General features: G+C 44.3%; 2 protein-coding genes across 2 annotated transcripts; both read left to right on the top strand.

The window, feature by feature from the left end:
* The first annotated feature begins 23,784 nt into the window (after positions 1 to 23,784).
* Positions 23,785 to 45,066, top strand: LOC147001188 (uncharacterized). Its single transcript, XM_085830245.1, has 5 exons — positions 23,785 to 23,910; positions 41,214 to 41,340; positions 41,543 to 41,603; positions 42,951 to 43,132; positions 43,805 to 45,066. The coding sequence occupies exons 1-5, from the start codon at positions 23,785 to 23,787 to the stop codon at positions 44,863 to 44,865; spliced, it is 1,557 nt and encodes a 518-aa protein (XP_085686371.1). The 3' UTR covers positions 44,866 to 45,066.
* A 12,369-nt stretch (positions 45,067 to 57,435) lies between these two features.
* On the top strand, positions 57,436 to 69,929 carry LOC147001187 (neuron-specific calcium-binding protein hippocalcin-like). The gene is made up of 3 exons (XM_085830251.1): positions 57,436 to 57,734; positions 65,508 to 65,613; positions 69,178 to 69,929. Exons 1-3 carry the CDS (start codon positions 57,672 to 57,674, stop codon positions 69,273 to 69,275), a joined length of 267 nt encoding a protein of 88 aa, XP_085686377.1. The 5' UTR covers positions 57,436 to 57,671; the 3' UTR covers positions 69,276 to 69,929.
* Positions 69,930 to 71,870: the final 1,941 nt, after the last annotated feature.

Here is a 71,870-nt window from a genome sequence, read left to right as displayed (position 1 = left end):
CAACTTGCTGCAAGGAGGAAAATGGCCTTGAACTTTGACCTTGCCTCCACTCTCCAAGGGCTGGCATGACAGGCCTGTACCATCCCCACACCCACATTGTGCAGTGCTGGGACTTGAAGCCAGGACTGAGTGAGCTTTGGTGGAGCAAGCATAGCATAGGGGTGGGCTTTCATAAATACAATACAATACATACAATAGATACACCTTTAAAAAAAGAAAGCAGGAACTGAATGAGGGAATGCCTGAGTCAATAGACTATGGTTCAATCTCTGAGTTCAAGAAAGGTTGGAGGAGAAGTGAGGCAGCACCGTCAGGCATTCTGGGCCATGAAGGATCGCTTAGAGCATATTGAAGAATTTGGGGTTTATTCGTAGACTGTAGGGAGACCCTGGAAGATACTGAGCCACTTAAAACTACATTTGCTTTTTAGAAGGATCACTATGGGAAAGAGTCTGGCACTCAGTAAACAGGGTGATTGGAAAGTTGATTAACCCAGAGATGGGAAGATTTATTATAAAATAACACTTGCAGATGAGGAGAGACCTAAATGGATAAGGGCACAGTGGGAAATGAGGGCTCAGGACCACAGTGCCCATGGATAATAAACTGAAATATCCAATCCAATGACACGTGGATTCGTTACCAACTGATTGTCATTAGTTGAAGAGGAAGAGCCCGGAACGTGGTGCTGAAGCTTCTGCTTAGATAACTAGAGGGAGAAGAACAAAGACAGGGAACAGTGGGCAAGAGAAGCATCCACTCCCTGTGGGTTGGTAACCACTCGGTCCTCCGTGAAAGTGAGCATGTTTTACTGCCCCACATAGTTAATCTGACAAGGGACCTGTTGAATTCAGGGGTACCATTACTGTGCAGAAACAGCATGACCAAAGCATCTTAGGGGAGAAAAGGGCTTATTTGGCTTAGGCTTCCACCTCACAGTTCATCATCAAAGGAAGTCAGAACAGGAACTTGAGCAGGGCAGAAACCTGGAGTCAGGAGCTGATGCAGAGGTCATGAAGGAGAGAGTGCTAGTTATTGGTTTGCTCCTCCTGGCTTGCTCAGCCTGCTTTCTTATAGAACCCAGGACCACCAGCCCAGAGATGACAGCACCCACAATTGGCTGGGCCCTCCCACATCTAATTATGAAATTGCCTTAATTTCTTCATTAAGAAAATACCTTATAGCTGGATCTTTTTTTTTTAAAAGGAAGATATATAACTGGTTTTTTTTTTAAAGATTTATTTATTTATTATATGTAAGTACACTGTAGCTGTCTTCAGACACTCCAGAAGAGGGAGTCAGATCTTGTTACGGATGGTTGTTAGCCACCATGTGGTTGCTGGGATTTGAACTCTGGACCTTTGGAAGAGCAGTCGGGTGCTCTTACCCACTGAGCCATCTCACCAGCCCACAGCTGGATCTTATGGAAGCATTTTTCTAAATCTAGATTTCTCCTCTCAGATGACTCTAGCTTGTGTTGAGTTGACATAAAACTATCCAGGACAGGATCTGTAGGATCAGACTTCAGACAAGGGAGAAGCCTGCTTATATGGGCTATGAGTCCCCTGAGAAGTGAAGGTTGGAGGTTACTCCTTGCTTGCCATCAGTGCTCTTCCTGGTTCACAGTAGTGAGCAGCAACTTCCAGGGATGCTGCTTGTTCCTAAAAGCTTCAGGCTGGATCACTGTGTCATCTTTTTTGGAACAAGGGACAAGGACCACATTGATCAGCTGGAAACCATGCTGTCAAATCCCTTGGTCTTGGCCTTGCTGGGCTCCCATCTCCAGCTAATTACTCAGAGGGACCCAGAGAGCCTGCGTAACCAGACATTTCTACAGGTCTGGCCCATGCAGGGGCCTTCTTTGACACACTCAGAGGTTCTACCCAGGGGAGGAGGCTGGGAGCCCCTATGAAACTTTGACCAGGACAGGAGCTAGTTGCTTCTGCGTTCACTTCTTGGCATTAGTATGTGGGACTCACCAAAATGCAATGCAGAGTCAGCCAGTGAGATCAGCATTGGCTGTGAAGCCCAAGCTGAGTGGGAGAGGTCAGCAGAGAGAGGAGAGGAGTACCGGAACAAACAGAACCAGAATGTAACCCTGTTTTTTAAGCACTAACAGAAAAGGGAATGTTTGGGGGCAAAGTGCCTGGCTCCCCACTGCTGTCTGGGGGGATTATGCCCAACCCTCAGGCTGCTAGAGTTAGTTTTCCAAGCAAATCAAAAAGCTTCAGGAAAACAATCTATAAGCTTTTTGCAAAGAAAGCCCCCCACAGGGCATCAGACACTAGGAATTCCACTGCACTGAGAAAACAGTCTGTAGGGACTAGGTGGCCTCTGTGATTTGGGCATTTCTTCCACTTACAGGTAGTTCAGAATCCTACAAGCAAATCCCTCTGCCTCAAACACATACCAGGAGAGCAAAGGAGTGATCCAAGCATGGATATTAGACACTTTCAGCTCCACTGGGAACGCTTTTGGTCTTAAAAATATTTCTCATTATATTTGTGTGAGCGTACACTAATGTGGAAATCAGAGGGTACTCTGCAGGACTTGGTTCTCTCTTCTACCATGTTGGTTCTGAGAACTGAACTTAGGTCACCAGGCTTTGTGGCAAGTGTTTTTCCCTACTTTTTGGCCATGTTTATTCTCGAGTCATTATTTTGTAGACGGATCCTCAGAGGTTTGCTGGATTGTGGGCTCTGGAATGGGTTCACTGCTCACTTACCTCCAAGAATGACCCCCTGTCTGCCTACACTCAAAAAGAAATTCCCAACACTCTGGCTTTGAGCTTCTCCACCTAACTGCCACATAAAGCTTCAGAATTTTGTTTGATGGAAAATCCTGGAAATCCTATTAAGCATACAAGCTACCTGAGCTCCTCTCCTGAAGACTAATTTTAAAGGTCTAAGTAAGGCCTCCCAGAATCTAGATTTGGAAAATGAGGTCAGGGCAAGTGTACTTATCGGGCAAGCATGACTTGAGTTCAAAGCCTAGCACACATGTGGAGAGGAATTTTAATTCAGCAGCATGGCAGCTCTGGCACGGGATCACATCCAAAGAGATGATCATGGCTTGGACCATGGTCATTGCAACCATAGCCCCAGTAGGTGAGAAAAGATGCTGAGGACTGTACCTATGGCAACCCAGGAGTGGAGAGGCCTAGGCTGGCCATGAGAAAAGACACAGCATTCTGAACAGGTGGAGAGGGGAGGTTTTGCTGGACTATTCTGTGTGTTGGAGTTTATAGCCCATTCTTGGATAATACTTCTGAAATAACGTGGGGCTGATGTTGATGGAATGAATCCCGAACTGAGCACCCACATGGCAGTTCACAACTCTATGTAACTCTAGATCGAGGAGATCAGACAGCCTAACACAGACATTCATGCAGGTGAAATACCATTGCACTGGAATGAAAAGAATATTTTCTTAAAAAAAAAAAAAAGAAAAGTATTGTGGAAAAATGAAGAAAAAAGATAGACATGAGCTCTGGACTACTGGTCATGGTGGGTTTTTTTTCTCAGCAATAGGAAGAAACTAATATAACTGCTGTCCTTATGAAAGGAGAAATGTGGAAAGCTTGCCCAGTTCCAACTAGGCTGTCCTCTCATTCTGTGGTCTAACAATTCCCATGCTCCCTTACCAGACCTTCCCTTATATTTGTTTTATCTTCATCTACTTCTCCAGCTAATCTTATCTTCTAGTATCTGTCTCTATTAACTACAGATCTCCTGTATGACAATCAATCTCTGTGATATCTTCTTCTATGATCTAGACCTGTCATCTATTTCATTTGCATTTTGGTTTTCTTTTATTTTTAGTTTTTCAAGACAAGCTTTCTCTGAATAGCCCTACCTATCCTAGCACTCAGTATTTAGATCAGGCTGCTTTGAACTCACAAACATCCTATTGACTCAGGCCCCTGAGTACTGTGGTTAAAGAATCAGACTATCGAGTTAGGGAAGCAGAAAGCCGGCCTGAGTGGGGCCACAGGCCTCTTCCTGTCTAACTAGCACCGGGGTGGCTGGGGCGTGGGGTCGGCTGACACCCGCCAGCTACCCACGACACCCGCCACAGGATCTTGAGAATTCTGGTGAGTGGAACACAGCTTCTGCTCCAGTCCAATCGCGCGGGACCTGAGACTGCTTTGGTTGGGGAGGCAGAAAACCGGCCTTAGAAGGGCCACAAGCCTCTTCCGGTCTGACCAGCACCGGGGTAGCTAGAGCGCAGGGTCAGTTGACACCTGCCAGCTACCCACAACACCCGCCACAGGATCTTAAGACTTCTGGTGAGTGGAACACAGCATCTGCTCCAATCTTTAAACAGTGACAACGATAACAACTAACCCCAGAGATTACCAGATGGCGAAAGGTAAATGTAATAATCTTACTAACAGAAACCAAGACCACTCACCATCATCAGAACCCAGCACTCCCACTTCGCCCAGTCCAGGGCACCCCAACAAACCAGAGAAGCTAGACCCGGATCTAAAAGCATATCTCATGATGATTGTAGAGGACATCAAGAAGGACTTTAATAACACACTTAAAGAAATACAGGAGAACACTGCTAAACAGGTAGAAGACATTAAAGAGGAAGCACAAAAATCCCTTAAAGAATTGCAGGAGAACACTGCTAAACAGGTAGAAGACATTAAAGAGGAAGCACAAAAATCCCTTAAAGAAATGCAGGAGAACACTGCTAAACAGGCAAAAGACATTAAAGAGGAAGCACAGAAATCCCTTAAAGAATTGCAGGAAAACCAGACCAAACAGGTGATGGAATTGAATAAAACCATCCAAGACCTAAAAAGGAAAGTAGAGACAATGAAGAAAACCCAAACTGAGGCAACGCTGGAGATAGAAACCCTAGGAAAGAAATCTGGAACCATAGATGCGAGCATCAGCAACAGAATACAAGAGATGGAAGAGAGAATCTCAGATGCAGAAGACTCCATAGAGAACATCGGCACAACAATCAAAGAAAATACAAAATCCAAAAAGGTCCTAACTCAAAACATCCAGGAAATCCAGGACACAATGAGAAGACCAAACCTACGGATAATAGGAGTAGATGAGAATGAAGATTTTCAACTCAAAGGACCAGCAAATATCATCAACAAAATTATAGAAGAAAACTTCCCAAACCTAAAGAAAGAGATGCCCATGAACATACAAGAAGCTTACAGAACTTCAAATAGACTGGACCAGAAAAGAAATTCCTTCTGACACATAATAATCAGAACAACAAATGCACTAAATAAAGATAGAATACTAAAAGCAGTAAGGGAAAAAGGTCAAGTAACATATAAAGGCAAGCCTATCAGAATTACACCGGATTTTTCACCAGAGACTATGAAAGCCAGAAGGGCCTGGACAGATGTTATACAGAAACTAAGAGAACACAATTTCCAGCCCAGGCTACTATACCCAGCCAAACTCTCAATTACCATAGATGGAGAAACCAAAGTATTCCGCGACAAAACCAAATTCACACATTATCTTTCCAGGAATCCAGCCCTTCAAAGGATAATAACAGTAAAAAACCAATACAAGGACGGAAACCAGTCCTAGAAAATGCAAGAAGGTAATCCCTCAACCTAAAAGAAGACAGCCACAAGAACAGAACACCAACTCTAACAACAAAAATAAAAGGAAGCAACAATTACTTTTCCCTAATATCTCTTAATATCAATGGTCTCAACTCCTCAATAAAAAGACATAGACTAATGGGCTGGCTACAGAAACAGGACCCAACATTTTGCTGCTTACAGGAAACTCATCTCAGAGAAAAAGATAGACACTACCTCAGAATGAAAGGCTGGAAAACAATTTCCAAGCAAATGGTAGGAAGAAACAAGCTGGGGTAGCCATTATAATATCTGATGAGATTGACTTCCAACCCAAAGTCATCAAAAAAGACAAGGAAGGGCACTTCATTCTCATCAAAGGTAAAATCCTCCAAGAGGAGCTATCAATTCTGAATATCTATGCTCCAAATACAAGGGCAGCCTCATTCATTAAAGATACTTTAGTAAAGCTCAAAGCACACATTGCACCTTACACAATAATAGTGGGAGACTTCAACACACCACTTTCACCAATGGACAGATCATGGAAGCAGAAACTAAACAGGGACACAGTGAAACTAACAGAGGTTATGAAACAAATGGATCTGACAGATATCTACAGAACATTTTATCCTAAAACAAAAGGATATACCTTCTTCTCAGCACCTCATGGTACCTTCTCCAAAATTGACCACATAATTGGTCACAAAACAAGCCTCAACATATACAAAAATATTGAAATAGTCCCATGCATCCTATCAGATCACCATGGACTAAGACTGATCTTCAATAACAAAATAAATAATAGAAAGCAAACACACACGTGGAAACTAAACAACACTCTTCTCAATGATACCTTGGTCAAGGAAGGAATAAAGAAAGAAATTAAGGACTTTCTGGAGTTTAATGAAAATGAAGCCACAACATACCCAAACTTATGGGACACATTGAAAGCATTTCTAAGACGAAAACTCATAGCTCTGAGTGCCTCCAAAAAGAAACTAGAGAGAGCACACATTAGCAGCTTGACAACACACCTAAAAGCTCTAGAACAAAAGGAAGCAAATTCACCCAAGAGGAGTAGACGGCAAGAAATAATCAAACTCAGGGGTGAAATCAACCAAGTGGAAACAAGAAGAACAATTCAAAGAATCAACCAATCGAGGAGCTGGTTCTTTGAGAAAATCAACAAGATAGATAAACCCTTAGCCAGACTCACTAGAGGGCATAGGGAAAGTATTCTAATTAACAAAATCAGAAATGAAAAGGACATAACAACAGACCCTGAAGAAATCCAAAACACCATCAGATCCTTCTATAAAGGCTATACTCAACAAAACTGGAGAACCTGGATGAAATGGACAAGTTTCTAGACAGATACTAGGTACCAAAGTTAGATCAAGATCAGGTTAATGATCTAAACAGCCCTATATCCCCTAAAGAAATAGAAGCAGTCATTAATAGTCTCCCAACCAAAAAAAGCCCAGGATCAGATGGGTTTAGTGCAGAGTTCTATCAAACCTTCAAAGAAGATCTAATCCCAGTTCTTCACAAACTATTCCACAAAATAGAAACAGAAGGTACTCTACCCAACTCATTCTATGAAGCCACAATTACTCTGATACCTAAACCACATAAAGACCCAACAAAAATAGAGAACTTCAGACCAATTTCCCTTATAAATATTGATGCAAAAATCCTCAATAAAGTTCTCGCTAACCGAATTCAAGAACACATCAAAACAATCATCCATCCTGACCAAGTAGGTTTCATCCCAGGGATGCAAGGATGGTTCAATATACGAAAATCCATCAATGTAATCCATTATATAAACAAACTCAAAGACAAAAACCACATGATCATCTCGTTAGATGCTGATAAAGCATTAGATAAAATCCAACACCCATTCATGATAAAAGTCTTGGAAAGATCAGGAATTCAAGGCCCATACCTAACCATGATAAAAGCAATATACAACAAACCAGTAGCCAACATCAAAGTAAATGGTGAAAAGCTGGAAGCAATCCCACTAAAATCAGGGACTAGACAAGGCTGCTCACTCTCTCCCTTCCTATTCAACATTGTACTTGAAGTCCTAGCCAGAGCAATTAGACAACAAAAGGAGATCAAGGGGATACAAATCGGAAAAGAAGAAGTCAAAATATCGCTTTTTGCAGATGATATGATAGTATACATAAGTGATCCTAAAAATTCCACCAGAGAACTCCTAAGCCTGATAAATAGCTTCGGTGAAGTAGCTGGATATAAAATTAACTCAAGCAAGTCAATGGCCTTTCTGTACACAAAGGATAAACAGGCAGAGAAGGAAAGTAGGGAAATAACACGCTTCTCAATAATCACAAACAATATGAAATACCTTGGCGTGACTTAACTAAGGAAGTGAAAGATCTGTATGACAAGAACTTCAAGTCCCTGAAGAAAGAAATTAAAGAAGATCTCAGAAGATGGAAAGACCTCCCATGCTCATGGATTGGCAGGATCAACATTGTAAAAATGGCTATCTTACCAAAAGCAATCTACAGATTCAATGTAATCCCCATCAAAATTCCAACTCAATTCTTCAACGAATTAGAAAGGGCAATCTGCAAATTCATCTGGAACAACAAAAAAACTAGGATAGCAAAAACTCTTCTCAAGGATAAAAGAACCTCTGGTGGAATCACCATGCCTGACCTAAAGCTGTACTACAGAGCAATTGTGATAAAAAAAAAAAAAACCTGCATGGTACTGGTATAATGACAGACAAGTAGAACAATGGAACAGAATTGAACCCTGAGATCAACCCACATACCTATGGTCACTTGATCTTTGACAAGGGAGCAAAAACCATCCAGTGGAAAAAAGACAGCATTTCAACAAATGGTGCTGGCACAAATGGCGGTTATCATGTAGAAGAATGTAAATTGATCCATTCCTATCTCCTTGTACCAAGGTCAAATCTAAGTGGATTAAGGAACTCCACATAAAACCAGAGACACTGAAACTTATAGAGGAGAAAGTAGGGAAAAGCCTCGAAGATATGGGTACAGGGGAAAAATTCCTGATTAGAACAGCAAAGGCTTGTGCTGTAATATCGAGAATCAATAAATGGGACCTCATAAAGTTGCAAAGCTTCTGCAAGGCAAAAGACACCGTCAATAAGACAAAAAGACCACCAACAGATTGTGAAAGGATCTTTACTTATCCTAAATCAGATAGGGGACTAATATCCAATATATATAAAGAACTCAAGAAGGTGGACTCCAGAAAATCAAATAACCCCGTTAAAAAATGGGGCTCAGAACTGAACAAAGAATTCTCACCTGAGGAATACCGAATGGCAGAGAAGCACCTGAAAAAATGTTCAACATCCTTAATCATCAGGGAAATGCAACTCAAAACAACCCTGAGATTCCCCCTCACACCAGTCAGAATGGCTAAGATCAAAAATTCAGGTGACAGCAGATGCTGGCGAGGATGTGGAGAAAGAGGAACACTCCTTCATTGTTGGTGGGATTGCAAGCTGGTACAACCACTCTGGAAATCAGTTTGGCGGTTCCTCAGAAAAGTGGACATAATACTACCAGAGGATCCAGCAATACCTCTCCTGGGCATATATCCAGAAGATGTTCCAACCGGTAAGAAGGACACATGCTCCACTATGTTCATAGCAGCCTTATTTATAATAGCCAGAAGCTGGAAAGAACCCAGATGCCCCTCAACAGAGGAATGGATACAGAAAATGTGGTACATTTACACAATGGAGTACTGCTCAGCTATTAAAAGGAATGAATTTATGAAATTCCTAGGCAAATGGATGGATCTGGAGGGCATCATCCTGAGTGAGGTAACATATTCACAAAGGAACTCACACAATATGTACTCACTGATAAGTGGATATTAGCCCAAAAACTTAGGATACCCAAGATATAAGATACAATTTGTTAAACGCATGAAACTCAAGAAGAACGAAGACCAAAGTGTGGACACTGTGCCCCTTCTTGAATTGGGAACAAAACACCCATGGAAAGAGTTACAGAGATAAAGTTTGGAGCTGTGAAGAAAGGATGGACCATCTAAAGACTGCCATGTCCAGGGATCCATCCCATAATCAGCTTCCAAACGCTGACACCATTGCATACACTAGCAAGATTTTGCTGAAATGAACCAGATATAGCTGTCTCTTGTGAGAAAATGCCGGGGCCTAGCAAACACAGAAGTGGATGCTCACAGTCAGCTATTGGATGGATCACAGGGCCCCCAATGGAGGAGCTAGAGAAAGTACCCAAGGAGCTAAAGGGAACTGCAACCCCATAGGTGGAACATTATTATGAACTAACCAGTACCCCAGAGCTCTTGACTCTAGCTGCATTTGTATCAAAAGATGGCCTAGTGGGCCATCACTGGAAAGAGAGGCCCATTGGACTTGCCAACTTTATATGCCCCAGTACAGGGGAATGCCAGGGCCAAGGGGTGGGGAGGGGAGTGGGGAGGGGGGTGTATTGGGGACTTTTTGGATAGCATTGGAAATGCAATTGAGGAAAATACCTAATTAAAAAAAAAAAGAATCAGACGATCATGCTCGGCTACTTTATTTATCTATTGTCTTTGTTATCTACCTAGCTCTGTCTTCTCTTTTCTTACCTCTTCATCTGCTGGTCATGTACCTTATTATTCCCAATCATCTATAGATAGTATCATATCTGTCATCCATCTCTCTTCTATTGTCTTTTACCTATCACCTATATCATTATTTTCTATCTTCTTCTCTATCTATCTATCTATCTATCTATCTATCTATCTATCTATCTATAATTTATCTATCAATCTATCTGCTCATCTGTCTTCTATTATTCACCACTATCATCTATAATCTATATTTGTCAACCATTATCTACTTTCCTATTTTGTGGTATTGGGGATGAAACCAGGGTTTCCTGGGTAAATGTATTTATTTATTCATCTATCTCTTTTAGTATATGAACTTGACGCAAGCTGGAAGAGTGAACCATAATTTTTAAGAAATGCCTCTACAAAACTGACCTGTAGGCAAGACTGTAGGGCATTTTCTTAATTAGTCACGATTAGGGTTAGGCCCTACCCATTTGGGCATCTCTGGGCAGGTGGTCCTGGAATGTATAAGCAGGCCGAGCAAGTCATGAAGAAGAAGCCAGTAAGTAGCCCTTCTCACTGGCCTCTGCTTCAGTACCTGCCCTGAGTTCCTGCCCCTACTTCCTTTAACAAGGAACAGTGATGTGGAAGCAAAAGATGGAATTAACCCTTTCCTTTCCTTCCCTATTTCCTTTTGTTCTTTGGTTTGTTCGGGGTTGTTTTGTTTGTTTTTGGAGACAGAGACCAGTTTCTCCATGTAGGTCCAGCAGCCCCAGAACTCCCTCTGTAAACAAAGCTGACCTCAAACTGAGAAATCTGCCTGCCTCTGCCTCCCATGTGCTGGATGAAAGGTGTGTACCATCACCAGCTTTGGTCATGGTATTTTGTCTCAGCAACAGGAACCCTAACTAAGACACAGGGTTTGTTGCATGCTAAATAGTCTACTGTTTCCACTGAACTTTAATTTGAATTTTCAGTCATTCCTAAATTTTTTTAGGCTATACCCCAACCCATTTGATTTACGATTTTGATTGCGATAATATTTGTAGATGGATATACACACATATTCATATCTGTGTATATGTATATCTCCAGATATGTATTCTCTACCTATACAAATCATATACTTTATATAACCTGTAGGCAAGTTTGTAGGGAATTTTCTTCACTTTATCTTAGCCAGAAGGCCGAGAAGCGATGTAGGGAATTTTCTTAATTAGTGAGTAATTAATTAGTGATTAATTAATTAGTCAGTGAGTAACATGCAGTTGACTGTGCCAGCTATTTTTCAGCAAAGCTTTTAGGAAGTCCCAGATTGGTCTTGGAGGAGACACATGATGAGAATTAAGAATCCAATGAAAAGTTAGTGCTTGGTCAGGAGGGATTCTTCCAGAGCTCTGATAGGCTCTTAAAACCCAGCATTCAACAAAAACTTCTAATTCTTGCATTCTGAGGCCTGTAGCTCATCACAATGCCCACCTCCATCGCTTGCTTGCTTAGCAGCAGGCAGCAAGACCAGCACTGTGAGGAACCCCCTTTATCTGGAGCCCACTGTGGCTCCTACCTTTACTTCCTTGATGTGTGCTGCCAAAGCACACCCATGTATAATTTCATAATGAACCCTGTCATTTTGTACAAATAACATAAGGTAATTAATTTAACAGGTGGATGTAATCTGACTTTCTATCACTAATAAGTGTTTTACCATTTTTTTTTGGCTCCACCCTTAACCCATGATATCATTTCTCTACAAGCAGCCAAAGGAATATTAGTGTGTTTGTGTGTGTGTGTGTGTGTGTGTGTGTGTGAGTGTAGTGTGTTGTGTATGCATGTGTGTGAGTTTCTGGAGTACTGTTAACATTGGATTGTTGGATATCCCCTTTCATTGCTCCCCTGCCCTCTTGTCTTGTTAAGCTTAGACAGGGTCTCTTGCTCAACCTGACGCTCACCAATTGGCTACAGTGCTGAGCAGTGTGTCCCTGGGATTCTCCTGCCTCTGTCTATCAACAACGGGATGAAAAGCTGCCACACCTAGTTTGTACCCGAGTGTTAGGGATCCCCATGCTGGAGCAGTGACCGCTTTACCTGCTGAGCCATCATCCCAGAGTCAAGTCTTCTTTGTTTTTAAAGTGAAAGGACAGTTGTGTTAGTTGCAGACATGAAAAACCACACTCTAGAAGGTTCTAGATCCCTGTGCAGTCAGTGCCTGCCAATGTCTGCAGCACTGGCTTTTGTCAGAGACCATCCCGTGAGAAAGCATGCCCTTCACAATCTCCCTAGGCGAAATGGCCTTTGATAGGAGCTGGTTATCATCCCCTCCTCCCTATTCCCTTCCTGACACCTGAGGCTGTAAAAGCTGAATTATAGTCCCCTCTTCCCTATCTCTTCCTGAACTCCCATGCCATCCAAGGCCAGGAGTTATGCCTGAGCCCAGTCTGACACCCAAGGCTGTCAAGGAGGATCTATGTCCCGAAGATAAGGTGCAGAGTGCCCGCTGCCTGGTTCCTGACTTCGCCCCCATGTCAGCAGATGCCCGCTGCCTGGTTCCTGACTTCGCCCCCCATGTCAGTAGATGCCCACTTCTTTGTTCTTCAAAAATTCCCCCTCGACCCCTCCCCTACTCCCCGAGATGTATGCTTTAAAAAGAAAGCACCTCAGCATAATAAACGAGACCTGGACAAATTTGCTTGGTCTCCTGCTTTCTTTCCCTTCCTCTCATCTCCTTCCAGGTTTGTGGTCCTCCTCGCAACCACGAATAACTGAATATGGCAGGATGGGATAGGCTTTCTTTTCCTTTGCGGGAAGGACTCTAACCCATGTGTGGCCTCCCTTCCCCCAGCCTGGAACCTGCTTGCTCAAGGGTGGAGCTACGTGCTCATTCGTCCTGCCACGCCTACTGTTGGAACCTGCCTTTGCTGCCTGGAGGCACACACGTGTTCGTCCTGCTACTGGACCCTGAGTTACTTTGCGGGAAGTTGGGTTCCCTCCCCCTTCCTTTATAACTGAGTGTCTGAAAATAGTAAAATTGAGCCTTGATCAGAACTTGTTGTCTTGGCTCCATTGTTTCTTCTGCCCCGTCTAGATTCCTCTCTTTTCAGCGAACTGCCATTCTCAGTTGAACCGTTCGTGTTGTGGACTGCGGGCAGGCCGCAACACCCATGTAAGGCCTTCTTTCTCACAGCTAACAAGTTCCCACCTCAGGGCCTTGGCTCTCTACATTCCTTTGGAGGACTCTCCCCAGCCCCTTAGGCTCAGCTGTTTCTTCTCTTCATCTCAGACTTAGCTCAAAAGTTGCTTCCTCTAGGAAACCTTTTCTGACTGCCAATGGTTATGTCCTGCCCTTGCCCCAGTTATTATTTTGTCACCTCATTTTGTTTCTCTCAAAAGGACTCATAGGAGGACTGTAGATGTAGCTCAGTGATAGAGTCCTTCTCCAGCATGCACAAAACTATGACTTGTAACTCCACCCACCCCTGCCCCCGCCCTGACCCCAGAACAAAATAAACTGTGCATAGAGTGTATTCCCACATATGAGAAGTAGAGGCAGGAGGCTCAGGAGTTCAAAGTTATCCTTAGCTATGTATCAATTTAGAGGAAAACCTGGGAGACACATGAGCCTAAACACACACATACACACAACTTCAAAATGACACATTCTTATGATCGAGACCCAAACCTCTGATTTTTCTTAGATTAAATCCCAATAGTACAATAGAATTCGCATGCTTTGAAATTGAACCCTTCTGACAAGATGAGAAAACAAAGTCCTTGTTTTTGGTGTATGCCTGTGTAAGCTAGAAAAACATCTCTCAAAGGTTAAGTGCAAACGAGTTAGCTCGAGGTCTCCCTAAGTCTTGGTAGGAGTGAGTTCTGCATTTCTACCAGGCTCCCAGGCAGCTGCTGCTCTCCAGACCACAGTTGGCACACCACAGATTGAGGCAGGGGTTCCTTTATTCATATGGAACTGTGTTCATGGCTGTCATCTTGAGCCTTAGGCTTCCAACATGGAGGAGGAGGAGACTTGAAAGTTACTGTGTCTGATTGGGGGCAGTGTGGGGAAGTGCAAGGTGGTTCAATCACCACCCTCGCAACCAGCATGTTCATTCCTCTGTAAATAAGTTTCCCAGACTACTTGAGCAGCTTACTTAACCTATCATGGGTGAAGACCCCATTCAGTCTTGGCAGATGGCAGACCAATGGCTTTCTCAGTAAGGATTTCATGTCGCCTCACATTCTGCCTTCCAAAAGCTAAGTGGTGCCATGCAATTAGTTTTCTAGTAATGGTTATGGAGTCCATAGAAAGACCCAATCTCAAAAAGACATATGAAATTTATGGAGGTCCTACTCTGTGTCTGCCCCATTTTAGAGCTTCCCAGAAGCTGAGTAAAAGAGGTGAGCATCAAGCAGCAGATTCTGGAGCTGGTGAGTTGGCTCAGTGGTTAAGAGTGCCGACTGCTCTTCCAAAGGTCCTGAGTTCAAATCCCAGCAACCACATGGTGGCTCACAACCATTGGTAACAGAACCTGATGCTCTCTTCTGGAGGGTCTGAAGACAACTACATATAAGTGTACTTACATATAATAAATAAATAAATAAATAAATAAATAAATAAATAAATAAATAAATAAATATTAAGAAGCAGATGCTTTAGCGATAAGTGCAAATCATTCTATAATGGAAGCTTCTAGAACAGATTAGGGTTGAGATGTATTGTAAGTTCAGTGAAATGAGTGCTCTCACCTTGTCTGACTCAATATTTGGCCAAAAACCAATCACTTCACATGTCAGTGAAGGTGGAGACAGGCAGAGAAAAGGGTGGTAGGCGTCTCACTGTGCACCAAGATCTATTATTCTTATTAATAACAATTCTTTTTTCTACAGTCCAGTAATTATCCCCCTCCTGGTCTAACCTCTGACAGTTTCTCATCCCTTTCCTCTTTCCAGTCTCCAAGTGGATGTACCTCCCCACTGCCCCCATGTGCCAAGATCTTAGTGCTGTGCTTTGTTCTGTTTCTTTTCTGCTGCCTTACAGATTCTCTGCTTAATGCTTCAAGGAAGGAGAGTAGCCAAGACCACCAATTTTTCCCAGACAGGCTGAGAAAGAATTGAAAAGAGCTGGACCCTCAGGCTCAGGTTTGGGGTTGATTCTGAAAGTTGACCAAGACACTTCCCAAGCAGTCAAGAAAAAGAAAGTGTTCCAGGCCAAGGATTTGGTGCGAGGTTATGAAGTTGTGTGAAGATGAGGAAGCTCACAACAATGTTCCAGGGTCAGAAGCTAGCTAGCTTGTCCTACAGGAAGCCAATGAGGAGCAGAGCTGCTCTCAGTGGGGAAACACAGAGAGGCGCTGTGAGCTCTGGGGAAGGGCAGCTTGAAGTCTCAAGGATGTGGCTGACACTCTGCTGAGCAGGTCTAGTGTACTGCAGATGCTTTAGTGTGGGGCTCTTGGGTGAGTGTTGCAACTTCTCAACTCTCTACAGGTGAATGAATGGTGTGGTCAAGAAAGTTTCTCAGGGGAAGAGAGATAAAGCTGGGTCACCTCTGAGGAGCCAGTGATGGGTTGGAGTGTGAGTAATGGTGTGGAGTTTTGGTTCTAGATTCTCCCTGGACTCGCCATTATGGGGGTGTGCTTGATCATCCCTGGGGTGTCCACTGCATACATCCACAATTTCACCAACAGGGGCAAGGAAACAGAGCTGCTCAAGTTCAGTCCCAAGGGCCTGGAGAACATTGACTAAGGAAGTGTTTTCCTGGCTGATGAGAAAAATCACTCAGCTATGTTCATCTGTTCCTGTTAGAAGGTTATGCAGCATATTATGTACTATGTGCACGTTATGAAATGCATAATAAAAAAAGTTTTCCAGTCATTCATGGCTGAGTCCTACTGAACCTGTCAAAGTTATTCTTAGTGGAAGGCCCCTACACAGGCAGGCAGGGTTTGGAGGTGCTTAGAGGTCAGAGGGTAGCTGGGAGAAGGATTGGGGGAAGGGCTAGAGTAGAATCGAGAGCTTCACTTTTATTTCATAGACAATAGGAAAACACTGGAGAAATGGCTGCCCCATCTAAAGGAGAGGGAGAGAAACCTATGAATGCATCCACACGCTGAAGGAAGAGGGATTTTTTTGTTTGTTTGTTTCCTTGTTTTGTTGTCTAGAAACAGGATCTTACTATGTCTGGCTTCTAATAGGCTCTGCTGCCCAGAATTTGTAGCTTCAAATTCCTAAGCTTCGCACTCAGCCTCACTGGTGTTGGGATCACAGGCATGCACCACCACACCCAGCAATGAAGAGAGTGCTGTGATCTAAGAAAAAAAAAATAAAGTATTGCAAGCACTCTTTAAAAGCTTTAGCAAAAGCTATCTGCATATGGAGTGCTAATTAAACTCTTTTTTTTTTTTTTAGTTTGTTTTGCTTTCCCATGAAAACAAACCCTGCCCTCTGCTGGCACTTGTTTGTATTATTCTAAGAGCTTGAAAACAACAAATGGCATTCCCTTAATTGCTGAAAGACAAGTAATATTTATTAACACTAGTTGCCTTTGCTTGCATTTCAGTGTACCAGGGCTTTAATCCTATATGTATTTAATTCCAGGAACATGAATCAGAGTTGGGAGGGCCCCTGCTCTGTCTGTTGCTAGGAAAGATAGAAATGTATTCAAAGTGGGCTGGTAAATACTGAAAGCCTAGGCTCTGAAAATAAATGTGTGTGTATATCCATAAATACACTTACTTTATGTTTGCTGACATAAACACTGGACAGCACACAACCTGGAAAGCATTCAGAGATATTAGCTACTCTATAGTGAAGCCTGTGTAGCTAATTGATTCTCATAGATGCCTCTATTGATTTTTGCCAAGTGCTTGCATCAATACCCAGCTTGCAGTTTAACCATGTCTGGACAAAATAAGACGTAGAAATGCTTATTATCCAACTCAGTCAGCAAAGAAGTAGCTGCTGTCATTGACAGATGAGTCTCTTTCTGACATCAATGTCAGTTAACATTTGTTTATGTTAATGAGCAAGCAAGGCTGGTAAAGATGTCTGGTGTAACTTCATCTGCCCATGACACCTGTGGCCTCCTTGCTATAACAGAGAGGATTGGCAGCGTTTTCCCTCAAACCTCTTTGCTACTCACAATGCGGTGGCTCAGATGTGCCTGCCTGTGAATATAATCCTCAACAAAGTCACAACATTCCCCTGCCTTGTTTGGCTTAGACAATCAGTTAAGTAAGAACTCCAGTCACAATCAGTGGCTGCCCATTTCTCTGGTGTAAATACTCCTACGAAGCAATTTCAAGCTGCCAGACTATGGAACTGGGAAGAGATGCACAGTGACATACCACCATGTAGTATTTCTACCATATACACAAGTTCCCAAACCCAGCTTTCCTGACTGTGTGGCAGAGCTCACCTGACTAGCCCCCACAGACTCCAGTTTAAGGCTCCTTTATCTAGGACTGTCTACTTTATTTCAGCACGGAGAGTCTACAGACTTTATTAAAATGACAAAATGAACAGTCTTTGTGTACTGTTCTGTAAAATAAGCTGAGGATAGGTCTGCTTGTCATTCATTTTTTAAAGTCAGTCATAAAGGTGATCCAGAATACACACATTGTCAAATGTTGAGGCCTAAACTGGGCATGATGGCACGTACTTTTAATTCCAGAACTCAGGAAGGTAGAGGCAGGCAAATCTCTGTGAGTTTGAGGCCAGTCTGGTCTACAAGAAAATTCCAGGCTATCCAGGCTACAAAGTTGACCCTGTCTCAAAAAAATAAGAACAAACACAAGTGTCTGGGCCCAAGGATGAGCTTCCTACAGTATTTTCTTTCTTTTCAGAAACAAACACAAAACATGGATAATGGGATCGTGAACACTAGAGCAGAGACTCGTGGTGTAGACATGAGCACATCTAGGACATAGCTCAGTGGAAGAACACCTTTTAAAGGGGGCATGATTCAGAGGTTGAGAGCAGGTTCAACTCCCAGCACAGAAGTTTACAATCATCTATCATTCCAGATCCAGGGGATGTGATGCCCTCTCTGGTCTCTGAGAGCACTGCATGCCTGTGGTGCACAGAAATACATGAAAGCAAAACAGCCACATAAAATAATGACAAAAACTTTAAAATGTGTGTGTATGTGTGCATGTATATGTGTGCACTTGTGCATGTGTGTGTGTACATGTGTATGTGTGGACTTGTACATGTGTGTGCATGTATGTGAGTGTGTTTTAAAGATAGGTGTGGGGTGGAGAAATGATGACTTGGCTGTTAAAAATACTTGTTGCTCCTCCAGAGGAATGGGGTTCAGTTCCTAGCACCCACATGGTGGCTTACAACTATCTGGCCAGACAGTGGTGGCACATTCGTTTAATCCCAACACTTGGGAGGAAGAGGCAGGTGCATTTCTCAGTTCGAGGCCAGCCTGGTCTACAGAGTGAGTTCCAGGACATCCAGGGCTATACAGAGAAACCCTGTCTTGAAAACAAAACAAAACAAAACAAAAACAAAAAACAAAAACAACAACAACAACAAAAAAAAACAAAACAACTATCTGTAACTCCAGTTCAAGGGGATCTGACACCCTCTCTGGTCTTTGGGCACAGCAACAAAAAATTGACCCCCAGATCTAAGTTTCCATCTGTGTTTAATTGTGTGCTGCCAAATCCTTCCCTGCCTCTGTCCCCAAAGCACAAACCGTGAGGTGAGTGACCCATACATGTGGCTGTCTCTCACCTTGAGGTGTAAATGGGTTGCTTTCACAACATTCTGGGGCAACTACTCTATGAGGTGGAGGTGAAAGTCCCAGTGACATTTCCCTGTTCACATCATCACGGGTCCTTGTGGGTGTCCCTATTTTATTGCATTGTTTACCACAAAGTTCCTTTAAGACTCAGACCTGTTCATTCCAAGAGTAATTATTTACAAATTAACTGCAATCAAAATGGATATGTCTGTGTTAAACAAGCCAAGCCTCCGGAAAATTCCAGAGCTGAGAACATTACCTTTTCCCTTGGCTGGACAATGAGAAATCTCACGTTCTTGGGAATAACTAGAGGCAGAACATTCCTCTGGAAAATGGGCTGTTAGCCAATCTTACTGGGCACCAGGCACGGGCTTTTCTATCCTTCTTCCTTTGGTTTCCTTAGATGAATTGAGTAAAGGATGAAGCTTTAGTTGGCTCACAGGATTAGAGGTTTCTGTCCTTTGGTCTTGCTGGTTTGGGGCCTGTAGGTGAGGGAAGACATCGTGGTGGAACAATGCAGGGTAGGGGAGATGTTCACAGCAGGACAGAGGGGAATCAGAGAGAGGATAGAAGCCAGACTTCCAGTATTTTCTTCCCTGAAAGGATCTAGTAACACTTCCCCAACAAAGGCCTGTCTGCTAGCTTCCATTACCTCAAGAAGAACTGTTGAGAGGATGCTGAGTTAGAGGCCAGCCTGGTCTACAAAGTGAGTTTCAGGACAGCCAGGGCTACACAGAGAAACCCTGTCTCAAAAAACAAAAACAAAAACAAAATAAAACTGATCTGAAGTGAACTTGTATGAATTTACGCATAGTTCTTGCTTATCCCAACTTCTGGGATAACAAACCCTTTTCCTCTCTGCTACTGCTCTGATGTGGTTTGTCCCCTAATGGTCCTCGTATTGGAGCCTTGGCCTCGGTGTCATGGTGGAGCTCAGGTGGGGACTAGGAGGAGTTAGGGCACTGAGGGTACTATCCTTGGAAGCAATTAAGGGAGTTTTCTTGGGAACCTCCATTAGTTCTCATTCAAGCGAGTTCTAAAGTAGGAAGTTTGATGTCTGTTTTTCTGGCCTCCAGCCCGTGATCAATCTTACAAGTAAATAATGTCAACATTATGCTACCACATACATGAAGCTACATGGAAGGGGCTGCTTGATCTTAGACTGTACACCTCTGTCCTAGTTTATTTTCTGTGTTGTGATAAAACACTGATTAAATCGAACTCAAGGAAGGAAAGGTTTAACTGGGCTACAGGTTCTAGACCATCATTCAGGAAAGCCAAGGCAGGAACTGGAGGCAGGAGCTGAAGCAGAGACTGTGGAGGTGTGATGCTTACAGGCTTGCCTTCCTTGATTTACTTAGCCCCTTTCTTACACAGGCCAGGATCACCTGCCTAGGAATTGTGCCACCCACAGTAGACTGGGCCCATCTATATCAATTAATAATCATGAAAATGTCATACAGATATGTCTTAATCCCAATCTGATGGAAACAATTCCTTGACTGAGATTCTCCTTCCAGTTATGTCTAGGTTTGTCTCCAGTTGACAAAACTAACCAGGGCAGCTTCCAAAACCGCTAGCTAACCCCCCCTCCCCCACTCCCCTTGCTGTTCTTATTTTCTCCTGGTGTAGAGATGAACCCACAGGCTCTATATATTCCAGACAAGCACTAACAATATACCATTTGGGCAACATCCTAGCCAACCTCCTCTTCTTCAAAAATTTCAACCTCAGGTATATTATAGCCACAGAAACAGACCAGTACACCCAAGGTAAAAAAAATAATAGGACTATAGTCTTCTATATGAAAAATATAGGATCAAATATATATGGATTCATAATTTCTCAGACTTTAAAAGTAACATAGTTTTACATGGCATGCCTTTTGAGCCAGCCCCTAGTGAGGTCTAAAAGAATACTGTATGATCAATGGCATTTATATTTTACAGCAAAACATAAATGTTTGTATGGTATGGGATACGTGAAATTGTATATTGTCTCCATTCAGTTTTAGGACAATTTTATCTTTGAGAATTATTATATATTTTTTGAGTCTGTATAGAGCCCTGGGTATCCTGGAACTCACTTTGTAGACTTGGCTGTCCTTAAAGTCATAGAGACCAACCTGTCTCTGACTCCTGAGTGCTGGGGCTAAAGGGATGTGACACCATGCCCAACAAGAATTATTTTTAGAAATAGATATTTCAGGTATTTTTAAAAATAAACTTAGTGGTGTCCGTGTCTGTAATGGTAATACCAGCATCTTCTTTTCTGGATGCATTAAAAATATGTAAATGAGGGCTGGGGTAGTAACTCTGTGTTCGAGCACTTGCCTATAGGTTCAAGGCCTTGGATTCAATCCTCAGCACCACATACAAAGGAGTGGGTAGTGTTCTCTTGATTCCTGTTCAACATTTAAACCTTAAATTATGTTCATGTCTGTCTGTGTGTGTGTGTCTGTGTGTGTATGTTTTTGTGTGTGTGTCCCTTTGTTGTGTCTCTGTGTCTGAGTCTCTGTGTGTGTCTGTGTGTGTGTATGTAACTGTGTGTGTGTGTCTGTGTGTGTCTGTATGTGTATGCGTACATATTTCTGTGTTTGTCTGTGTGTGTGTGTCTATGTGTCTATGTGTGTCTCTGAGTGTGTGTCTGTGTGTGTATGTGCTTGTGTGTCTGTGCCTTTGTGTGTGTGTGTCTGTGTGTCTCTGTGTGTGTGTGTCTGTGTGTGTCTGTGTCTGTGTGTGTCTGTGTATGTCTGTGTGTGTCTGTGTGTGTGCATGTAGGTGTGTGTGTCTCTGTGTGTGTGTGTCTGTGTGTGTATGTGTCTCTGTGTGTGTGTATGTGTCTGTGTGTGTGTATGTGTCTGTGTGTCTGTGTGTGTGTCTGTGTGTGTGTATGTGTTTGTATGTTAAACACACTGATTCGTTTGACTGGTACTATATTATGCCAAGGAAAAATACTACTTTCTTTTAATTTCCCGAGACATCACAGAGACCAAGTTTCCCTAAACCTTGAAAAGTCACTGGGAATATTGTTCAATTTCAGAGAAGAACAAAAGGACTTATAGGTGGGAAGAGAGGCAGAGGGATCAGAAAATTGCCTTGTGAAGGAGAGCCTGTACTATAACACAATACCCTCGAGTTAATACATGCTGAGATAGGTGTGTCCCTGAGACACTAAATGGAAGGATGTTCACAACAGTGGAAAGTGGCAGAGAGTTGCAGAGTTTTGGGATTGCAATTTATTGCCTAGCGCAGGAATAAAAGTTACCCACTGGCACAGCTATTTTTGAAGGCTGAACTTATTCACAGGCAGTGCTGGTAAAATACCAGAAGAAATACATAATGTCTTAACTCAGCTGCCACCTCATACAGCAGATTTGTACATGGGAGCCTTAAAAAGATTGACTGGTCTACTGTCCTATGGCAGTAGGAGACCACTTTTATTTCCCATGTTGAGTTTACAATGTCCCTCAAATTCCCTCCTTTTCAAACACACAAAAAGGTTTTTGTAAAGTTTCTCTAGGTTGTATTGTTGGCAGCAGCAGTAACCATGCCTCTTGCCTTGGGGAGTTAGAGGGTGTGATTTTAAGAACCTCTGGGTTTTTAAAATACGGCTGAGAATTTCTAAATGAGATATAGATGAAAATGTCCTAATTCAGATGATTTATTGGCCCAGTTGTGTCTGTGATCAGTCAGCTGTTGGTTAGAGTACTCTCTGAGAACCATCAGGCATAATATGCGCCCCCCCCCACCATGCTCTCCCTCTGGTTCTCGTGGGTATCCCCCACTTCCCACCCCACATCAGTACATTCTGTGATGTTCTCAGGGTGAAGCCTGCCCTACCACCCTAAAACTGTCATCAAGTAACTGGAGTGTCCCTAATTGTACAAGCTTAGGGAACAGGATCCTTCCTAGGGGTTGGAGTATTCTTCCAAGTCGAAGGTCATGGGTTTGAATTCCCATTCGGCTTGTACCATGGTCCACTCCCTATGCAAAACACCTGCCTTTACCCATGGCTTCTTAAGGCTGTGAGAAGGAGCACAGACAGAACATGGTCCCTATCATTGTATCCCCAACTGTCCCTACATCTTGTCCGGCTAAAGTGCCCTGGAGGATTTCACTGTCCTGTAGGGGGCGAGCTACCCACACTGTCTTCACTGGCCCTTCCCTGAGGTTTTGGAGGGGAATTCAAGGGGGTTCTGAGGCTAAAGGTGGGATTGGGGAGCAAAAGGGTGGGCTACTCTCCAGCCGGGAAGCCAGTATCCCAGTTCCACTCCATGCCCTCTGGGCAATGTTGCTAGAGGTCATGGCGGGTGCGGGGTGGGAGCCTGGCACTGTAGCCCGGGAGAGGGCGCGGCCTCGAACCACAGCATGTCCAGAAGTCAGGCACAAGGTGGTGGCCCTGGGGCGCTGACAGGCCCTGAGCGCACATCGCCCTTCTTCCTGTGGCCTCAGCTTCCTGGCAATGCGGTGGCGGCGCGCGTCCCGATTGGCGGCCAGACCTTTGCCCCGCCCCGCCCTGGCGGCCCTCGCCCCATCCTCAGCCCGTCCCGCCCCTCTCCGAGGGAGGCGTGGGGTCCAGCGGCTGGGAGGCGCGCAGTTCCTGCTGGCTGTGCGCGCCTGCTTCTGACCTCACTTTAAGTGTAAGCGGCAGCGGCGGCTCCTGGAGCTCAGCGGGCAGAGCTGCGGGCTGCGCGCGCCCCTGCTGCCACCGGGCGTCCCGCGGTGGCTCCACCGCCCTATGGTGACTTCCGCGCCCGTGCTCCCCTTTATCCGATTCCCGGAGCTCCGGCAGCAACGGGATCGGAGCCAGCGCCCTGGGTGACTGAGGCGGCCGCAGTCTGCGCCCCGGTGCCCGGGCGATGCCGGACCAGATCTCCGTGTCGGAATTCGTGGCCCAGACCCATGAGGACTACAACGCGCCCACGCCCTCTAGCTTCACCACGCGCACGGCCCAGTGCCGGGACACCGTGGCGGCCATCGAGGAGGTGAGCGGAAGCGTCGCAGGCGCTGGGCAGGAGGCCAGGGCCGCGAGGATCGCGCTGCGCCCTGGGGACCAGGTAGGCTTCCGCGCCTTGTGCCCTATACCCAGTGCTCTCCGCCTGCGCCCACACCCGGGAAAAGTTTCTGGTCTCCCTAAGCCGGACGCAGCCGTGCCAGCTCTGCCCTACACAGAAGCCCTTTGATCCCTGCTCTAGGGAGAGGCTGCTTGGCCACCTTGGGCCTTTTTTGGGAACGCTCCTGTCTGGTCCCATTTCCCTCGCAGGGTTTCAGGTCCTTTGCTCCCATCCTTGGAGAGGTCAAATTCGGCTGCAGAGTCCTTGGTGGCTGAGGCCCCGGAGTGATGGGTCTCCCAGCGCGGAGCTCTCCAACTTGTTCCAGAAGTGGCCCGGCAGGGGCAGCTCTGCTTTCTGAAACAACATGCACAGCAGATCCAGGGGACCCCAAGCTGCTTATTCAGGGGTGCCCATCCCATCTTGGAAGGCCTGGCAGTTCCCACTATGTACTGCAGAGCAGCGCTGTCGAGGGATATGGAGAACCAGCGCTTTGAGGTCCAAAAGGTCTTTGGTGGCCACTTCTGGGCTACCTGTGTGGTGCCCCTTGACAGTATGGTGAGCTCCTTTGCAAGGTGCATAGTCATCCTATTGAGTGGCTAAGCAGCGAGCTCTCCAGATCCTGGTGTAGAGGGACTGGGAGAAGGAAGCAGCTTGGGTTGAAAATTGAAGTAGGCTTGGAAGAGGCTGTGTGAGTCCATGTAGGGGCCGAGGCTGTCCGTGGCTTGGGATAGCCTCACTTACATCATTCTCTTTACCTCCCAAAGGAATTTAGTTTCGTTTTTTCGGCTCCGTAGGCTTTGTGCGTCCAGACGGACTCACAATAGGTAGCAGGAGAACGAGACACACACGTGTAGCAATAATGAACCCATGACTACATTTCCTTTGCTCAGAAATTTATGATGGTGTAGATATTTTAAAATACTTGTGCCAGAGGTTGGTGTTCAGAGAGTTTTGAAATTAAGCTATGTCATTACATCCTTTCCCCTTCCTTGAAGAAAGCATTTGCTATTAGGCTTCACCTGAAAAAAAAAAGAAAAGAAAAAATAGACTATTTTTCTTTCGTGTAAAATATTTGTCATTGTAGACCTACAGAGTCAGGACTAGACTCAATGAAAAATACTAGGTTCAGCATCCTGCTCTTGGAAGTGAGCAAGGGTATCCGTTCTTCTGTAAGGCTCCAGATGCCTGGCCTCAGCTCAAGTCCCCGGATGAACTGGCCAACACCCGACCTTCCCCAGAGAAAACCACACCTGATGCAAGCTGCAAGAGGTTTTATTATCAGCTAGTTGAGGACGAACCCCACCCAGGGCAGGGGAGTTCAACCGGGAGAGGTGACAGTAGGGGACTTTTAACAGCTAGCTGAGGAATTGGGAGGAGTAGGGAGGAGAGCTGGGAGGAGTTCTTCTCTTCCAGGTGTCCTTGGTGACATTTACATGGCAGGAGTGAGGAGTGAGTTCTTTCTGAATTTTTATCTCTGTGTCCTCGGCACAGGAAGGCAGGCATCTCTGGTTGTACAGTATAGAGACAAAAAAGCCTTTTGCTGGCTATAGAGAACAAAGAGCTTCTTTCTAGCTGTATTTTTAAAGATCAGGGAAAACAAGCTTGGGGAAATGTTTTAGGGGCAATATCTTCCAGGGAGAAATGCTTTAAGCCAGGGTCTCACACTTCTCCTTCACCACCACCTCTCTTTCTTTTCTCTCACCCCTCTTCCAAAAGATCTGCTTGTAAATCTTTTGTAGTGAGTTCAGTGAGAGCAGATTGCTTTAGTCCACTTTTCTCAACCTGGCCTTTAGGTGCCACTGATGCCTTTAATGAGGCCATTGGGGGATGAGGGGGATGAGAGCCCCTCCCCCATGAGGGCCCTTGAAAAGCACTAGGAAGATAGTCACAGTGTTTTGAAAATACATCATTAATGCTTATGAAAATGATTACATCCAAAAAAGGTAGGATTCCCTCTGTGGAAAGGACACTTGTGTGTGATGTCCTTAAAAGACAGCCCATGTTTATAAAGTTAGGACACAGCCGGGCGTGGTGGCGCACGCCTTTAATCCCAGCACTCGGGAGGCAGAGGCAGGCGGAAATCTGAGTTCCAGGCCAGCCTGGTCTACAGAGTGAGTTCCAGGACAGCCAGGGCTATACAGAGAAACCCTGTCTCGAAAAAAAAAAAAACAAAAATAAATAAATAAATAAAGTTAGGACACTTCTCTCATTGTATTGAATCAGTTATTGAATCAGTAATACTGGCAGATGTTGGAAAGCCAGGAAAATACAAGTTGCAATTAAAGTTGGCATGGCCTCTCTCTGATTATTTTTAGTTTATGTTGGATGAACCCTAAGCTGCTTTTCCATGCAGTGTAGGAGATTACCCAAGAGCTCAGTTACTGGGTAGATTAAAGAGAGACTGGATTTGTTCATTCTGTCAAATTGCAGGCTGGCTTCATTCAGCCTCCTAAGCAGAAAATGGATTTGAGTTGGAAACAGGGAAAACCTGAAATCTTTGCAGGCTTATCTCATTTTAAGTAAAGCCAGCACCCGCTCTAAGATAATAGTGTATATGAACTAATTTGAAGGGTGAAAGGACTCAGTGTAGATTACTTAAAATAATGCTTTCTTTCTCCTCCTACATTATTTAATGTTCACTTCCAATACAAAGTGTTGTTCTCTCTCTAGTGTAGTAAGTAACACACCATGTTCACAATACTTGGACTTTAAGCAAATGTCTTTGTATGGTGAAATGAGACATTAGAGTAGGTTTTGTGACGTACAAAATGTTATGAATTTCATAGAAATACAACTAAAAAATTAGTCCCTGGTCTTCTACTTAAATGAGTTATGGAATTAGTAAACTTATCTGATTAACTTTGGCAAACCTGATTGCTTCCAATGGAGAATATGTCTAGCCATTGTCATTTTCTGACTGAAATAGTCTTTCTTGGCTTGCACACCTGTAGCTAGAATGTCAGTAGTTCGCCAGTGTGTGGCCTGTATTACAGGTATCAAACTGTTGTGTTTAATTTCTATCCCTGCTGTGCAGATAAGGAATTTGAGGCTAGGAGATTAGTTCAGGTTATAGACACAGCACGTGGAGTTTGAACTTGGCTGGATGCTGCATACTCAAACTGCATGGCTTTTTCTAATGTTTAGTGATGGTGCATTCTCAAAACTGCCCATAGCTAGATCGGCCACCTCCAAGTCAGGCTCCATCACTTTTCCAGTTGTATGAATTGGGATGAGACCCTCCCCGCCCACACACTCTTTTACCATTTTCAGTCCACTTCCCAGTCTAGATAATCATGTCTATTTCTGAAGGTTCTGGTACAGTACACAGTAGACTTAATAAATGGTAGCTGCTTTACCAGATTTCACTGTAGTAAGTATATAGTCCCTGGAATTAGAATGGAGCAGGGGAGAAGGAAATGGATGAATGGATGAAGGTGTGCATATAAATGGAAATTGTTGTCCTTCCCCCTAGGTGTGCCTGTGTGTGTGTGCCCGTGTGTGCCCGTGCCCGTGTGTGTGTGTGTGTGTGTGTGTGTGTGTGTGTGTGTTGTCTCCTGTGCTGACTGAGCACAGAGGCTGAACTTGCAATGCTTTGCTGAATAAGTTCCACACAGCCCGTCTCTGCTCTCCATGAATCCTGGAGATACCCATGCAAGTTCACAAGCTTGTGTAGCAAGCACCAAACCCCCTAAGCTGTCTTCCCAGACCCCATGCATTCTCTCTAAGGAACTTATTGTCTTGGTAACAGTTGAGAGTGTAGCTGGTTTGAAACTTTTGATTTCCTGTTGACTTTCTCTGGGTGACTTACTTTGCAGAGTTTGCAAAGTGCAGAGTGCAACTGGTGTCAGATTTGTGCTTTGGAAATAAGGAAGAAAATAAATAGTTGTGGCATAAAGATGAAAACTGAGCTGTGCCACCCCCCACCCTCTTCCCAGCTTTGATTTTTATATCTTAGTTTATTTAAGCCTTTGGTTACTTCAAAATATTCTGGAAATAGAGAAACATTGTGTGCATTCTTGGGACACTCCTGTTGTTTGTTAGGGCTTCTTCATAGCTCCATTCATCCCTACCCTGCTCGTTTGGCATTGATGCAGTTTTAAAAATAAATTTGAGATTGACTCTTAAGTATTAAAATTTAACTTTTTCCTTCCATGGCCATGAGTCTCTTATTCTGTTGTCCTTGGTTGCCTTGGAAATCGCTTTGCTGTTTTAACTGCAAAAGGAGAATGAACATCTGGACTGTACAGACTCCCAGGGGGGATGCTGTTCATGGGGCCAGGCTCCACCTAGAAGTTTCAGTGGGAACTGGCCTTGCATTTGATTCTGAGTTGTAGTCCTTTGTGACTTGTTTGTAAACCAGCTCCTTCAGAATCCCAGGCTAACAGATTTCGTTGAATCTATGGTCAGAAGGATGCCTCCTTTTTCTCAGTGTATCCTTGGAAGGGAGTAGATTAACAGGCTATCATTTTATGCTGTCCCTAAATCTGAATTGGTGTCTCTGGAACGTCTTGAATCAGTTAGGGTGGAATTGGTTTCCCTCCAGCTGAATTCAATTTCTCTTTTATGATTAGTAGTGCAGTTACTATGATACCACTCCTTGTGCATCCCAGCTCTTGCTGTGGTTCATTTGGGACCTGCTGCTGTGTGTTAGGTGAAGGGATTAGACATCTCTTCACTTTGAAAGAATCTGTGGTTCTGTGGGGAGAAACCGATTCTCCAGGCAGATCAGTCATGTGAGGTCATGTCTGCCAGAGCATCCCTGGCGAGGATGTAGAGAACTGGAAGACTGGGACCACTTACATGTGATCAGAGCATGTATGGTGATGATATAGAGAACCGGAAGACTGGGACTGCTTACATGTGGTCAGGGATGTGGATGAAAGGGCCTTGAATGGAAGCCTGGTGTAAGAGGCTCCAGGGTGGTTTAATCCAGTCTTCCATATCTGTGTCCCTACTTTAGGGAAATTTTTATCCACTTTTGGGCTGGTGATCAACTAGGCCTTTGGTGGAATTTTCCTATCCATCCAGGCTGTAGAAGGCTGCTTAGGCCAAGAATTTACAGAGGCCTTTCATGGTGGGCACTGCACTTTTGGCTTTTAGTCAGCATTGTAGCCCAAGAATGAAGTCAGCTTTTTGTTAACATTACTTGGTCTCAGATGCTTGGTGGTCACATGGGTTGGTGGCCACTCTGTTGTGTGATGTAGATTCAGGACTTTGTTCTACATACTTGCAGGAAGTCCTGTTGATGAGCATAGGCACTTGCAACTGCAAAATGCTTCACCTGACAGCACCAGTCAGTGTGGTGTGGAACTTGCAGAGCCTCGGGTTCCATGGCAGAGCTGTGGAAATAGAGTGTGCATTTTAACAGCACTCTCAGAAGCAGTGTGTGCACCAGGGTTTGAAAGTACTGTTGTAGGCTGCCCCGAGTCCTGGCTGTGTTCAGAGTTGCCGGGTGGGTGGCTGGGTGGGGGGTGTCTGTGGACTGGAAGAACCAGGTTCTGTCTCCTGAATTCTGATTTCATATGGTTTGGGTGAGGCCTGGAGCTTTTATATTTGTAAAAGGCTCCTCCCTAGTTGATAATCACTGATAGAGAGGTGATTATGTCAGGTTGTGTGCCAGGTAGTGATGAATCAAGGTTATGCATAACTTGGGGAAAGGATGTGGTTTTGGAGGGGAGGAAACTGAAGTCAAGACAGGCCTCTCTGCGGAGGTGACCTTTGAGCAGTCTGGAATGTAGAGGCTGCATGCTTGCAAAGACCTAGGCATAGATGAGTCCTGGAAAAGAGCTGAGATGTGAGTATCAGGGCAGACAGAATGCCTGTGATCAGAGGTGAGGGAGAGCAGCGGGGCCTGTGTGGAGGGGTGGCTTAGGTCCAGATAGCACTGGGCTTTACCTTGGGGAGAGAATTTGCACGTTGGCTGTGGAGTGGCGCAAAGCTGTTAGAGGGTTTGGGGCTCAGACTCCCATGGTCTGATTTCCTCTTTAGGATTTACTTTTTATTGATTTGTGTCTTTGTGTAACTTTCAGAGTGCAAATGCCCTCAGAGCTTATGCAGCCAGAGTTGTAGGCAGCTGTGAATTGCTTGGTTGTGGGTGCTGGGGATGAAACTTGGAACCTCCAGAAGAGCAGGAAGTTCTTTTAAAATAAACCATTTCTCCAGTCACTGCTTCACAGTTTAAAGACATTTCAGTGCTTGTTCCTAGGTCTTGGAGAAAAGCGGGGAGACCAGCAAAGGAGTAGGGGTTCATTTGTGTCTGCAGTAGTGGCAGTGTAGAAATGTCCTTTGAACTGGGTTTCATTCCCTGATGATACCTGAAGCATCATCTCCAAGGTAGAAGTGGCACTGTCCAGCATGCCTTAGTGGTAGAGACTAGCTCTACTGTGAAGATTGGCTGGCTGGAGGCCTTGTATTGAAAACAGTCCTTTTTTGCTTGTTTGTTTGTTTGTTTTTGTTTTTGTTTTTATTTTTGTTATATATATTTTTTCGAGACAGGGTTTCTCTGTATAGCCCTGTTTGTCCTGAAACTCACTCAGACCAGGCTGGCCTCGTACCCAGAAAATCAGCCTGCCTCTGCCTCCCAAGTGCTGGGATTAAAGACGTGTACCACCACGCCTGGCTATGACCAGTATTTTTATGTGCTTTAATTCTATGTTAAGAAAATGTGCTTTTGCCAGATGGTTGCCAGCCAGACATATAAATAATATTATACAGATTGTGCAGGCTGTGTTTATATATTTAGGGAATATACATATATGTATAAAATAACAAATGAAAAGAGAGGTAATGAATTTGAAAGAGAGCAAGCAATGATATATGGGTTGGTATAGAGAATAGAAACGATGAGATTATATTACGCTTTCAAAAAATAAAGAAAAGTAATTGTAAAGTAAGAAAGCATTAAATGGGCTTATTTAAGATCATTCCTTTTTGAGAGAGGTCATATAGGCACAAAGGAGTCATGTGACTCTGGGTTTCAACAGTTGACAAAACAGGAGTTCTGACCACTCTGGTTGGTTCTTCTATGTCCTTTCACTGTGCAGAGGTGGGTTTCCCTAGTGCAAGTCCTAAGTCCTTATTTCTTCAGAATTCTGGTACATAGTGAATATCAGCTGCAATATCCTGCAACATGAGATAACCCGTCTTTGATTTTTCTAAGTTCCCTTGGCTGATAGCCTTTCTATATTAGACATTAGAGAGACATTCTATCAAATTTCCTTTCTATATCCATAGAGAAATTCATTCTGATTTGAGATATGTTTACCTAGAGAACCTGTCCTAATACAACTGTGGCTTTTCTCTACTTTGCCACTGATGGTGATGTGCTGGCTACCAAGAGGGCTCAACAGTGTTTCCGTTACATTTCTGGCTTTCCTCCCAGGGTTGTTTGGTATCATCTGGTGAAAGGGAGCTGCAGTCTCCCTGAGCCCAGCACTGAGCCCCAAACAAAACTCTTGTTTCCTAAATCCCTCTTTAATGTTCATTGGCTGGGCACCCTCCCACTCAGATTGATAACCCCACTGCATCTTGGGTAATGGGATATGCAAGCTCTTCCCCTGGATTTCAGGAAGAAGAAGGCAAGTGATGTGAGGCAAGCTCAGGCAAGGTCTGAAGTCAGGTCCTGGTAATGCAGGATCATTACTCACAGAGGGCAGGAGCAAGCAGCTGACTAGCCTGAACTGGAATTTGTTGGGAACTAAAAGGGGGCTCTGCGGATGAAAGGAAAGGGGGGAAGGCCTACACCCTGCCAGAGTTCCACCTATGATCTGGACAGAGATGTGGGAGAGCTGCCATACACTCTCTTCTCAGCCCAGGGTCGGCATCCAAGCCTTTGACCAACTCTTTGGGTCTGAACAAGGGGCAGCCCAACCTGGGAGCCCTGGGGCTACTTTCCTAAAGCCTTGGGGTTATGGGAGAGAGTGATGAGGGATGAGAGGTTCCCACAATGGTGAGAGTGACACAGTGGATCTTGACTGGAGTACAGGAAGGCTTTCCATGGGGAGATTAGAAAGGGCTCATTATGAGAAAGCCTATCCCTTCCTCCAAGAGCAGTGGGCCTTGATGAGCAGAAACGTTCTATGGTTTTAGAGCTTTATTATAGAAAGGCAGGGAGAAAGAGAGAAGGTAGAAGAGAGAGAGAGGCCCCCCTAGAAGGCTAGAAGGGGGAAGGCTACGTAGAAAGAGAGCAATAGGGAGAGAGGAGAGGAGAGGAGAAGACAAAGCGAAAGGAAAGAGGAGAGAGGAGTGAGAGAAGTGAGAGGTAAGAGAACAAAGGAGTGAGAGCAAGAGAGATAGGAGGGGCTGAACAGCCCTTTTTATGGGCTTTACTGTTGCTAGGTAACTGGGGAGGAGTTTAGCCTGAAGGTCAGAAGCTTGGGACTTTGCCTACATGACTTTTAGCCATGCTTCTCTTGTGGTGGCTGGGGTGTGGGTGGGAGACTGTAACTTAGGCAGGAGCCTGAGTTCCAGAAGCATGAGGGAATTAATGCCTTCCTTGTCAAGTAAGGGAATTATCACCCTTCTGGGGTTCAGACCTCAGCTCAACTGGAGACCAACCTGTCTGTGCATAGCCCAATGTCCCACATGAATGTTGAGTTCTCCCCCAGGGCTGGGAGGGGTAAGAGTCCTCTTGGGGGACATGCTCAAATGCTAATGTAGTGCAAACCACACCTGAGATCTGGAAAAGGTGTGGCCCTGGACAAGAAGCACACTTTAAGCTTAAGGAAGGGTGAGACCCACTGGCCAATCAAGGAGGAGGGATCTTCCGGGTGGCTTTCTCCAAGTTCACTGTGGCTGTGCAGGCTTGAATGGTTCTCTGTGTCCTGCTCTGAGCTCTGCTGTTGGGTGCTGTGAGAGGACCTCAGGGAAGCTCTGATTTCCAGGCATGGTGAGCACAGGGTTACTGCCCACAGAGGGTAGGGGCAGGGTGCTGAGCAGTGGAAGCTGGGGTGGTGTGTCCTCTGGATGGGAAGTATAAGCCATATGTGAGCATCTGTGAGGTCTCTCGTGTTGCTCCTCACTTGCTCCATCAGGGGTGACCTCTGAATAACTTCCCTATCATTGCCCAAATCCTTTGGACCTTAGTTAGGCTGGCTTGTGAAAACTAGGGTGGTTTCTTTGAGTCTGTAGCACACATGTCCAAACCCCTTTGTCTTTTAGTATACATTAAGAAGACAGGTAAAAATCTAATAGGTCTGATTTCATACAGTATACTTGTTTTTGTTTTGTTTAGGTTTTGTTAATTTTTGTTCTGCTGCAGTTTTTTCATATTTTTTACTTCATATGTTTAGTGATTTGATTATTATTTGGTAAAGGTACTTTAATAATTTCAGAATTTTTTATGGTTTTATTGAAAAATTATAGACCTCTGAGAGGATATTCTTCTATTTCAATCGTTTGTAATTTCGCCTTCACATATTTTGTAGAAGTCCCAGTTGTTTATTGCCATGAAACATTTAGAATCCACATTTTTTGACCGAGATATCAATTTTTTCTCTTCCTCTTGAATCCCTGAGATTCTGTCATCCTTTATATTCTGTGGGTGAACCTTGCCTCTGTAGTTTTCAGAGTACAGGTAATCTCATGTCCTGCTCTGAGGGACTTAGCAACGCTTATGTCATTTACTGCCTCTCACCTGTGTTTGTTATCAGGCGTGCTTTATATACATCAGCCACCAGCTATAGCAGCTCTCTATTTTTGTTCCCTGTCTCTGTTCTCTGCACATGTACGCTCTCTGTCATCTTCCCCTCATGGCTCTCCTTCTCCTCCCTGTCTGTGTGTCTGTCTGCAGGTCCTCTTGTGTACTTCTATCCCTTCCCCAGGTTCTCACTCCTCTCCCTTCCCCCAAACAACCTCTTTTGCACTTTATCTGTTGCATGCTTTAATTTCTCAGACCTGCTGTGATGGGATAGCTTGGATTTCTTGGTTGCAATTGTTCCTGGCTGTTACTCTCTATGTTGCTATGCTGGTGTGTAGCCATCTCTGTTTGGGTGGTTATTGACCTAGGTACTGGCCTCTGGGTTTGTCTTTTTGGGTGGGAGTTTTGTTCCTGGGTTACTGTTTGATGCATGTATTTGAAGAGAGTGTTCACTGACAGTTTCGTATTTTACTGACCTGTTTGGTGGGTATGGTCAACAGTGGATGCTTTGTGATATTAAAAGCTGGGAGAAGAGACAGGCAGGAACAGAAGATCTTAGTAATCCACAAGGAGACATAGACATGAGAGAGAGGTCAAGTACCCCATGGTGTTTAATACAATGTTGGAACAAGTGGGAAAATTGAATCTGGGATAAGAAATCAATCAATCATGAAGTTGATCTATGGAAGCTTACAATGTGTCCTTTCAGGTATGGAATGTGGTTGATCAGGAGTATTTACTCAAGTGGGGGCTGAGACACAGGGATGAGGCAGGAATGGATGGGCAGGTGGGGATTGTCTATAGTGTTTATAGGAGGCTTGCACAGGAGGATAGGAAATTTCCAGTGGTATTCTGTTCCAGTGATAAGGGCAGCTGATATTAGTGTCTGCAGTAACAGATAGAGAGGTAAGTCTTTGGACAAAGTCTAGTCTACAGACAGGCATGGTTGTGGTTAACCAGGAGTTTCTGTCTATAATCAGGGGGTTAGGAATAGAGATGAGTTTGTAAAGCCCAAACAGTTTGCTTTTTGAGAATGTACATTTGTACATTTCAGCAAAAATCCCATGACCAAATCCTTTTTATCAACAGCCAGTTAAGGTACATCAGCAGGATCAAGCTACATAGAGATAACTAAGACCTCCGATAGTAAACAAAAACAAAAACAGCTTACCCATCATGGTTGTCAGATTTTTTTTTTGCCCCCCCCCCCTTGCTTGGTTCCTGCACATTATGCTAGACATGCACTTTTTAAAATATTAACAATGCTGATTTGTATGCAAACTCCCCACTCTTGTTGTAACTACAATAAATACTCAAAACCTCTAGACTTGATCTCTCAGTTTGTACCTAATGGGAATTTGACTGCTGAGAGTCCTTGTTACTGATAAGTCCTTGTTACTCATAAAAAAGACCTCTGTGTTTTTGCATTGGAATAGGCTCTGTGCTGGTAATCGCAGTTTCTGTGACTTAGGCATAAAACCTTGATGCATTGACTGGAACCCCAAGACGCTCAGGACTCCTATCTGAAGGGTTTAAAGACCGCTGATGTGATGTGTCATTGCTGTTCTTTGTGTGAGTGACCTGTCTGTCAAAAATGTATCTGTGTACCTTGGTTTTTTTTATTTTTCTTGATTACTCATGGAGGGAGATGAACAAAGCGAATGTGGAACTCCAGTGAAGTGGAAATGCTGGAGAGTCATGGCAAGAAAGGGCTAGGAAGATGTTCCAGGGCCTAGAACAGGGGTTGTGTGCCCCTGGTCTTAATTTCTGGGAAGTTACAGCAGTCTTGGAACCCTGCTCCATGGCTCACAGCTGCCATTTTCTCCTCTGTACAAGTGGTGGAATCTGCTGCGTAGCCTTCACCTCCCCCTCGTGGCCCTCTATTATGTGTGTGCCACTTTAGTATTCTCTTACTGAGAGAGGAAGTGAGACTGTTTCCATCCCAATTGATATAGTTACTCACCTTCCACCTTGGGTTAAGTCCTTCTTATCAAGAGGACCTGTACCCATTAAATTGCCCCTGACAGAGAGCTCTTTATGACCACATTCAGGGCAAAGTCAGACTCTGCAAAACGGTGGAAAGGACAAAGACCTCATTTTTCCCCCTTGTAAACAACCCTGTTCTCAGTCTATATGTGACTCTGTAGTTTTGAACTTGGAGCTGTCAGTATATGGGAGGATGTTTTTCATCCCTTCCAGCAAAGTTGGCATATCTTTCGTAGAACAGCAGTCTTATTTCCGGGTCTGTGGGGCAATCTGCTCCTCTATTCACCTTCCAGCTGTTTGGCCAGCTCTTTGGTCTCACTGACCTGGGAATCCAGGGTTAAGGACACTTCACCACAGGGCAGTGCAGCCTCTCTTCTCCCCATTCCACTGTATCTTCCCGTGCTCTAAGCAAGGAGCCCTTCCCATTTTATCCTGGCTCAGAAACTACTCCAACTTTCTGATGTGGTGGCAGGGGTCCTGTAATGATATGGTTAGATCGTTGGTTTTGGAATTTTACAACTTTCTCATTTATTATTGTCTCTGTGTCATAGTTGTTTTAACTCAACATTTCAGACTACTGTCATCTGAGGGAGCCTCATTTGCAGATGTGCCCTCATCAGAATGGCTGGTTTCTATGTCTCTGAGAGATAGTATTGATAATTGATATAGGAAGACTCTTCCATGAAGGGTGGCAATATTGGGAAGCAAGTGGTCTTGGATTGGATGAGAGAGCTAGGTGAGAATTGTAGCTGCCTGTGGCCATGTGAACTGGGTTCCCCAGAAAGGCAGCCCAGGGCTGAAAGACATCAGAGGGCAACAAAAGAATGAGGCCAAAACAATCCTTTTTGTTCAAAGCCTCTGACATTTTCTGAGAGTCCCTGCTCATAAAGACGGTAGGCCCATCCTCTGACAGCCCATTCTTTGTGCCTGGAGCCAGCCCATAGGCGATCTACAGGGCTTGTCTCCAGATAGTCTCCAGGACCTTTTAGCAGAAAGCAGAGTATTGGAGAAGAGCAAATAGAGCCATCAAGGTCAGAAGGCTCTACACTAGGTGTACTGGCTGGTTTTTCGTTTCAACTTGACACAGCTGGAGTTATCACAGAGAAAGGAGCTTCAGTTGAGGAAATGCCTCCATGAGATCCAACTGTAAGGCATTTTCTCAATTAGTGATAAAGAGGGAAAGGCCCCTTGTGGGTGGGACCATCTCTGGGCTGGTAGTCTTGGCTCAATAAGAGAGCAGGCTGAGCAAGCCAGGTGAGGTAATCCAGTAAGTAACATCCCTCCATGGCCTCTGCATCAGCTCCTGCTTTCTGACCTGCTTGAGTTCCAGTCCTGACTTCCTTGGTGATGAACAGCACTATGGAAGTGTACATCAAATAAACCCTTTCCTCCCCAACTTGCTTCTTGGTCGTGATGTTTGTTTAGGAATAGAAACCCTGACTAAGACACTAGGTAATCTCCTTCTTAGTGGCAGCAAGGTCAAAGTCTGGATCAGCCTGCTTCAAGGCTGAGGGAGGCTACAGAGCACGAGAGAGTGACCAAGCAAGAAAGCAAAGCAGGAAGTAGTGTTTGTCAAATGTTTTTGCCTTCATTTTCTAGCTTTAGTTTCTAGTCTGAGCACCCAGTATGGTAGGCTGTCATCTGACAGAACCATGTAAAACAAACATTTATTACCTGAGATGCTTCTGCTCAGAGGAAAGCAATCACATCAGCAGAGTTGCAAGGTAGAAAAACAACAACAACAGCAACAACAGCAATTGTTTCAAAAGCTGATTTTGCTGCTGGACAGAATCTCTGGTCTCTTTTGAAGGAATATGGAAAATATTAGAAATTTAGATGGCAAAAGTCGGAGAAAGCTGTACATGGAGCTTAATCGGTTGTTCCCATAGGGTCTGGAAGATTGGAGTGTTGACAGTAATGCAGCCACACAAAGTTGAGGTCATACTATTTCAGTGGAAAATGGACTGAAAACTTTAGGAAGAAGTCATTTGTTTGATATTTTGGCCAAAAAGAAATCTTTTTTTCTTGGCTTATGTCCTGAGATATTGAGAATTGAGTAAAAATTATTGCCTGATTTGTATATTTTTATTCTATTGATAAGTGTTTGTTCAATCTTCGTATTTCTTAATTCAAGTTATATTCATAACGATACACCCATCCCATTCCACCTTCCACTGTCCCTCATCACTGACTACCTTTTATCTCCCCAGAGAGGGTGGGAACCACTTGAGTATCCCCCTACTATGGCATGTCAAGTCTCTGCAGGGTTAGACACATCCTTTCCCACTGAGGTCAGACAAGGCAGCCCGGTTAAGGAAACAGTTTGCACAGTCAGGAATAGTTTAAGGGACATGTCCCACTCTGGATGGTGGGGGCATCCGTCCCAGCCTGTGTGTACTGTTTGGTTGGTGGCTCCATCTCTGAGACTCTCCTAGGTTCCAGGTTAGTTGACTCTGAGGGTCTCCTCAAGGCCTTCCTATTCTTTCAGAGCCCGTCAATTCTTTCCCCAACTCCTTTAAAATACTCCCTGAGCCCTGTCCAATGTTAGGCTGTGGGTCTCTGCATATGTTTCAGTCAGATGCTGGATGGAGACACTCAGAGGACAATGATGCTAAGCTACTATCTACAAGTATAACAAATTATCCTCAGTAATGCCAGCCTTGGTGTTTGCCCATGGGATGGGTTACCAGTAGGGTAGGGTATAGTTTGGCCATTCCCTCAGTCTCTGTTTCAACTTTGTGACTGCCTTACTTGCAGACAGAATAAATTTTGGGAGAAAAAGTATTTTGTTTTCTTGGTGTACTGAACACTTCACTGGTGGTTCTGCCTGACTGCAATATGTCACCTCTTCATGGTCCATAACTCAGTGCTATATATCTAAGCTAAGATCACCTCCCTAGCCGCATTTGTGCCCTCCCATTCATATTCTCAGGCACATTCCACAGATTCCTCCACCCTAACTCTCCCAGCATCTGCTCATTTCATTTCATTTTCCTGGCTTTCTGGCCTTCTCTTGTCTCTTACCACACCTGTTCCTAACACTCCCCTTTTTTCTTGACTACTGTCCCATCCAGTTTTCTCCCTTCTACCTGCCTCTTCTGTCTCTTTCATACCCCCTTCTGAGTGAGATTCAACCATGCTCATTTGTGCCTTGTCTTGTTTACTGTCTTTAGGTCTATGAAGTGCAGTGTGGGAATCTGTACTTATGGTTATTATTCACTTGTGAGTATGTACATGCATGTCCTTTTGGGCCTGAGTTACCTCATTCCAGATATTAGTTTCTAATTGTACCCATTTCTCTGCAAAATTCATGATGTCCTTGTTTTTTATATCTGAATAGCATCCCATTTTGTAGATGAAACATGGTTTTTTGTGTCCACATTTCAGTTGAGGAACATCTGCATTCTTTCCAGTTTCTAATTGTTATAAATAAAGTGGCTATGAACTTAATGGAGCAAATGCCCTTGTGGGTATGTGCCTATGAAGGTACCCTACGTGTCGCACTTCCTCCTGCTTGCTACGTTTTAAATTAATGGGAGGAGTATTCACAGTGTTTCCTCATCCCACGATGGAACCTTAAACAAAACCTGCTGCAAATGTGGTCCAAGGGAGGCAGAGTCCGTTAATTTTGAAGCCAAACTTCACAGGATCATCCACATTGTGCTGCTTTTGGAAACTGAAAGATGAAAAGTCATAGATTCTTTCTCTATGGTTTCAGTTTAGCACCACTCCAGCCATCTTTTGTCAGAGTCAGGATCCCAGGGAAGACTCTGTGAGAGTTCCTTGCATTTAGGTGGTGAGGTTGATGCTTGAGTTGCATTTTGTGACCACAGGTTGTGGAGAAAACTAACGCATTGAGAAATCTGCCATGGAGAGATGCTAACAGGGAGATGAAGTACCCAAACTGAGAGATGTATGAGAAATTACAGGAAGAGTACCATCTATGCCTTTAGGAATTGAAGTCGAATGTGTTTGAGACAAAGCTATAGGATTTGGTGTTTGCCCTGCTGTTTTTCTTGTCTTTGTTCAATCTTCTCTCACTGTGTCCACATTCCTATTGATTGGAATGGGAAGGGGTATTCAGTGCTATTTTATGTTGGAAAGATATAACTTGCTGTTTGATTTTGCAACTTTGCTTTCTGATGTGGCTGTCAAGATATTGTTTTGAGTGTCAGCAGAGACTTTAGACATTTGAGCAGTTCAGGAGCATTTCTAGATTCATCTTGGGGAAGATGAAAGTGTATATACACTCAAAATTTTCCCTTTTCTTTCTTTCCTTTTTTTATTTTTTGTTTATCCTATGAATTAGATATTCATTATCACCCTGATCACTATCCCTACTCTAGGTCCCTGCCCTCATAGACTCCCTCCTCCCAATCTCCTCTGTTTCTCCTTTGAGTGGGGTTGGGGCCCCCTATGTACCCTGTGGGCACATAGATTATAGTCTATTTTTTTTTTTTTGGTTTTTTCGAGACAGGGTTTCTCTGTGTAGCCCTGGCTGTCCTGGCACTCACTTTGTAGACCAGGCTGGCCTCAAACTCAGAAATCCGCCTGCCTCTGCCTCCTGAGTGCTGGGATTAAAAGCGTGCACCACCACGCCCGGCTATAGTCTATTTTTTAGGATGGCATATTCTCATGACATCAATACTGCCTGAGGGTTCAGAGTCATTGTATTCTGGGTGTTGATGTTTCCCCAAACTCTTGTGTTTGTTTTGAAATTTTTAAATAAATAGGAGTGTTTTGCCTGTGTGCGTGAATATGAATATCATGTGTGCCACATCGTTAGTGTTGTTCGAAGGTGGACTCAGAACTCCTGTTCATAAAGCCATGTGTCAAGTGAATGCTAGTAATTGACCACTGTTATCTGGAAGACCAGCAAGAGCTTTCCACGGCTGAGTTATCTCTCTCTTCTGCCTTACGCTGCTTTTTATGTTCAACACTTATATTAATATTTTCCTCTGTCCATTGGTTCATTAAATGTGCCTTTGTTGCTAGTAGGTTTTACTAATGTTGCAGTTTAAAGCGGTACACTTCCTGTTTCTACTAGATGAGTACAGAAGTGCAGGGAATGTATACTTCTTTGTAGGAACTGTAGTACACAACTGAGTTCTTTCTATCATTTTTGTCTCAGTGGTTGATTTTTGCAGTGGAGTAAGGGTCTTAATATGTTACCTTTGCTGTCCTGGAATGTGTTACATAGAACAGACAGGGATCCAGCTCAATGACGTATACCTGTCCGTGACTCTGGGATTAAAGTCATGAACAAATACACCCTGCTTGTCCATGGTTTTTCTCTTTAGTGATTCTTCTTACAATTTCTGGGATGTGTCCTCAGTACTGTTGATCTGTTTCACCCTACATCTCCCTCTCAATTGAAATTCCTCTCGAAAGTCTTTACCCTATTTATTTAAAATGTTCATAAGCAACACAGGTGAACCTTCAACTCAATTTCCTTTAAAATATTATGGTACTTAGATTATAACTTCTGTGTCCAGAAGTCAGTGGAGGAAGCACCAGAATTACATGAATATATGGTCAAGGAAGCGTACATTTACTTTACAGTGATGTCAGTACCATGCTTTGTGATGTACGCATGTATGGGACATTTTAGGATGCAGTGACTTATGATGATGTGCATGTGAACTTCACTGGGGAAGAGTGGAATTTGCTGGATCCTTCCCAGAAGAGTCTCTACAAAGATGTGATGTTGGAGACCTACTGGAACCTCACTGTTATAGGTATGACTGTGAATTTTCTTTTGCTTTTTAAAATAGTGGGAAGACATGTCTCTTGGTGAGTGATGGTGCTCTGTTATTACAATTGAGAACAAGGAAGACTGAGCTGAATAAATAGTGTCCAGTGATGTGAAAATTCACAGTACCATGAATTTTGCCTCATTTCCAATACTGTATCATTCATTTTTCTGGTATTGTCTTTTAGGCTACACTTGGGAAAACCATCATATTAAAAGACATTGTCAAAGTTCAAGAAGAAATGAAAGGTAATTTTCATGTGAAAGCTTATGCAATTATGCCTGTAAGGAAATTTTACTATGATATGGAAACTCTAAATCAAAGCAGGAGTGTAAAATGTCAATACTTGAAGTGTAACTATAATTACAATATTTTTTTTAATATTTATTTATTTATTGTATATAAATACACTGTAGGTGTCCTCAGATACTCCAGAAGAGGGCATCAAATTTTGTTACAGATGGTTATGAGCCACCATGTGGTTGCCCGGATTTGAACTCAGGACCTTCGGAAGAGCAGTCTGTGCTCTTTATCACTGAGCCATCTCGCCAGCCCTAATAATACTATTCTTAAAAAAAATGTACTGATTAGATGTAGTTATCTGATTTATTTATCAAAGCATTCCTTCTTTAAAAAAAAAAAAGACGAGGAAACATTGCCTTAAGGGATACCTTTATTCAATTTGTACCTCTATTAGACCTATACTGATCTGACAATGTGTATAGACTTACAAGACTTAGATATTGCACATCGAATAGTGATAAATATATATGCAAAACCTTCCGAAAAGCAAATAATCCATGGGAAAGTTGGTGATACTCATATTCTTATAGTGAAATTGATCATTTGTTTAGGGTACAGTTTATGAGAGTCAAGAGTGTTGTCATAGGAAAAACCTTAATTGATATATTACACATCTATGAGGAACAAAAGGTCAAACAGCATGAATGCAGCATGTAAACCTTTCATCTGTTACTCTTCTATTAATGTATATATATATATATCATGTGTCACAATGGATAAAAGCCATGTGAGCATAGGGATATTGAAAGAAGCAATGTACCGCTTTCTATCCCAGAACTGTGAGAAAATTGTAAGATTCCATCTTTGGTAGACATTCTGAATATGATAAAAGTTTGCAATGAATTGGTTTTCTAATTTTACTGGGAACTTCCCAAAGCTCACACTGTAGAAAATCTTTATGGGTACTAGGAATTTGTAAATTTTTTTGTTTGTCCTGGTTCACATTCAAATGTGGTACAATTCATGCTACAGGAAAAATTATGAAAGCATTTACTGTTATAAAGCTATGAGTTGTTCTATTTTCCTCCTATAGATAAAATACATCATATAAATATCCCGTATAAAAAGGATGTTATAAATGTTAGTCATGTAATAACCATCACAGATATCTCGAAAGATGCAAAACAACCCATAATGAGGGAGAACACCATGAACATATAAAGTGATAAAACCAGATGATCTGGTACATCTTTATCAATAGACCAATTTGTAAACTTTATTCATCTTGATGAAATGATTGAACAGGGAAATTACTGTAGTAACCATATCACATGTGCCAATTTTCATTGCAGGTATGTAAGCAATCATAGTGGAGAGAAACTCTATGAATGTAATGAACGTTCTAAAGTCTTTTCATGTCTCAGTCATCTCCAATGTCATAAAAAAAGACAAATTGGAGAGAAAACATATGAACATAACCAATGTGGTAAAGCCTTTCCAACACCCAGTCATCTTAAATATCACAAAAGAACCCATACTGGAGAGAAACCCTATGAATGTAATCAACGTGGTAAAGCTTTTACAAGTCACAGTGGTCTCCAATATCATGAAAGAACACATACTGGAGAGAAACCCTATGAATGTAATCAATCTGGTAAAGCCTTTGCAAGACCCAGTCATCTCCAACGTCATGAAAGAACACATACTGGAGAGAAACCCTATGAATGTAATCAATGTGGTAAAGCCTTTGCACAACTCAGTACTCTCCAATGTCATAAAAGAACACATACTGGAGAGAAACCCTATGAATGTAATCAATGTGGTAAAACATTTGCACGTCACATTGATCTCCAATATCATAAAAGAACACATACTGGAGAGAAACCCTATGAATGTAATCAATGTGGTAAAGCCTTTTCACAATATGGTCATCTCCAATGTCATAAAAGAACACATACTGGAGAGAAACCCTATGAATGTAATCAATGTGGTAAAGCCTTTTCAAGTCACAATGGACTCCAATATCATAAAAGAACACATACTGGAGAGAAACCCTATGAATGTAATCAATGTGGTAAAGCCTTTTCACAACACAGTCATCTCCACTGTCATAAAAGAACACATTCTGGAGAGAAACCCTATGAATGTAATCAATGTGGTAAAGCCTTTGCAAGTCACAGTCATCTCCAACGTCATAAAAGAACACATACTGGAGAGAAACCCTATGAATGTAATCAATGTGGTAAAACATTTGCACGTCACATTGATCTCCAATATCATAAAAGAACACATACTGGAGAGAAACCCTATGAATGTAATCAATGTGGTAAAGCCTTTTCAAGTCACAATGGTCTCCAATATCATAAAAGAACACATACTGGAGAGAAACCCTATGAATGTAATCAATGTGGTAAAGCTTTTACAAGTCACAGTGGTCTCCAATATCATAAAAGAACACATACTGGAGAGAAACCCTATGAATGTAATCAATGTGGTAAAGCCTTTGCACAACTCAGTACTCTCCAATGTCATAAAAGAACACATACTGGAGAGAAACCCTATGAATGTAATCAATGTGGTAAAACATTTGCACGTCACATTGATCTCCAATATCATAAAAGAACACATACTGGAGAGAAACCCTATGAATGTAATCAATGTGGTAAAGCCTTTTCACAACACAGTCATCTCCACCGTCATAAAAGAACACATTCTGGAGAGAAACCCTATGAATGTAATCAATGTGGTAAAGCCTTTTCACAATATGGTCATCTCCACCGTCATAAAAGAACACATACTGGAGAGAAACCCTATGAATGTAATCAATGTGGTAAAGCTTTTACAAGTCACAGTGGTCTCCAATATCATAAAAGAACACATACTGGAGAGAAACCCTATGAATGTAATCAATGTGGTAAAGCCTTTGCACAACTCAGTACTCTCCAATGTCATAAAAGAACACATACTGGAGAGAAACCCTATGAATGTAATCAATGTGGTAAAACATTTGCACATCACATTGATCTCCAATATCATAAAAGAACACATACTGGAGAGAAACCCTATGAATGTAATCAATGTGGTAAAGCCTTTTCAAGTCACAATGGTCTCCAATATCATAAAAGAACACATACTGGAGAGAAACCCTATGAATGTAATCAATGTGGTAAAGCCTTTTCACAACACAGTCATCTCCACCGTCATAAAAGAACACATTCTGGAGAGAAACCCTATGAATGTAATCAATGTGGTAAAGCGTTTGCATGACCCAGTTATCTCTAATGTCATAAGAGAACACATACTGGAGAGAAACCCTAAGAATGTAATTGGTATCATGTGCAAAGTCAGAAAACTAAATGTACTGGAGAGAAGCCCTATGAATGTTATCAATGTGGTAAAGCCTCTACAGGTCACAGTCATGTCCAGTATCATAAAAGAACACATACTTTCCTGATATAGCTGTCTCTCGTGAGGCTATTCCAATACCTGGCAAACACAGAAGTGGATGCTCACAGTCATCTATTGGATGGAACACAGGGCCGTCGTTGGAGGAGCTAGAGAATGTCTCCAAAGAGCTGAAGGGGTCTACATCCCTGTATGCAGAACAACAATAGAAACTAACCAATACCCCCAGAGCTCATGTCTTTAGCTGCATATGTAGCAGAAGATGGCTTAGTCTGCCATCATTGGGAAGAGAGGCCCCTTGGTCTTACAAACTTTTTAAGCCCTAGTAAAGGGGAATGCCAGGGCCCAGAAGTGGGAGTGGGTGGGTAGGGGAGCAGTGTTGGGGGAGTGTATAGGGGGACTTTCAGGGTAGCTTTTTAAATGTAAATGAAGAAAATATCTAATAAAAGATTGAAATGTAAAAAAAAAAAAAACATACTGGAGAGAAACTCTATGAATGTAATCAATGTGGTAAAGCCTTTGCAGGTCACAGTTGTCTCCAGTATCATAAAAGAACCCATAATGGAGAGAAACCTTCGAAACCTAATCAATGTGAGAAAAGACTTTTGACAAAGTTATTGTCTCTATAACCAATGTGATAAAGACTTTTTACAACTCTATAGTCTCCATTATTTTTAAAGAACACATAGAAGACAGAAACCTTAGGAAGGTAATCGGTGTTGTAAAGCATTTGATGTCACGGTCATCTAAGATGACATAAAAGATCACATACAAGTGAGAACCCACGTGAATGTTATGAATGTTGTAATGCCTTTGCATGTCATAATTCTTTAGGCACACACAAGACAAACTGCATGGCAGAGAAACCCCAATTTAAATATTTGCTTTTCTGAGAGTTGGTTTGGTCATGAGATCTGTTCCTAGCCATTGAAAGGCTGAGGGAGAAACCCTCTGAGTATATTTAATATGGTAAAGCCTTTGCACAATTTTGTAGTCATCTTCATCATGGAAGAATTTGAACTGGGTAGAAACATTGTGAATCTATTTAGTATGGTGAAGCTTTTTCATTGAGCTTCTTTTTATGTATATACTCCTTTTTATGAGACTATTCATACTGGAGACAGATGCTATGAATGTCAGCAGAGTGGTAAAGCCTTTAAGTTGTTGGGTCCAGTAAGGCTCAACACAACTCACACACCAGGACAATGGAAAGGATAAGATTTTATTGGGCTGGGTTGTGGTGGTGCACTCCTTTAATCCTAGCACTTGGGAGTCAGATGCAGGCAGACTTCTAAGTTCGAGGCCCAACTAGTCTACAGTGTGTTCGAGGACAGCCAGGGCTACACAGAGAAACCTTGTCTGGGGAAAAAAAAAGGAAAAAAAAAAAGAATTTATTGGAATTAAGTCACTACTGATCAGTGAGAGACACAAAAGTATACTCAGAAGTTTATCTTCAAAACCCCACCGCCCACATGCAACCTGAGACAGAGAGTTGTATAGCTTTCAAACACAAACACCTCAAAGTCCTGGGCCAACTTACAGCTACATTTTCTCCCAAATCAAAACTTGTTTTTATTGAATGAGTCAATAAATGGTGATTGCTAACTCCTTGTATTTTGTTGTTGTTGCAGCTGCGGGTGGTGTTGGTGTTGGGCTATGTGTGTGCTTTCCCTTCTTTTGTAGACAGTAAGAGATTATTTACTACCTGTGTTTTCATGTGTATCCTTTACTTCCTCGGGTTAGATTCTACCTCTATCTCTTTGTGTTGGTCAGTGTATTTAGAGAGAGGTTGTTTAAATTTGAGTTTATCTTGGACTATCTTAATTTTTTTCATTTACGGTGTAGTCATTTTATTACATATTAAAATCAAGGCATCTGTTGTTTCTGTGGCGCATGTGTACAAACCCTTCTGGCGTCTACAGACTCCAAGGAGAAGACATCTGTGATCTTAATAGAACTTCCTTTATGTTTTTCCTGGCTTTTTACCTTTGCAGGTTTTAGTATTCTTTCCTTGAACTATATGTTTTGATTATTACACAAGAAGAGACTTTATTTTTTGGTCCCTTCTGTTTGGTGTTTTGATGATTCTTGTGTTTTCTTTTTGTTAGGAAGCTTTTCTTCTATGATTTGGTTGTCAATACTTTCTGAGACTTTGAGGGAGCATTCTCCTTCCTCTCTTCCTAAGTATTCTTATGTTTAGTCCTTTTACAGTGTCCTGGATTTCCATGATATTTTATATCAGGAAGATTTAGACTTAATATTTTCATTGTCTGATTTACCCATTCCTTCTATTGCTTATTCAATGATTGAGATTTTTCTTCCATGTCTGTGTTCTGTGGGTGAACCTTGCCTCTGTAGTTCCTTTTTGCAGTCCTAAATTTTTATTTTTACTATTTCCTAAGATTGAGTTTTCTTTTTTGTTTCTATTTCCACTTTTATGTATTGAATAGTTTTGTTTACTTCACCCGTTGGTGTGTTCTTTCTGGACTTTATAGGAATTTTGGCTTCCTCTACTTTTTGGTTTGTGTTTTCCTGGACTTCTTTGTGGAATTTATTGATTTCCTCCAATTTTTTTCTGTTTTCCTGGATTTCTCTAAGTGATTTGGTCATTCCCTCTTTAAGGTACTCTGTCATCTCCATACATTTGGGGCTATAGTGTTTTTCTTGTAATGTAGCTTTGTTGGAATATTTAAGACCTTCTTTGACAATATAAATGAGCTCAGAGTCATTAGCCTGAGAGTGATTAATGCTGGTCCTTATTACATTATCGAGTACCAATGTCATGGAATGGAATGGCGCTATCTAAGCAAAGTGTTCAGCTTAGATTTAATCAGGTGTGTGATTGATTCCAAGGTTGTTCTTTCTCCTTACACTGGACAGGGAGCCAAGTGAGGCACTTTTTGAAAGAGTTACTTTTTGTGAGACACCTGTTTTTATCTCTAACCTTGAAGTCACCATTAAAAAAAAAAATAGAGCTGATGGTGACAGGGTGAGCAACTTTGTAATTTTCCAGCGTGTATTTATTCATGTCTTGTGCATGAAGTCAGACCAGATTGGTAGATATGTAAATTAGGGACTTTAGCTTGGTCCAAGCAATATTGAGTTTCTTACTTTGGAGATATGTCCAATGCACTTTCAGGGTTTAGTCAGCTCAGATGATTATGACACAGGCCTTATTAGCTGTGTCATATGATTATTGGCTGTAGTTGTGTGTCATGTGACAGATCATAGTAACTGATATTGCACACAGGAGCCAGGTCAAAGAATATTGAATTAATGCCATTTTTTTCTGCCAGATAACACACACACACACACACACACACACACATATATATTCAATTATGTTTCAATTTTTCCTTTTTTAATTAATTTTTTTATTTATTTAAGTACGTCCTGTTCCTGTCCCATTGTGGACAGGGAGACATGTACCTGGGGTAATGAACCAGCCCCTGGATGCTCCTTGGTTTTTGGCTGGGAGGTCTGAAGTGTCCAGGTTAGCTCACAGATTTGTTCTTTCTATCTGGTTGCCATCCTCTTCACCCCCTGAAGTCAGTACACTGACATGTCTTATGGACATTTCCCCCTATGACAATATAAATACATATATATATATATATATATATATATATATATATTCATCTCTATATCTACATATCATCTATAGATCTTCAATCTATACATCTCTATATCTATATATCACCTTTAAATCTATATATCTACATATCTTTACATCTATATGTATATATCTATATATACCCCTATCTATACACCATATATCTATACATATATCATTATATATTCATATATATATATGTATATATAAAAGTCTATCTATAAGTCTGTCTATATGTTTAGCTTGATGTAGCCTTGTCTAAAAGGACTGTTATGTTCTAGGTTTTAGACATTCAGCCTGAGAGGAAACAGTATGAGTAACATTTGATCTAATACCAGATCCTCGACTCTGGACCCATATTTTACGATAATTTTGGGGATTATGATTACATCATTCCTACCTCCTGTGATCATCAGTAAACACATCTAATGCCTGCAGCTGGCAAGAAGAAAGGTTGATGGCATTTCAGTTCCCGGCCTTGGTGGAGAGGGAAGAAGAAACGGGTAAAAAGGTCCCATGGGTGGATGGATTGGAAGAGCATGGCCAGGAGGGCTAGCCTGAGAGTATGAGGAGCCTGGGCAGAATATGGCAAGTGAGCAGGGCGTGGTGGCACTCACCTTTAATCCCAACACTAGAAAAGCAGAGGCAGGGGGATTTCTGAGTTCTAGGCCAGCTTTGTCTACAATGTGAGTTCCAGGACTGCCAGGGCTCTACAGAGAAACCCTGTCTCAAAAAAAAAAAAAAAAAAAAAAAAAAAGAATGTGGCGAGTGATATCTCACAGTTCTTAGTAAAGAAGTAGAGAAATTAGCATAGAGGAATGGTATGTGCCCCATGCTTGTGCTTTAATGCTTATAATCATTATTAGTCATAATCATTATTTCTTATTTTATTATTTCATATTATTTCACATTATTGTTTAATATGTTATTACATCATATTAATATTATTTCTTATGTTATTATTTCATATTATTTCTCATTTCATATTATTTATTATTACTATTTCTTATTAGTAGTTTATTCTCTTCGATTATTATTATTATTATTATTTAATACCTCTATAATTTATGTGGTGGTAAGAAATCCACAAGTAATATTTACCACAACAACTTGGCTGTAAAAATAGCTTGTACCCAATGACTGAAATGCAATTGAAAGTAAGATGTGATTTTGCACACTTGTAACCTCAGAACCCAACAGACAAAACAGAAACATGGTCAACACTTATTTTCCTGCGATAAGAAACAGTTATTTTCTTCAGAGGAAGAAAGTTCTCTGGGATCTCTGCTAATAAGGTCACACATACACACACACACACATAAGCACACACATACCTCCACACAAACATGCACACATACTACATACATACATTCACACATATACACACACACCACACATAAACATACATGCACCACACATACACCAAACACACACATAAATATGCCCCCACAAAAACACCCACACACATATATGCCACTTACATACATTCACATATATATATATATATATATATATATATATATATATATGCACACACACCACATATATTCACACACATATACCACACATGCACACACACAACGTACAGCCACACACATACACACACCACACATACCCCTACACAGTCACATACATTCATTCACACATATATACATACACCATACATACTTACATTCACACACATGCACACACACACATACAACCACAGCACATGTACACACATAACATATACATACATTCACACGCATACATACAAACACACCACACACACCTCCCTTTTTGATTCTGGTTCATTTTGCTTAACAATGATTTCTAGTTCCTTCTGTTTCTGTGCAAGTATCATGATTTCACTTTTCTTCCTGACTGCATGAAATCATGTCATGTATACACCCTGTGATCAGTTTGGTTAACAAGAATGAATGCATAAAGCAGGGCCTGGGCTGAGGAATTTGCATTGTGGGTGTTCCACTTAGCCAAGAGTGACATGGAATGTCCCAGAGTCTCTTCTCCCTCAGTGAGCCCCTTGGAGCATGGCTCTTGACCAAGGTTGTAGGGAAGGCAGGATGAGGAAATCAGTAGCTGACATTGTTTGTATACCTACTTGCCTGGTGATTTCTGCTGCAACCACCAGGTTGTGTGTCTGATGACCTTCCACAGGTTCCACCATCTGCCTGCACTTTGACCCCATGAGTGTCAAATCAGAACTCCTGGAAGCTATTGAATCTTGGGGCTTTGAAACACTTTGAGAAAATATGGACAAGGTGGAGCACGGGGTATCCGAGGTCAGTGAAGCTGGTCTGTATACATTGTAGAGGACATGGATCTGTGAACCCAGAACATGCTCAAAGCATGAATGCTGTGTAGGCTGTAGACTGAGTGAGGGCAATGATTGTCCATGCTACAGATGCCCCATTCTGGTGGAGGGTGTTGACCAGATGGGCCCAGGGAATGTCTCTGTGCCTGTCTCTCAATGTTTCTATTAATCTAAAACGGCCCTAAAATAAAGTCAGTTAAAAATACATATGGGACCCAAGGAGATGAAGGGATTTGCTGCCCTATAGGAGAAACAGCAATATGAACCAACCAGTACCCCCAGAGCTCCCTGGGACTAAACCACCAACCAAAAAGAAACCCATGGCTCCAGCTGCATATGTAACAGGATGTACTAGTCAGTCATCAATGGGAGGAGAGGCCCTTGATCCTGTGATGGTGCTATGCTCTAGTATAGGGGAATGCCTGGGCCAGGAAGCAGGAGTGTGTGGGTTGGGGAGCATAGGAAGGGGGGAAGTGATAGGTGATTTTCAAAGGGGAAACAGGAAAGGGGATAATATTTGAAATGTAAGTAGTGAAAATATCTAATAAAAAATACATATGGGGACTGGCGGGGTGGGTCCCTGCTTAAGAGTTCTTACTGTTCTTTGAGCAGACCCTAGTTCAGTTCCTCCCATGTTGAGAGGATCACAATCACTGGTAACTCCAGCTCTGGGGGATCGGGAACCCTCATAAGGCCTCCGCGGGCACCTGCACTAATGTGCATATTCCCACGCTAATGTGCACATATCTGTTAGGGATGTGCATGGCTTTTCTAGTCCAGATCTTGGATTTTTGGTCTGAGTCTGAATTCAGGTGCAGTCCTTTGTAAAGCACTGAGTATTGAGTGCCTGCTTTGTTTATAGCTCCTGGCTAGGCACTGATGCAAGGTAATGAATGAAGTGATGCCCTCTTGACTTCATGGTGTTCAGTCAACCTGGCTGGGTGGGAGGAGGGCAGACACACAGTCTCCACCACTATCCTTAGTCTGCAGAGCAAGGGGAGTCCTAGGTCCTCCTGCTCTTTAGAACAGACTCTGGGCCAAACCAGTGCTTGGTTCAGTAAGAACATTGCAAGTATGATCATTGCTGTGAATGGAGAGACTGTACCATAAGGGGAAACAGAGACAGTGCTGTAGCCTAGGAAGAGAAGTTGTGCTCGGGTGACAGGACTTTCCTGTCCCATTCTGACTGCCACTTAGCTCTTGAGTCAATTACTAGCCTCCCTGTGAGCCCCATCTTCCCTCTCGAAGAAATGGAGGTAACACTGGGCCTCCCTCCTTGGTCTGTCCTGAGGATCTCAGGGGACAATGACAGCTTTGAGTGAGGTACAAGACTATTTAGGAACATCCCATAATACTGTTCACTGGGAAGAGGCCTCCAGTCCCCATGTGGGGAACAGACAGGGAGGAAAGAGATGGCCTTCAGGGCTGGCTCTACAGGGTGGCTAAGTAATATTCATGATGCTGACTGTGTATCTTTGACCAGATTGGTGACGGTAGTGTGCTGTCTGAGTTGGGATATATTTTTACTCCATGTGTACATTTTCTATGTGCCATTTTCTGAGCCAGCGAAGCACGTCTGGGCAATATGGGCTTTGAAGAAAAGACCTGGCTCTGGCACTCCCAATAAGGTCCAGAGCAGGACCTTGGGCGCTCCTTTGAGCCTTCCCAAGCCCAGCCAGGATACTCTATCAAGCATCCTAATGACCAGAAAAGAAAAAGTTCTAGGAGCCACACACAGCTGCATCTGGATAGCCCATTCACCTGAATCCATAGAGCAATGGCCATGACCATCACCCACATTGGCTTTGTGACAATGTTATTCCAGCTGAGGGTGACCAGTATCTCACCAGGCTTCTGTTAATGGGGATCATAGGAATTACACACACACACACACACACACACAGAGAACATGCATACACAAATGCACACATAGTACACCCGTGCATACTGACGTAAACACACACACATTCAGCTTTACTTGGGTACTTGGGGTAAGTGAAGGGATGTTGTGAGCTCATCCATGTGCCAGTGCCCTGTGATCTGTGGTCTTCTTTTCCACAGGCATGGTCTAGCAGCTTGTCGAGCCTGTGCATCATCCCCAAGTGGTTCTGATCCCTGCTCTGCCTTGGCTTCACTTGGTCCTATATAAGTCACCCCAAGGCCAATAGGCCTGCAGAGCATTAAAGCTGTGAATGAAAGGGGTGCCATTTGCAGAGACTGTGGGGACAGTCTATTCAGGGATCTCAGAGGACAGGTCATGAAATGGAGGCTGAGAGGTAAGAAGAACCCTGTAAGTACCAGGATGAGCCAGGCCTACTTAACCATGAGGCCAGCATCACCACCATTGTTTCAGAGTTTGTGCATGTTTCATGGTTCTTTCTAATCCCAATGGCTGCTACCTCAAGAGGTCTGCAAGATGCAGAGGCAAATGTCAAGTGGTACTTCTGTCCCTGGCTCTAGTAAAGGTAGCTAGTTCCCTAGAGACTTAGACCAGGTGTTCCCAGTAGACCAGGGAGTGGCTGGGTCTCCCTCACCCATACCCCCAGCCCCAGACACTCAAGCTCCTATAGCATTCATAGAGGGAATTTCATGGCACAGGGTGTCCTCAGGACTTCTGTGGGTGGAGTTCCTTTCGGGCCTTCATCTCCTGGAGGGAGAGGATATCTCCTGCTGCCTTTTTCTTCACTCCCCCACATTCCAGACACTCTGTCCAGGTTGTCAGTAAGTCTGAAGGAGATAACCAGAAACAGGCCCTTGTGTTCGGAAAGAGGGTCTTTGAGTCCCCTCAATGGAAAATAAACACAATGGAATATGGTGTGCACTGCTGGGGCTAAAGAGAGCAGTTTCTGAGTCTATATGACTGAATGTCACCTGCATATGTACCTCCAGGCCCCAGGGTCCTTGACTCCAGATGCCATCCATGCACAAGTGTATGGTAGGGTCCAGTCAAGCCTGGAAACTGATGTCTGGAAGCTGGAGCAGACAAAGAGGTCAGAGGAGTACAAGTTCTAGCCTATAGTGGCTCTTCTCATCCTGAGGCCCTTGGATGCTTTGGTGTACACCCAGTGACTCCTCTGTAGCCAAACACACCTGGGCACTGAATGAGGAGAGTCTGGGTCAGATAGTTCTTAATCTTATGTCAGAACTTTGCTATATAGTCAGAAGTCAGAGGATGATCAGTAGAAAGATCCCTCTGATGATGGGCACCTCCTCCATTCCCACCCACCTGCCTGTGGATGAAAGCATGTACAAGTCTGGGGCACAGCCTTCCTGCTAGCTGTCTACCTTGGCAGGCAGTATGGCTGTGCTCAGCATGTATTAAGGATATACTCTGTCCCCAGTGATCTTGAGGGCTCTGGCTTCTATGGCAAAGAAAAGCAAAGTAAAGCCTGGGCCTTTAATTCATTATATAATATTGGAATAAGTAATGCTGGAAAGCGGTTAGGCTTAGAAGGTTGTGTGTAGAGGCTTCCCTTTTCGTCAAAGTATTCCAGGAACGCTAAGAGATGTGAGCTCGGAGAGAGCCTGAAGAAGGTCTGGGAGCAAAGGCCCAGTGGCAGCCATCGGGATGGATACAGAAGCAGTGGAGATATTCATGGCCTGAGAGGATGGGAAGATGGGTCAGGCTGATGGGGTGCAGTGAATCTCTGCAGCTCAGAGCTCAACATGTACTGAGTGACAGCTCTGCAGTAGTAGATAATGACCTGCTCCCTCCCTCCCTAATTTCTCCACATGTTTCTCCACATGCTCCCTTTGTGTCACAGTGACTCACCTCTGAGCACAGTGAGGCTTCCTCTGAGCATCCATCTTTCCTGTCCACCAGTCAGCATCTTCTCCATATGCCCAAGTTTAGGGTCATTCGCTCAGCACATCTTCAGGCCAAGTCCATGCATACTTGGTAAAGGTGGCTGGATGAATGAATGAGCAAAGGACTTGTATTGCTGTGTGTAAGAATAGCGAGCTCCCAGGGCAAATATCTTCCGGAGTCTTATGTAGTGCTCTGAGGAGTCCTCCTTCTAACCGCTCTTCCTCCTGTGCTATCACTGGAGCCAGGAGGGATGGGAGATGGGAGCCTCTGAATAGTAAGTGAGGTAACACATCTCTGTGTTGGTGAAGGGGTGTTCGGGTGTGTGTGTGTCTGTAAACTTTGCAAGGTGTATGGTATGAAGTGTGAGCCACTGCCTGAGGGTCCCTAACACTCACACTCCTATTCCCAAGCAGTAGGCATGGACTTCCCAGGATACCTGCTGCCATGAGATAAGGGGCCTTCCTCCTGAAACCCCATCCCTGTGTCTAGCAAGCCCTTGGTCTTGGGCCCCTGTACTAGACCTGCCCCTCAGCAACAGGAGCCTCTGCACTCCCTGCCCTGATATTTGCCTGGCTACATCCTTCCTTCCCTCCCCTCATTTCCTCTTTGAAGTACAGGAGTTAGGATGTCACTAGCCCTACCCAGGGATGCTTCCAGATCACAGTGACCCCAGGCTCTTTACCAGCACAGAATACGGTTTTTAATGGCACTACACTAGGTGTGACCTGCAAGAGAAGCTTTTCAGGTCGGTGGTTTCCCTCCTCACAGGGTGATGTACTCAGATGGAGCTCATTGAGGAAGCCTGTGGTCTTTCACAGTAAAAGTCCTCCAATGTCCCCACCGAGCATTTTCCTGGTGGTTCAGTTTGTCTCTGTCTCCTCATAGCTTCTGTTTCCCTTCCTTTCATAGAAATAGGCTGTAAACTCCACACACAGGGACCTTCACTCTTGGTTTACAGCTAAGGAGACAGGACTCAGAGAAATCAAGGTAGCAAGAACATATGGCTAGAAGGGAAGGCTGTAGTCAGGGATTGACCCAGGGACCACCAAATCTGGATGTCCCATTGCAGCCTGACATAGTAAAATGCAGTTCCTTTTAGAGAGGGACACATAGAAGTTCAGTCACGCGCAATGAGAGATATTCTACCCTGCTGTATGCTAGGCCTGCCTCAGCACTCTTGGGTTACTGCTGCACCCTCACAGGAGTGTTGGGTGCTGGCCACTGGCCAGGGCAACCTGAGTCATTGACCATGCAGAACCAGTCCTAGAGGCCCCGTGCCATTCCCCTGGCTACTGGGGAAAGGCCATTGCTGGCTTCTTGGCCTGCAGCATCAAAACAGAATTGATATGACCTGTCATCCCAGCCAATCAGGAGCCCATGTGTGAGTCATTCCATAGCTGGCTCATGGACCCCAAAGAACCTGCTGCATCAAGCCTGGGGCCAAAGTGCCAACCTGATCCTCGGTGTTGAGCAGCAAGGAAGAGAAGCCTATTCTGGCTCAATCCCACCAGGACTGATTGCACAAGACGTCCATCTGTAGAGGGACTGTGGGAATGAAATGGAGGTCTCTGCCCTCTCCTGCTTGCAGCAATGTCTTTCATATCCTTCAAAAGAGCACTTAAGTCATGCTGTGCTCCTGTAATTTCAGGAGACTGAGGAGTGTCTTGAGTTCAAGGCTGGACTGGGTTGTATAGAAAGACTCTATCATAGCCAGATGGTTGTGAGGCTCTCCTTTAATCCCAGTACACATGAGGCAGAGGTAGATGGATCTGTGTGAGTTCCAAGCCAGCCTGGTCTCAGAGGGAGTTTCAAGACAGCCAGGGCTACACAGAGAAAAGACTGTGTCACATGAAAATGGGAGGGGGAGGGGGAGGGACAGGAGGGAGAATAGGCTGGAGTTGGCTACGACTGTTGGTAGAATGCTTGCCTAAGATTCACTGAAGTCTAAAGTCTATCTCTAAGTGCACCACAAAATGCATTCCTCCATGAGTCTCTCTAAAAAAACTGAGGGGGGCTCAGTTGGCCCCTGGATAACTTGTCTTACCTTAGCCAAATTTGTGGGCCTACGAGTGGGCCCTCTGAGACCCTCAACTAGTGCCCGTCTGTAATTGGACAGCCGTTCTTTCCCTTGTGCTGTGTTATAATCCCACTGAGGACGAGTCAAAGGAAATCCTTTATCTATCTCGACCAGGGTCTGTACTGGCCGACCGGCCCCTTCTCGGACGTTCTTCCATGCCTCGAGGAGAATTTTTTCTCTCTCCTAGGTGGTGTACAGGGTTTGTAGGAGCTGTTGGCAACCATCCCAGGTAGGCTGTTATGAGTACATCAGAGACTCTATCAACCCTTTAAGCCCTGTAGGATTTTCTGAGAAAGGGGGGTGGTTTACTTTCCAGTCATAGACATCAGAGGAAGAAAAAGGCCAGTATTGCAGAAGCTGTGGAACGTTCTGGCTGGCAGGGGGAGCTCCAACAGCCCTAAGGGGAAGTGCCACCATAGAATCGGCTGGCCCCTCGCTGGGTGCTCCCCGCTGGCTTCTTGTTCCTGCTGAGGGACCTCCCTCCCCGATCCCTAGAACCGAAGGTGGAGCCATGGAAGCTGAGGGTTGGGGTACAGGTTGGAGAACCAGGGGATGAGGTGGTGGTAGTGAGTCGGGCCATTCAGGGGGCCACTCTATATCTGGGTAGATTTTAGAAATGGCCTCTGGCTGCGGTGGAGTAGATTTTTTGCTGCCTTCTCCAGATAGTAGTTTCGATTTCCCCTTCTCAGCATTCTCTCGGACCATCAAAACCTTGGTACCTGGACATAGGGGTGGGAGAAATGGATGAACCCACGCAGGCAGAAATCGCGCTAAATCTTCCAACACTGTGATGTACAGTTGCTGGTCCGGGTGCAATCATGGTCCTTCCTGAAAAACTACGGCCTTTACAGACCTAATGGTGGGGAGATCACACGTTCCTTCGGGAGGCCAACCCACCCCAAAAGTGGGCCATTCTGAGGTATAGTAAGTCTGCCAAGGTTTCTTCTTAACTATTACTGATAGATTTTGCCCTCTTGCCCTAACGTCCGTCCGTCCAATGGTTCTCAGTCAAAGATAATGGGGTTGAGACAGTCTGTCCCATGACAAAAATTGGAAACAGAGACAAAATGAAGACAGAGACAAGGGACACTAGAACATCCAAGCACACTCATCCCTGCCTGGACCTATACAACCAGCCAAACGCGACCTCTGACAGGGTGGGATTCAGCGTCCACTCCCGTTCTGGCAGAAAGAGCACCTGATCTCCCTCACTCTGCCAGAGGACTTCCTCCAGGGTCACCCTTGGAACGTCTTCCCAGGGTTGCAGCTTGTGGACTCAAGACATCTCCTTCCACAGCCACTGGACCCACACGGACCTCAGCGGCAGCTGCCAGAATACTAAAACTGGAAAACCGACACACATATTTAGTGGCACAGCACTCAGACACACCAAACTCACACAGACATACCTCCAAGGGGTTTTCTTGGGGTTCTGGGTGCTCCCAAATCCCGGATGAGCCCCCAAATGTAGGACTCCCCCCATATGGTAACCCCTACTCTAATCCAGGGATAGGGTGCACCCGTGAACACGCAAGAATCCTTCTTGTTGCAATACACACAAGGCTTTATTGGCAGATCTCTGGGCCGACAAGTACCTCACACTAAAGGCAGGGGAGTCGACTCCGAGTCTCCAGAGCTAGGGGTTTTTATGAAAGAAAAAGGGATAGGGGTGCAAGGAATTTCAACAAAGGTATGGGATTGGCTCATTCAAACATTAACAGTAAGATTACATGTCAGCCAAAGGGCATCATGACCTTGTTCCTGTGGGCTGGTGCCTTATCATTGTTCACATAGCAACCAGTTGTTGTATGACATTACCCCGGCGCCAAGGGGCAGTAGACAGAGAGGAGGTTCCGATCAGATAGTGTAAACTCAGACAAGATAGCCTTGCCTGCGTCCTTGCATTCTTTTTCATCTTTACAGAAGAGCCCTGCCCTGGCATATGGGCTCCTAGACAACTCTTTTACGTGAAGCACAAGTTACAAAATCTCATTTTCCTTCACTAGCTGAGGCATGTGAGACAGCTTACCACTCACTGGAGGCTCTGTCATCTTTCAAAATCCCCTCTAGGCCTTCAGTTTTGGCTCTAAATTCCATCTTCTTGGCCAGAGCACCTAGTTGTCCTGCCTAGGAATGTGCATTTGTAGTGCAGGGCACTCGAGAGTAGGGACCACAATCCAGCATGACTCAAGCATCTATACTTCAAGAACCCAAGAGACTGGAAAACACCGAAGCAGGTCCTAACTGTCTGCTCAAGTATGGGCTTCTCTGTTGATACACTCTCCCAGTTAACGGGGTGTATCTGTCAAGAAAGAGGCTAAGGTGGGGTTAGGGGGCTTTCTGCTTCTGGGAGCCTGCTTTCTTGTTTTTCTTGGAGGATTATTTGGCTATCTTGCTATATGACTGTTGGTCCTCTAACCCAAGTATCTGTACTGAATCCTTGTCCCCTTTGGAGCGAAATAGGGGTCACTGTTACTGACTGCAGTAGCTGAGAGTTCCTGTGGCTCAGGGCTAGCTGCTTGATATTGAAGAGTCTCAGCAGCACTTAGCATTGTAAAGGTGTGTTTTCCTATCTGGGTGTAGTGGAACATGGCAGGGCGGGAGGACTATGCTCCATGGAGTCCCTCCAGGACTGAGGCTTCTTTACATAGAGCCCTTCTTTACTGGAGTTTCCGAAAAGGGACAATCCTACCCCCTCTTCCTCCTTATCTCATACTGCTTATGCCATTAGTCCCAGGTGCTTAAGATGGCCAGACACATTCCTATTGTCACCACCCTTTCTTTAAATGACATTGCATGCAGGAGAAGATCTTCAAGCCATTGCTCCTCAGAACCAGATCCCGAGGCTCAGACCCTTCCTTTTCCCTTTTCTACATCCCATGAACCCCCAGCACCTCAGGGGTAGCCCTGAAACATGGATTGAATGTTCCCTGGTAGTCTCCATCCTCCTGATGCTTATGCCTTGTTCTTTGCATCCACAGAGGGTCACTTGGGATCTGCTTCAATGTGAGCTATGTCAAGGTTCTTCCTGCCTCCAAATTAGTATTAGTACATCCTGAGAACAAGGGCATGTGTGTGTTTGTGTGTGTGTGTGTGTGTGTGTATGCAATAACCACAACAGCAAGAATGTCCAAAACCTATGCAAAGCATGAATTCTAATTAGCAGCCTGATACCAGGGAGGAGACAAAGTCTGGGCAGAGGCACAGCCCTGTGTTCTGGAGCTCCTACCTCCGAAATATTTGGTAAAGAGCAGATCTTCAAGCCATTGGGAAGGGAATGAGAAATAAGGGAAACGAAGCCTCTCCTCCAATATCTCCAAGGCTGTCTGCACTGCAGATATCTGCAGAGCAGGTACAAGGAGTTTGGCATTCTAGTAGCTTCTGTTAGATGACAAATCACAGACACTGCAGTGATGTGTGTTCAATGAGGTGAGTGGATGCTGCGTGTGCGAGGTGGAAACCAAGGGTCTGTGGCAAGGCTGTCGGGTGCAGGACTGTTGATCATGAAGAGGAGCCACAAGCACAGGGCTAGCTATGGTGGCAATGCAGCTGTTTACACATTGCACTCTCTGGGACAATACCAGCACAATCCCATACCCGGGTATCCTGGAGTCAGGTCCTGGCTCACTTAGGAGAGGTTCTGCAGCTCTCTGATGGTCAGTTCTCTGGTTAGCAAGATGTATCTGATGGGTGACATATCTAAGTGAACTCCAGGCCAGAGACACATTGTAAGTTTCCCTGTGTGAATGGTTCAGTGCTGAGGGCCTTGGAGCTACATGGATTCACTGGGTGTAGGTCTTTTCTCTCCAGTACTAGTATTTGAGCAGGGGACCCCACACCTCCCATCTTGGTCCAACCTGGCTTCTCTACCTTTTACCTGCTACCACCCCAAACTCTGCCCTCTTTTCTGGGGTCTCCTGCTCACATTGTTTCACAAATTTGTCTCCTGCCTGAGGGCCTCCCGAGGGCCTGCCTCTGACAGTAACATCCTAGTAGTCACCTCCGGGAATCAGCTCATTGTCCCTTCCTCTAGGTACTCCAGTTCCCTTCTCCCTCCCATGCCTTCCTTTTCCCTCTCCCTCATTTCTTCCTTCCTTCCCTCCTTCTTTCCTTCCTTCCTCCTCCCCTCCTTCCTCCCTTCCTTCTCCATCAGTATTCCTGGATTGTCCCCAGACATCTCTTTTTGCACCTCTTGTCCTGCTCCACTAAGGGATTCTTTGGACCAAACATCACCAGGTTTACCACCCTCCCACTGTTGCCTGCCCTGTTCTTACCTACACCTCCGTGTTCCCAGGGTGGCTTCAACTTTACATGTGTTTTGTTAATTGAGTTTCCAAAATGAATTACCTACAATAAAACCAGGGCATTTCTATCCCTTCCCAAAGAGTCATGATATGGTCTTACTCTATGTTGGGGTGTGGATTAGAGCCATGGGTAGTGGGTATCAATGGTGGGCAGCTCATCTGTATGCTTATCCTAGGCCTGTGGTGACCCCTCAGCCACCAGCAGTCGCATTTGTCCTCTTAGGGCAGACTCTCTGTGGCTGGAGAAGTTGGTATTGTGTGCTCCTGTTCAGAGATGGATGTAGCTAGCTTCTGGGGGTACTTCCAGCCAGCACAGGCCACCCTGTCAAGCTCAATGTCCAGTGAACCAGGGAGAGGTTGGCTGACTCGTGGTTGAAGCCCAGGCTGTAGGTGATAAGGAAAGTGGACACTAAACCGTGGTAGAAGCAAGGCTGTGAGATAGGAATTGCATGTGCTGCCAGTGTAGAAGCTAATACTGGATTGTATCGAGGAGAAGGAAAGATATGGAGCAGAACTCCAAAAGGGCAATGAGGCCTGAATCAGGTGAGAGAGGCGTGATCCCAAAAGTCAGAGGCAGAAGGAAATTCTATTTATGGGGATATGTCTGAGGACAATCTGGAGAGTATAGCCGACAGTCTAGAGAAAGTAAAAATGAAGGTAGAACCTTCAGGCCCAGGGCCACCGTGGCCGCGTCCGTAAGCCCCTGAAAGAGGATCCAGGTGTAGTCTGCATTCAGAAACCTGGAGGGAACTGTGAACCCAGTGCTTTACTGTATTTCAGGATGCACAGGGAGGTCATCATCATGAGCCGCTTGATTGGAAGATTGTTCAAAGTATAGAGGAAGGGGTTCATACTTACAGTGTCAGTGCTGCTTTTGTAAGAGCGCAATTAGAGAACCTGCACCACTACTGCATGTCTCCAAGCAATTGGCAGAACCTAGCTCTCGCCTGCTTGTCACCAGGCCAATATTTAGACTAGAAGGCATTTTTCATTGAGTTTCTTGCCGAGCAAGCAGCAATAAATGCTGGCAATGGCCATCCAGCCTGGGATCAAGACATGCTGCTGGGACAAGGGAGATTTGTAGCAGCTCAAACTAATTATCCCATCCAAGGGTACATTTTGACTGGTTGTTGGAAGGGCCCTGACCCAGTGTTTGTTTGGGAGAGAGGGTCTGTTGGTGTGTTTCCCCAGGATCACCGACAACTGCTGTGGGTCCCAGAGCGGCTGACCAGAGCAATTCAGGACAAGCAGAGCGATGAGGACATGGATATTCCTGTGGCTGGGAATGGTCCTGCTAGTGAGAACTGAAGAGCTACATTGGGGAATTATGCCTGTGTTCCTGAAAACCATGCCGTTGACGCATTCAGCACAAGTGTTTCCTCAGTTCTTTATATCCTAATGCTTTGCTACAATTGCTTTTTTTTATCATGGGATGGAGAGATAGCTCCAGTGAGGGAATCTATGCTGCTTCAGCTAAGGGGATTGTTGTGTTTTCAGATGGTTCAAAATATTTCACAGATGAGTGATTGTGTTCAGCTGTATCTACTAAAGCTAATGCTACCTGGATCCGAGGGTTGTGGCCTGCCAGTATATCCAAGGGCAATAGCACTATACCCTCCTAACCTAGATGGGCCCCTTTTTTGTAGGAGTGTTCGCAATTCCCTTCCACCTTGGACCTGCTGTCAATCTAGAAAAGTACCTTGGGCAGTGAAGAATTATTTTTCATTTTCCCCTTATATAGGTACAGTCCATAATAGTTCCTTTTCAGAGTATAATTGGACATATCAAAATCCAGCTCAAGTAGGAGCTAGTAATCCTTTTAATGTATGGTGTTAGGTGGGGTGAATGGTAGTTGCACTGATCTTCCCCCCTTAAGCATGGTGGCGGGAGGGGCCTGGGGCAATGCAAGTTTTTATTGGAATGGTTCTAATGTGTTTAAAACTTCTGTATTTCAGTTTGCTGGACGGAGGAATGCTTCTTTTCAGGCTACACCTGTTTGTATGTGGCCTCCTTTTGTGCTTATTGTTTATAATGGTAGTTATGAGAATAATGTTGTTAATTGTAGTAGTGATATTTGTTATTATAGTATGTGCTGGAATGCATCTGAATATCATTTAGCTGTTGTGACTAGGATGTCTCGCTTTGTACCTTAGCCCTTTCAGGCTCCTTCTGCTATGACTTTGTTTGGACCTAAGAGGGATTTTTGGCATTGCTGCAGTTATTGTCACTGCTGTAGCAATCTCTGCCACCACAGCCACCGGTGTGACCATATCCCTTACAAACTGCCGCGGCTGTGAATAATTTAACCGTTGATGTAGCAGAAGCTTTGGATTGCTGTCCGCTGTCTCCCGCAGGAAAGAGTGAGCTGGAATTGATGGACTTGCTCTGTATCTGATATTAATCAGCATCCTGGCCTTCTGGTGCACCTGCTGCAGGCAGAGTCGTGAGTGCAGAGCCCAAGCCTTGATGATACAGGCTTTTGCGGCAGCGAAAACAGGACAATCTCCTCATGTGTGGCTTGGCATGCTAGAGAAGTAGTCAATGATGGGTAAGATGCCCTGGGCGTGTCACCAACCTAAGACAGGGATCAAACCAATGCTCTTTGTCTCCCAATGATGGGTAAGAGGCATTGCCTCAGGGTGCAACCTAAGACAGACATTCTGTCTGCCAATAAGTACTGAAGGGGGAGATGTGGGGAGTGGGTGTGGCAGCAGTCCCAAGATGGCGCCTGGGACTGCAGACAAGTCTTATGACTTGCACCCGACTTCCTCATACACCTGAAAATAAGCCACGACCATCGTGAGAACTGCTCAGGTGCACCATGATGCAAGATCAGACCATATGACAAGTGATTATTCTGGCCAATGGACTGCTGTTACATGGACTGGGCTGATGGGGCGTGGTTGAGGGGTTATATAATGGATTGCGATTGGGGGCAGAGAGATACACAAGATACTATTCCTGGAGAGAGATTCATGCATGCATGTTGAAAGGTTCCTGAATAAACTGCTTTGAGAAGACTGTAGTGTCTTCGCTCCTTTCTAGCTACATGAGACCCTATCTCAGAAAACAAATAAACAAATAAAATTACAAAGGAAAACATGACAAAAGGGTCTACAAGATACCTGTCCATTCAGCCAATTCCCCACTTCAGTCAACTTTACCTTTCCAGTAAGTTCTTCCACAGGAGGCCTCCACTCACAAACCCGTTGGACTTCTTCTCACAGATGGCATCAATCACCACATGCCCTTGGGCATAATCTTCCATTTGTAAATCTCTCTGTCTCTCTCTGTCTCTGTTACTCAGTTTCTCTCTCTCTCTCTCTCTCTCTCTCTCTCTCTCTCTCTCTCTCTCTCTCTCTCTCTCTCTCTCTCTTTCTCTCTCTCCCTACCCGCCCGTGTGTATGTTTGTGTGTGTGTGTCTTTGTGTGTATGTCTTTGAGAGAGAGACAGTGTTTCTCTGTGTAGTCCTGGCTATCCTAGAACTTGCTCTGTAGCCCAGGGTAGCCTTCCTTGAACTCTTATTTGTCTTCATTGTCACTGAATGCTGGGGGTAAAGGCATGCACCACTATTGTACTTCCTGTTCTCTTTCTTTTAATATAACATTTTTAGCCAGGGTCTCATTGTAGCTCAGGCTGGCCATGAACTTTCTATATAGTCATAGATGACCTTGAACTCCTGATAATCCTGCCTCTACCCTCCGGTTCTGGAATTACAGATGTGTGGCACCTGTCTACCTGAGTTGATGATTATTTCTGATCAAGACACTGTGGACATTTGAGTTGGTTGTTTGTACAGGGGAGGACATATTTAGATAAGTAAGTGTGTGCTCTGAAAGACAATATCAAGCTGCCATATGTCTGTGTTGGACAAGGAACTTTAAATATCTCCTAGTCGTGTAGATAAGTAAATAAAATTTGTACAATGGCTATAGATGTTAATAATAATGTGTATTATTTGGGAAATAACAAGAATCTGTGTACCTCCAGTTTCGTTTTCTAGACTATTTCCTACCTGTAGTTTGTTGAATCTGCAGATTCAGGACCCATGGGTGGGCAGGGATCAATGTATTTCCCCTTTGACCTTCCCTCCAGGATTTCCCAGCTCCCCACCAAAGATCTTCCTTTCAGATAGATGCTTTGCCACACAACCTCCCCTCTAGTCTGAACCAAGGAGCCCTCCATTCTTCCACACCCCAGCTGTATCCTGTGCTCTTGAATGTCACTTAAAGTTTCCTGGTTCCCTTTGCCCAGAACCTTGTCTGTGAGACTTGTTCTGGTGAGAGAAGGGTCCTGACTCTGCCCTGTCGTTGCTCCTTGGTTAGCTGAGCGAGGACCATAACTCACCCTCAGTCCTCCACAGCACACTCACAGATGCCCCTTTGCAGGCCATCTACAAGATGGTGTCCTCTGTGATGAAGATGCCCGAGGACAAGTCTATTCCCGAGAATCGAACAGAAAAGATCTTCAGGCAGATGGACACAAACAATGAAGGTAGGAAACATGGTAGGAGTGAGCAGGTGGGGTGGGAAGAGGGGATTGGGAGAGGGGGTGGAGGTGGGGAGAGGGGAGTAGGTGAGCCTGTGAAACTGTTGATGGCACAGAGGTGTTTGGGATACACTCTCTGCCCTATGCAGGCCTGCCCTTTTCCAGCCCGCTTGATTCAGCTCTGATAGAGGGAGGGAGACTAGAATTCAGGGTCAGGTACACCTAGCCTGCACCCTGCACCCTTTCTAGGGCTCTATAACCATGGGCATGTCAGTAGACCCTCTGAGCTGTAGGCTACATCTGTGTCGTCTGAGTTAGGGTTTCCATTGCTGTGATGAGACACTATGGCCACAAGTAACTCGGGGAGGAAGTTTATTCACTCACAGTTACCATATAACTGTTCATCATCAAAAGCAGTGAGGGCAGGACTCAAACAGGGCAGCAACCTGAAGGCAAGAACTGATACAGAGACCATGAAAGGGTTGCTACTTACTGGCTTTCTCCCCATGGCTTCCTCAGCCTGCTTTCTTATAGAACTCAGGATCACTAGCCCAGGGTTGTACCACCTACAGGGTTGGCCCTCCTCCATCAATTACTAATTAAGAAAATACCCTCTGGTCAGGCATGGTGGCACATGTCTTTAATCGGAGCTCATAGGAGACAGGAGGCTGTCTGTGAGCTCAAGGCTAAACTGGTCTAAAAGGTGAGTTCTAGGACAGTCAGGGCTGTTACATAGAGAATCCCTGTTTCAATAAACAAAACAAAACAAAAGAGGGAAAAAGAGGGAGAGAGGGAGGGAGGTACACAAAGAGAGAGAGAGAGAGTGGGAGAGAGAGAGAGAGAGAGAGAGAGAGAGAGAGAGAGAGAGAGAGAGAGAGAGAGAGAGAGAGAGAGACTGAGAACGCCCTACAAGTTTTCCTGCAGACATTTTATACAGACATTTTTGCAACTGAGGCTCCCTTTTTCCTGATAACATAAACTTGTATCAAACTGACATAAAATTAGCTAGCACACATGTTGACAGAAACAGTGGTCTTACTATTTCCACAATTATATATGCAGAGGGGAGGAAGGTCAAACTGGTGGCTTAGAGGTGAGACACTGAATCAAGTGGCATTGAGTCTTGAGATTCTGAACCAGGCCATCATCCTGGGATGTGAGGAACTGCGGATTCTCATGGGGCTCATCAAACATAGAAGCCACTGAGCCTCATCTTTCCTAGGAGTCTGAGGTTCTACCACAGATGCAAAAAGGCAGGTCTCAGGAGGAGGTGAGGTGGTGAGAGGTCCTTCTGTGCCTTGGCTGAGTTTCTCACAGGACCTCAGCAAGGGTGAGGTAGCTGCATGGTGAGTTAATTCTGCCCCTCTGTGGCTTTGTAGAGCCAAGACTGGTTGGGTTTTGTTCCAACAGGAAATGCAGCATTAAGGCATGAAAGGCTCCCCAGGTCGCACTGAGATTGAATGTAAGCTAATGCACAGGAAAGAGCAGTGAACAGCCTCCAGTGCTCTGTGCAGGTGAGCTGAGGACAGGGCTCAGTGGGACTCAAGGCTCCAGGGAACTGTTGACAACAAAAAGCTTCCCAGACATCAAGGAAATGCTTTTCAATGCACACAAAGCAATGCAGCCTCTTGACTGGTGCTGCCTTTCAGCCATTTTCTAAAGTGTTCTTTACTCTCTTGTGTACTCTGACACGGAGGCTTGTGTTCCAATAGACCAACTGTACTGAGGCTTGCCCACTTCCCAGGTTTGGCTTTCTTCTCCGTGAAATGGGGATAAGCCCACTGGTGTGGGTGTGAGGCTGAAGTAGCACTATGTTGGTGGCACACTTAACATGGAGGGCCATTGTTTCTGATTGTCAAAGCCAGGAGCTTTAGCAGTTTCAGAGTGGAGACCGTGTCCCCACTGTGCACTTGTCCAATTGTTTGTGTCTCACAATGGAGGCCACTGAGTGCATATTCTGCCCTGTAAGCCAGGGGCCACTTGCTAGCACTCAAGAGATGAGAAGTCTGGACTGTCAGAGAAACTGGTACAGAATAGGACAAGAATAGGACAGCAAAGGGGGATAGCTCTGAACACCCGAAGCTGACATGATTCTACGCTAGGGGGCACTGTGATAGTTTTAACTGTTAACTTGACTCAGTTTAGAATCACCTCAGAATTCTTTTTTTTTTTTATTAATTATTTTAATTTTTATTTTATTTTAGAATTAGTATTTGTTTTCTACATGAGCGTTTACCTGAATGTATGTTTGTGTAATGTGTTAGAGGTCAGAAAAGGGCACTGGGTCGCCCTGGAACTGGAGTTACAAATGATTGGGAACTGCTTTATGGATGCTGGGAACTTTATCCAGGACCCTCTGCAAAAGCAGCAACTGCTCTTAACTGCTGAGCCATCTCATCAGCCATAAAGGAGAGTCTTTTCTTTTGCTTGTTGGTTTGTTTTTTAGAGACAAGGATTCTCTGTGTAGCCCTGGCTGTCCTAGAACTTGCTGTTTAGACCATGTTGGCTTCAAACTCAGAGATCAACCAGTCTGCCTCCTGAGTATTGGGATTAAAGATGTGTGCCACCACTGCTCAGCTCAGAAGAATCTTAATGAAGAATTATCAAAATCAGTGGTTCTCAACCTATGGGTTCCAACCCCTTTGGGGGATCAAATGAACTTTTCCCAGAGGTAGCACAAGACCAACAGAAAACACAAATATTCAGATTCAGATTCATAACAATAGTGTAATTACGGTTATGAAGTAGCAGTGAAAATAATCTTATGGTTGAGGGTCACTACAACACAAGGAACTGTATTAAAGGGTCACAGCATTAGGAAGGCTGAGAACCATCCATCTAGATCATGGCAGTCTATGAGCATGCCTGTTGCGGGTTGTGTTGGTGGTTAATTGATGCGGGAAACCCCATTACTATTCTCTAGACAGGGGGCCTGAACTGTGTAATAAAGGGAAAAGAAGAGTATCAGAAAAAAAGTACAGAGTCTCATTATGAGCCAGGTGCTCATACCTCTATTCTCTCTGCCCCGTGAGGTTTTAAAGCCTTGACTTCCTGAAGTGATGAATTGTAACCTAGAAGTAAACCAAAGAAAACTTCCTCCCTTAAGTTGCTTTTAGTCAGGGGATTTTTGTCACAGTAACAGAAATGTAATTTGACCTGCAGCCATAATTTGTCCTTTCTCCCCAGCTGCCCCAGATCATGGTGGCTCTCCAGGCCTCTATCTGCTTACATCAAGCCAAAGAGTTCATTACCAAACCTAACCTCATGACTAGGGCTTAATCCCCACAACCTATTCCTTGAAAGGAGAACCAGCTCTTACAAGTTGTCCTCTGACCACATGTGTGCCTCAAAATGGCATGTGTCCCCATATGTGTGTGTGTGTGTGAGTGTGTGTGTGTGTGTGAGTGTGTGTGTGTGTGCGTGCGTGAGAGAGAGAGAGAGAGAGAGAGAGAGAGAGAGAGAGAGAGAGAGAGAGAGAGAGAGAAGACTGGACATTGTTCATTTTCCAGAGGGTTCCAGACTTTAACCAGAGCACTGGCTAATCCTAAGTCTCCCTCTTCCATTCCTCAGGCAAAATATCCCTGGAAGAATTCAACAAAGGTGCCAAGAGCGACCCATCCATTGTCTGGTTGCTGCAGTGTGATCCAAGCAGTGCTAGCCAGTTCTGAGGGGAATGGGCTTTTACACACTTGTGAGAAACACAGGCTTGACCTACCATCTTCAGCTTTGCTTGCAAAAGTGGATTTCTCCGTGATTTCTCCTGCTCTCTAGGGACCTGGGTCCAGGCAGCACATCACACTCACCTGGTCTGGCTGGATGCAGCTCCCTCCTCTATCTGACCCAATAGATGTCCCTCCCCATCCAGTCCAGGCTGGTTCCTTCCAAGGTTTCAAGTGTTCTCAGCTGTAGGGCTCCTTCCCTGCCCACAGAGGGCCTGGAGGCCCTTAAGGACACCAGACAGGACATTTCAGTATCTTACCGAGACCAGGTGATTTATTCTATGATCCCAGCTGACTTTGTGAGGATGAAGAAGATGGACAGTAGATAGGCAAGCCCTTCCTGTGCATGGCTCCACCTCCTTTGTTCATTTTCTCCGACCAAAGCTGCTTGCATGTGTATACCGTGGTATCCTTACTTTTAATATATAAGTTTTGTATAAAGTGAGAAGTTTTAGCCCCTGTATTTAAAGCCTCTGACTGACCTAAAAGCATGGTCCCCCGTGGCTTGTGATTCTCCCCACCCCCAAGTCTGGCTGTGCTGTGGTATTTATGTATTCATTTGCCTAATTACACAGGAGATACATGCATGCCCAAGACTGTGGACATCTGCCCTCCGTCCTGCAAACACCGGTTTTCCTGTGTGCTCCATCCTTCCTTTCCATTGACCTGGCATATTAAAATGATCAAATAAACCAAGGTCTGTGAGTTTCCTATGTTTCCCCAAGCACCCTGTTCATGGTTCACTCTGCAGTGAGTGTGGAGATGAAGGAGATAAGTGGTAGACATGGGGAAAGTCCTTGGATGTCTGGAACAGCCGAGAATTTAGTCAGAGAGGAGTCCATGCCAGCCTTTCCCCACTCAGTGGGCTCCACATACAGCAAGGCCATTGGCCCTCCTGCTTAAAGCCACAGAACCTGTAGACTGAGGCCCAGACTGTGTGAAGATGTTGAGGAAACACCCACTGAGTATCTGTCCTGGGTAAGCACTGGAGACTCTGAGATTGGCCAGACATTGTCTTTGCTCCCACCTCACCTCAAGGAGAAAGGTGCTGTTGGCTAAAAGGTGTTTTAGATATTGGACACAATCAATCCCTCAGGGCCAAACAGGGCATGTGCCTTGGCTAATGTCACCCACTAATCTTGCAAGCCGTCCAGTGGCTCACATGTACAGGGTACACCTGAGTGGCAGGCTGGCACTTAAAGAAAGGGAAACTAGGAGGAAGAGAGAGAAATGGAGCCAAGACAATGTTCTGATCAAGGTTCAAATGTTTAATGGCAAATGCGCTTATAAAGTGGGGAGGGAGGCCCATTCCCACCAATTGATCTTTGGAACTGGCTGCAGGTGATGATATGCAGGATAGGGCATAGTCTCCAGAATAGCTCTGGCGCCTCTCTGCAGGTAGCAGTATCTTGAAGAGGAACAGCAACAGTGGCTGAACAATTGTGTGATCTACGGAGGAAGGTTCCACCCTAGGTAATGTCCTTAGTGGCAGCAAGGTCAAGGTCTGGCTCAGCCAGCTTCAGGCTGAGCGAAGGTTACACAGCAAGTTCAGGATCACTAATTCAAATAATGGGGAATAAAAGGATCAATGGATGTGTCTGCCCAGTTATGAAGACCTCTCTCTCTCTCTCTCTCTCTCTCTCTCTCTCTCTCTCTCTCTCTGCCACCATGTGATTGCTGGGATTACTCAGGACCTTAGGTAGACCAGTCAATGCTCTTAATAACTGAGCCATCTCTCCAGCCTTGGGAGTCTTCTCAAATGAAGAACTCAAAGACACACAAGATGTGAGAGTACAGTGAGGGGTAGAAAGAAGAGCACAGAAAGGGGCGGCTGAGGCAGCAAAGTCATGAGTTCTAGGACTCTAGCTCAAAAATACAAGATCAGAGACCAAGTCTGATCTCCCAGAACCCGCATGGTGAAAGGGAAGAACCAACTCCCATAAGTTGTCCTCTGGCCTCCATCTGTCTTTACAACCCCAGCAGTCTGGGAACCTGACAATCACATCAGGAGTCAAAGGCCATTCCTAGCTACATACTGAGTTTGAGGCCAGCCAGGGTTCAATAGTGAGACCATGCCTCAAAAACAAAATTTGACAACTGTCATAGAAAGTACTAATTAGGACTTGGTGGTTAAGAGCACTGATGGCACTTCCAGAGGCCCTGAGTTCAATTCCCTAGCACCCATATATCAGCTCACAACTGTCTTTAACAGAAATAGAACAGAAACACAACTGTCTTTAACAGGAAATCACTGTTCCAGGCGATGTGGCACCCTCACACAGACATACATACAAGCCAAACAACAATGCATGTGAAACAAATTTAGATAAACAATTAAAAAGAAAAAGAAGAACTTATTCAAGGAAGAAGCTCTCTTGTGGAAAAACAGTGAGCTAGCCTTATCCATGGGACCCCAGAACACCCACAGGATGTCTTGTTGGGAGTGAAGGTGCTAATCAGCTTTCATAGAATTAGGGACACTACCAACACATCCATAAGATTACAGTCCCACAGTCCATTTTCAAATCTAAAGATGAACTTTCT

Source organism: Mus caroli, unplaced genomic scaffold (genome assembly GCF_978045245.1).
Source record: "Mus caroli unplaced genomic scaffold, Mus_caroli_1 scaffold_14, whole genome shotgun sequence".
Classification (NCBI taxonomy): domain Eukaryota; kingdom Metazoa; phylum Chordata; class Mammalia; order Rodentia; family Muridae; genus Mus; species Mus caroli.
Note: the sequence above shows the minus strand (reverse complement) of the source record. Positions and strands in the feature narration are given on the sequence as shown.

Bases quoted from the DNA above. Each gene is read 5' to 3' on its own strand.
- LOC147001188 (XM_085830245.1), top strand. From the start codon at position 23,785: ATGCCGGACCAGATCTCCGTGTCGGAATTCGTGGCCCAGACCCATGAG. The intron at 23,911-41,213 runs GTGAGCGGAAGC...GGGACATTTTAG, and splicing joins CCGTGGCGGCCATCGAGGAG to GATGCAGTGACTTATGATGA. The intron at 43,133-43,804 runs ATACTGGAGAGA...ATAAAAGAACAC, and splicing joins TAAATATCACAAAAGAACCC to ATACTGGAGAGAAACCCTAT.
- LOC147001187 (XM_085830251.1), top strand. From the start codon at position 57,672: ATGGTGGGGAGATCACACGTTCCTTCGGGAGGCCAACCCACCCCAAAA. The intron at 57,735-65,507 runs GTATAGTAAGTC...GCCCCTTTGCAG, and splicing joins CAAAAGTGGGCCATTCTGAG to GCCATCTACAAGATGGTGTC. The intron at 65,614-69,177 runs GTAGGAAACATG...TCCATTCCTCAG, and splicing joins GATGGACACAAACAATGAAG to GCAAAATATCCCTGGAAGAA.